Genomic DNA, 72,089 nt, shown 5'->3' with positions numbered 1-72,089 from the left:
CTTAAAAGCAGAAAGCACATCTCCACTGTTGCCCAGATCCTCAACCAGCAATTGGTAGTACAAGCTCTTCCCCAACACACAGCTCCTCAGAGGGCTGTGAAGACTCCAGGGAGAAAAAGCTAAACAAGTTGTGCTTTATCAAGGAGCTCATGGGCAATGTTACCTCTCATGGCACTTGAATGCCCACATGGACTGCTCCCTACAAGTTGCCACAGAGGGTTAGGAAGGCCTTGCTTTCAGTCCAGTGTGCCCACCGGTATGTGACATCTCACTGCCTGAGCCCCCACGACCTGCAGCTGCTCTGGATGTCCCACACTTCTGAGCTGGAGATTTTCTGATGTAGCCAGGCTGATCAACACAAGGTAAAGTGCTGCAATGCTACCAACACTTCCTTCGCCTTGCACTTTTCCTTAACACACTTTCTGTCCCTCTTTCCACACACCTTGTGCATTTGGCTTCTGTTCAGGAGAACAAGAAGGAAGTAACCAAAAAACACAAATAAAAATTTCACTCAAGCAGAGGGGCAGGCAAGTAACTGGTCTAGTTTCTTATAGTGTCCAACACAGAGAGGCGCAGTCCTGGAGTGTGCCAGCAGTTAAACCTTTCTCAGTACTCTCTGCAGCTGTGCCTTGGGCTTGAATTGCTCTGGAAGTGTGCTACATGTGGACATGCTTAAAAAAGATGCTGAGATTAGGAAAACATTATTTCACTACAGGAATAACACATTTCAGCTGCCTTCGCTGCTGCTCAATGTGAAAAATCTTTTCCAGCAGAGAAAGGACTTTGCGAGGAAATAAAGTGACACACACTAGAAGAAACTCCGGGATTCGGGGTCTGGGCGGTTTGAGACATGGAGGTGCAGGATAACATTTTTCAAACCAAACGTTAGCCAGGCTGTGCTGTTCCTCCTAGGGTTCAGTGACTGCAAGAGGAGCAAGCTGAAGCCACAACTCCTTCACAGGAGGCACTGGCTTCCGCACATAACCATCTCATGCATGATGAGAAATGGTTGAAAGCTGCACCCGGTATTGCTATGAGACAAGGGTGTGTTGTGCTCAGTATCAGGTAGGGCTGGTGCCACCTCCATAGCCTGACGTACCCTGACTCCTTCCCCAGAAGCATCCCGGTCCTAGAGACAAGGGTGAAGGCCAGAAGTCTACATGAACAGCTCTAGTGGTAGCAATTCTCTGGTAGCTACCAGCCTCTCCAGACAGTCCTCAGACCAAAGCTAAGATGAGCTGAGAGGTGGATATATGTGGTCAATAACTTACCCAGCATATGTGCTTCCCTAATGGGACAGGAACTGTGCAAGACTTCAGTTTGCCTCTGCCAGAAACTGCTGCCCACCCTTTGTACAGGGTGGCCAGGTTAAATCACCCAACAGAAGCAGGTTTGTCATGTCACACATCTACTGGCAGAGCTGCAAGAGCACAGGAGGCTCTGCTTACACTAACAGCCATCCAACTGGACAAGACCAGAAACAGATTCAAGTTAAGGAGTGTTTTTGAAGGCAGTATTTTTGATAGTTTGTTTTTCTGGTTTGTTGGCCTTTTCTCAAAAGGGATAGTGTTTCTCGAAGGGAAGTTTCTTTTTGCAAAGTGACTGACCCACTGGCATCAGTACAAAGTTTTAGGAGATGAACTCATACTTCTGAGTATGATTCCTTTGCACTGCTGAGAGCTGCTAATGAAGAGGAGCAGGGAGCAGCTAGAAAGGAAGTAAGAGCCAACAGATTGGGAAATAGAAAGCAGGGGGTAACACGGGCCACGGGGTCCTGATCTGCTACAAGCATCTTTAAAGCAGAGGGGTCAGTTCCTCCCTCCTCCTCAGAGAGAGGGCTTAAGGGTCCTCAGCAGCATCTGAGCCTCAAAATCCCTCCTCCCTCTTGCTCATCTGCTGCCTGACTCCAAAAGAGGCTAATCTTCCCTGACTTGCTTTGAAGTTACCCAGGGATTTAGATTTCTGCCTCTTTTAAGGCAAGGCAGAGTGCTGCGGGTGAGCTGGGCAGCAACGTAACCGTTCCTCCACTCCCTTAACACAGAGCAGGCACTACAGTGTGACAGCATTAGCAAGGGTCAGCTCTTCCCCTCCTCCTCTCTCCATGAAACATCTCCTCCTCCTGGCTGGTTTTGCAAGTAAAGGGATCTAACACCCACTGCCCAGCGCTCCCAACCAGCTGCCATAGCATCACTGCCTTCTGCTGGCTCCTTCCTCCAGTCCCGTGACTCTCCATGTGCTACAAACAGGGCATGAGACATTTCGGCAAACCCATCTGCTTCCACTATCTGCAAATGAGGTTCCCCAAAATCTGGCCTATAGATGTTTCCCACCTGCCCAAGAAGCCTTAGTTCATAAGGATATTGAAGGGTAACTACAGTAAGCCCTGCGGCATGCCAAGGCATTGCAGAGAGAGTCATAGATCCAGGTGATTGATTACCGAGGGATTCTTAGAAACCTCATCCCATTGCAGTGATTTCCACCCTCTGAATCTGCTTGGCTTCATACACAGCACCTTCCACCCCAAGAAGCTACTGCACTTTGCAAAAGGGAATCTGGTATGTTAAAATATATTTAAGATAGATTGGCTAGCCTTATTTACTTCCTTTTCAAGGAAGGAGAACGGAGCCAATGTCATGCTGTGAGTCACCGGAAGAATACAATTGAATCCTTGGGGCCAACATTTAAAAACACCATGGCAAGGGATTTCTCTCTCCTGTTTTTCAAGTATCCTTGAAGTTTCTTGTCCCCAATCAGTGGTCCACAGCATCACAGAAAAAGTGCCTTCAAAACATCATAAAGGCATTGGGGTCTTCACTTTCCAAACCACTGAAAATCCACCCTCTCACCCCAAATTTCTTATCACTGCCGAAAATCTTGCTGTGCCTGGGGGCTCTTGGTTCCTGTTCCCCTCTAACCTTCAGGCCTTGCCCAGCACAATGAAGGCTGTCAGCAAAGGGCATCTGGCCAAGAGCAGATGCCGGGAAGGTTACCCGGGCTTTGTTCACATGTCATTGGCAGGGGTGCACCCAGGGAGGCAGAAACATGGGACTCCCATCCCCAAGTTGATCCGCAAGTCTCCGTCCAGGGGAGAAGGTGGCTGGGATCATTTGTGTCTCGGTGGAAATCAGGAGGCTTTACACTGAATGCATGGGAATTTCCAGGCAAGGATTTGATTTAGGGGAGTGTGAAATGTGCAGCACCCCTGATTTTTATTCCTTGTAACAGCTTATCTTCTCTCGCATCATGAAGTGTCTGGGAAGCAGCCAAGGGCATACAGCAGGGGAGATAGCAAATGGGGAGGGAGAGGAAAAAAGTCAAGGGGAACACAAGCATATTTATAAAAATCAGAACAATAGTTTCCCAGAGTTGTGATAAGAACTAATTTCTACTCACAAATAAAAACCGCAATGCTGATTTTTTCATGCATTTCTCCTCCCTTTTCTTAAAAAAAAGCAAAACCCCACAATTTCCCCCAAAACCAAAGCTGTCATGAAAGTAGCAATCAAGGTGGAAGGAGTTAATCCTTTTGCCTCCCAGCAGGGAAGCCATCTGCCTGCAGACTTTGGAAAGGACCATGAAGCTGGTGGTCCTTACTCAGTCCCTGGTGGGCATTTTTTCAGATCATAAAGCTCAGCGCGCCACACTCCCTCCGGTCTGAAGCAATTGGCAAGAGCATCTCAAGGGGCGGCCTGGATTCGTAAACAAGCAGAGCTTTGCATCCCCAGCCAGCAGCGCTGTACTTCATTGGCAAAGCTGCCTTACGCAGAATCCCTCTGGCTCTCTGCCTGGGCCTTGCAAGTGTTATCAATCGCTTGCTTCCATGAACATTAAAGAAATCAAGCTTTCCTTCTTTCTCTTGCACACACACCGCCCGCCCCCCCCCCCCCCCCTTTAAATAGCAACTTAAAAGGAAACAAACTTAGATCAAGGTCAGAGGCATAAAAAGTCTGTTTCTCATGCTCTGAGGAAATCCTAGCAGTTGGATGGTGGATGCAATTATCTCCCAGCCCTATCTGGACATGAATTCAGAGAAAGGCTGGGAGGGATTTCCCAGGATCTTACAATCCTGCCCCCATCCCCTCCTCCCTGTTGCAAGGTAGGATCCCCTCCGCGCACCATTCCCGACGGATCTCAGAGCAGATCCCACACGTGCCTATACACAACAACTGCTCTGTCTAGGATGCACCCATGGGTGTCATTTATCCTTGCTGTCCGGCAGCAGCAGCTCCAGCCTGAAACCCCCTACGCTGACCCCCCTGAAGGCAGCGCCTGAGGGGCTCCTATGCCTCACCAGCAGACAGGAGCACCAAGCTCTGAGGAGCTTTATCCATGCAGCTGGTGTAACAGCAGCTGCGCGCCCATCAGTTGCCTGAATGACCATCATGGCGAAATGCATGTGAGTATTTACGAGACACATGGAGCCACCCTACTGAGTTGAAGGCAATTGCTCACCTGAGCAAAGACAACCATGGGGCTGCAGGTGAGGGTGAGGCAAAGTCACTGTTGATCAAAACTAGATCAAGAGAGGTAGCTGTGCGTGTAGCTCCCACTGGAATCAAAGCATTACTCCAACATCTCTGAAGATGGAAATAGCACTTTCAATACGCATTTAACCATGTAGAAGTAGATATAAGTAAACTTCACTAATGAAACACATCCTTGCATGAAGCTAAGGAAGGACCAAGCTCAACAGAATCCTTCCTCCCCATTTAATCCTCCCATTTAATCACCTCAAGCTACAGCAGAGTATTTCAGTAGCAAGCTGAACAAGAGCTAGAGCAACTATCTCTATCACCCTTGCAGCTTCTCGTGGGCAGATATGAGTTTTGACTAAATCTCACAGAAAAAGCAGGAGACCTGGAGTAAATGAGAAGTCACCCACTCAGTAGCACTCAGGAAAACAACAGAGTTGGGAGAAGAAACCAGCTTCCACCAGGCTTCTCGTTCCTCATCTAGGTACGAGGCATGTTCCCCACCACCCCTCCTTTAAATCACTAAGCAACATCTCCCCTTTTCATTCATGCACTTAGCCCAAGTAAGTCCAAATGGGGAGAAAATAAAGAAGAAGGATTTTAAGTTCATGTTTAAAATAGCTTATAGATTCTGGAGCTCCTTCCAGCTTCGTCTCAGCAACATTGTGCTGCAAGCCAAGGTTTTATACACTGTGTCATCAGGGGATCGCATTTACAAATAAGATCAAGAAGTGAAATAAAAATCACTTGAGATGGAGATAACTCACTTGCTGGCAGAGAGCAAGGGGCTGAATTGATCTCCTGGCCCATGCGCACACTTTTCCATCTGCCAATAACACCCAGCAATTAGTCAGTGCCGCAGCACGCAGTGTTTATAGCTGAGGGTTGTAATGAAATCAGCATCTCGCACAGGGAACTTAACCCCTCGATAGATAATTGGGATGACAGAAGTGGCCCCTATGGAGCAGAAAGGAAATATCTAGACCAATGCTGGCTCTGACATACAAAAGTCTCTGAAAGCGTTCAGAGTCCTTAGAGGGCTATTGACAAACTAAGGGAAGTCCCTCTGCCACGTGAAAGCCTGGAGAAGGCCTTTAGATCTGGGTATGAATCCCAGGGCTGCTCTGGGTACATCTACAAGGCACAACCCCCCCCCTTCCCACCTCCAGGCTGGATAAACTCAGGTGAGCATCCGCTTGGACGTTGCATCTCCACTTTAACAGCCCTTCAAGGAAGGGCCTAGCAGTTGGATTTTCTGCCCAACACCAGGGAGCCATCTGCAAGCGCAAGCCTGGAAAACAGTTTAAGAGGTGGTTTAGGACTGTTGAGAGCTGAGACTTCTTCATTTGGGATACAAAGCACCTGTCCAGTGCTGCTATATAGACCCCAGGGTGCAGGGATCATGCAGCGCGCGTAGCAAATGCAGACCATGCAAACAGCCTTCACACTCAGACAGCAGCCTGGGTCTGGACACGTTAGACTCATTGCAAAGCCTTCCAGAACTTCCAGTCGTCAGGCCTACTGGTGCAACCCACCTTCCAGATGTTGGAGACCTTCTCCAGCTGCACTGACAGGGGAAGGAAAGCTGCTAGCCCTGTGCACCCCACTAAGTCAGCACCGACTCTGGACCTATCCACAAGTGCCCTGAAACGCTGGTGTGGTATAAATCATACAGTGTAGGTCCACCACACCGTAGCCTTCGATTTAGTTTTCCTTCCCCCTAACAAACTGCTTTATGCTCGAGACATTTTTTCCAGCCCAGGCTTTCCTAATGAACGCTGTGAGGCTTATATAAACAAAGAAATGAAGCACGGCAGTTCAAGACTAAGGAGAAAATATCACAGCCATACCAACAACATCAACAATTTAGAGAAAACGCTTGGAGCTGTCAATACCCTGAGATGAGTGATGAAAGGTTTGGGACATAATGCAGTTTGAAGTAATAGACAGCTTGCCGGTTTGCTTGCAAATCTTGGGGGAAGACTGCACTTCTCAGCTGCAATTCAGAAATGGTACCAACTACAGGGAAATAAGAACATGGAAAAGCCCAAACCAGGATAAATGCCAGCAACCATGAAAAATCTGAAATTAAAGAGCTCTCTGCCAAGAGAGGAGCTCAATAGTTTGGCTCCCCAAAGCTCAGGTCTTAAAATATATCTCAGCATTTCATAGCTGTACATTCCTAACCCCAGGCTGCTGTCTGCACACATGGCCAGGGCATGCAAAGAAGTCGAATTGATTCTGGTAGAGGCATCTCAAGCAATACTTTCTTCCTTCCAAAACAAATACACAGCAGTGCAATGAACCCAAAGAACTCCTGAATGAAGCCCTACAAGCCATACTGATATCTTAACTGTGTGCTGAGACTGGGCATGAACCCACACTCAAGTCCAGGCTCACCTTTTGGGCACAGATTTAAATGCCCTTACGTGCCTGGCACAGCTTTCAAAGCATACTGGGAACAGAGCCCATAAGAGGATCTTGACCAAGACAAGAATAGCCAAGCTCAGCAGATAGAGCCATGTTTAAATCCAGGTGCCAACACTGGAGATAACAAAAGTGAAGAATTGAAGAAATCAAAGGTGTTACTCATGCGTGACTTGGACTGGAAGCACAGCCAGGAGCCCAACCAAGATGAGGAACTAGAAATGCCCGTGCAGCAAAACACTGTCCAAGGGTCCATCCCCAGAAGAACCAGCTGTGGCCAGAGCAAAGTCAGGAAGGGCACTTAGGGCTGAGCTAGTAGAAATAGACCTCAGGAATGCAAACCCCACCTACAGTGGTGATGGAATTGGCTCACCTCTCTGATGGGTAGAGGGAGCCACCAGACAGGTTCAGGCCAGTCCCAGCTAACGAGAGTCCTGTGCTCCTCAGGAGAATGATTGGGGTCAGGTGCTGGGCAAGGACCCTGAGTGCTTCTGCAGGGCTTGGGGCATGAAGAGCTGCTGGGTTAATGGGGTTTCAGTATGGCTGATGGTCCTTCTGCAACTCCCACCCCAGCATGCATCCTCAATTCTCTGCAGATGCTCTAGGCCTGAGGTATCTGTGGGGCCACGCAAGGCTCAGGGTCTCAGCACAGCTGCTCTGCAGCTGCATTTTGCTTCTACACCGGCAGCAGGCGGCTGAGCTGTGCAGATGGGCCCGGAGAGACTTGCAGCTTCCTTGAGCTCCCGAGCTCAGGCTCAGCTCCCATAAAGCTGAGTTTTTATGGGCCTCCCTGTGTGTGCGCATGGATGTGTGTCTGCAATCACTTGGGATTTACAATACATTTAGGCATCACTTGGGGCCAACATTTTCAAATGCTATATCCAGAAGCCGGGATCCACTGGGTCTTTGGTTTGTTTTAAAGCTGGTTTATTTTGGATTTGAAAACACAGCCCTTCTCTTCAGCACAGACTTCCTGAGCTTGCTTGCTTCCCCCAAACTCTTCTCCTGGCAACTCCCATTGCCTTAGGATTTCTACATAACCCTCCAACATCTCCTGGGGACCTACCTCCCCCTCCCAACCTTTTCCTCTTTTGATCACCGCATGCATAAGGTTGTTAATTCAGTTGGAAACAAAACACTCGCTATCTCAAGCAAAACTAAGAGAATGAACCAGGTAGAGTTGTGTCAAATCTGAAAGGCTTTAATGAATTTAAATTTGCAATATTTGCCTTTTTTCCTTCTCATTTGGCTTCCCCTTTATGACTTTCTTTCATGGTTACATTTCTACGCTGTCCATCTTTCTGGACCTCTGGTTTCTCAGTTCATATTTTTATGTTTGATACTGCTTAGTTTTCCCTAGTGAAGGGGAGTCCAGACTCTCAACTTAAAACCTTCATCGGCATGGGTTTACATTAAGACACGGGGTTTCTCATGAGATTTGTCCCACACGACTCTGCTGGAAGGGAAAGAGATGTGGAGAGCCATGGGGAAACTGCATCTTAAGCAGGCTCAGCAAGACTCAGAGCATAACTGTCAGCAGCAGAAGTGGCTGGCCGAGGGGAACGGTTCAGTAATGAAACCAAGGTGGCCGAGCTGCTGACAGCTGCAGAGCAAGCCAGAGGAGAGGTGGGTTTGGGAGCGGAGGGGAATATTTCATCTTTTCTGACTTGATGAGTTTGCATTGGCACAAGACAATGAGGAGCAGATGTCAGACGGAGATGCCAAACTACCCTGTACATTTTTACAGCAAAAATAATGACACTCTTTCAGACCACTAATGTTTTCAGTTTCTCAACAGCATTGGCTCATTTTCCTAGAAAAACCCTCCTCGAAGTTATCCAAGAACGGTTTTTAACCAGGGCTCGTCGCGGCGCTTCAGCAGCAAACCTTTCATGCGGTGCTCCGCATCTGCAAATTAGCAGTCAGAATAAAACCCACTTTCTGAGCCGTCTGCATCCATCAAAGCAAACTTACCTGGGGACCACTAAACATGAATTTCTTCCATAGCACTTTCTCATAGTCCAGATAACCTGTTTGTCTTTTCTTTTGCCTGAGAGCTGTGTTAATTCGTAGAATCATAGAATCGTTTAGGTTGGAAAAGACCCTTAAGATCATCAAGTCCTGTGTAATAATTCCTATGTAACAGCAAATTTGGAAACACTTGGAAAACTGAAGAGCTCAGCTGGGCTTATTTTCATCATGGATGTACTCTGGGTAAACCAAATTTAGGAAGTTTCATCCCTAGACAATATGCCCCATGAGCATCCAAAATAATAAAGGTTAAATTGCAATGGATTTGTGTCTGGTAGCTGGTTGGCTTAACAGTTGCACTATGACTGCAGCATAACCATAGCGTAACTGTGGCTTATTAGACACCAGAGCACCCACCGAGAGCAAGAGAGGCGATGCCGGCTGAGGAACGGATGCTGCGGTGTCCAACCAGCCCCGAAACCCACTCAAACGAGAACCTGCCCTCCCTGTGCGGGCGCACAATCCTCTTTCCCTCGAGCGCCCGTTCCTCGGGGCATTAATGCGAACCAGGCAGGGGGATGTGTTCACTCCAGAGCTGTAAGTGCAGATGCTGTGGTAGGAGAAGTTACAGGCGCGCACACGCGTCTGGCGCCTGCCCCACTCCCCACTTGCGCACGGTGAAAAGGCACCGCCTCGGTCCACGGCGAACTTTCAAATTTGTGACGTTTCAAAGACATTTTGTTGCGGAAAACCTCCTAGTTTTCCTTCTGCTTTGTAACAGGGTAGCGGGAGGTCAAACCGCTTTGAAAGCTCAAGCTTTCAAGGGTGTTTTCTCACACATACATGCAGAACAATAGTTTTCTGGTTTGGGGGGTTTCTTTTTTTTCTCGGTTCTGCTCTGCCAGCTGATCAGGTAAAGCAAAGCAAAGGCAGGTCAACAGGGGAGGAAAAAACATGGCCTTTGGTGAGGGAAAGAGGGAGAAAGGGAGGAAGAAGGGAGGGAGAGAGCCGAGAAAAGGAGGAGAGGTGAATCCTGCAGCCAATCTCCTTGTTGGCTGGGGTTGGGACCTGGAGGGCGGCACCTCAAATGAAGATGGGGTGCAATTGCTGCCCATTGCTGGTGAGGTCTTGACGCTTCAGGTCTTCAGGGGAAGAAGGAGGAAGGAGGAACCCAACCTGCTACGGGAGCCACCGGGACGTTTCATGCCCGATTGGCATTAACCAGCACTCACGCAACCATGGGATTTGTGAGCAAGGAGCATGCTGGAAGAGGCAGTGCATGGAGGAAAGGGACTGATGCCTGAGCTAGGACTGCCGCAAGGCTCTGCAGCAGCTGGGATCATGCAGGACCATTGAGCTGAGCCGCAAACCCTCTGTTTTGGTGATATTTCCCATTCCCAGAAGAGCGTTCTGGTTTTGTGACTGTTCCCCTGAAAAACACAAGAGCCATCCCAAGAAAACATCCTGACCACCTCAGGGTTTTTTTGGAAAACACAAAAGAAAGAGGGAATTTCGCCGTGATGTAAGCAGCTGAACTGGCATTCAGAAAGCTGTTTAATTTGAGGGTTTAAAAGATCTGCGTTTTTCCTGGAAAGATCCTACAAATCAAGTGTCTGAACTACAGTTACCTCTTTACAACCTGCCAGATTTTTCTCCATTAATGAAACACAGCTAAAATATTCCAGTTCACCTTCTACAAATCTATTGTGGCATGTCCTGGAATCCAGCACATGTCTATAAACGCATATACTATTATCTTTACTTCCTCCTGCTTATTGGCAATGGCTAGTAATCTTTCAGTTGTGGTATGCAAAGCCAAACATGAACCAGTATTTTCCATTATGGTTGTAATTTTGGCCTGTAATTTTATCACTCAAATCTAAATCCACTTCAGAAACACCATAAACTAATTGTCACAGAATAAACTTAAACTTCTGAGTGGTTTATAAAAGTGATTTAATAAAAGGAAAATAAAAAACAAATGTAAGCCATAATATTTTTGGCAAAAAAGTCAAATATTTCTTTCTCTTTACCTCTTTTGAATGCAAGAACCTGCTTCTTTAAATGCGCTCGCAGCAGGTTTGTTTGTCTTGGATTACGCAGTAGCAGATACAACATTTGTCCAGTGAGAGTTGTTTAAAAAGACACACACACAAAAAAAAAAAGCAAGGTAAACAGATCAAATTTGTATGCAGCAAAGATATCCGTGTCCTAATTTTTAAAAAAATATCAAATGCTAAGTGCTAACAATATGGCCATGTTCTTATTACACAGTTTAAGCTGTTTTCACAGTTTGCAAAACCAAACACTTCGCAACCCGCTGTAAGTTTATGTTAGGCCATAATCTGAATGACTGCTGCTTAGCCTGCTTCACTTCATTCATATTAAGGAACAATATACAGAGGCTGTAAAGTGATCAACTGTGTTTACACTGATGGGAAAAAAAAAAAAAGCCTTTGCATAAGTAGTAAACAGGGAATCTGGGTACGAACGTTAAAACTGCCGCTAATCATTTATGAAAGGAACACTGCGGAGCCTCCCAGTACAGACGAGTCTGGGAAAGGCAAATGATAACAAGTCTCCGAGCGGGATTTCCAGGAGTAACCCCGAAATAACCCCTGCGCCCCACGCACGACTCCAGAAGTCAAACATACCGCTGTGCTTCCAAGGTTTGCAGGGGCGCTTGGTTTTTTGACACTGACACGCGAAGGTTTGCAAGCAATGGCTTTGCAGGGGGAAAAAAAAAGCCCCACGTTTATTCATAAAAAATATCTGCTTCAAAACTGCAGTGGGAGCCTGTGTGTAATAAACCAACAAATGATATAGAGGCTGCTGTTTGGCACAGGAATGGCCTGGGAGAGGCTTGTATTACATTTCTCTCTCTCAGCGTTCATGGTATAAGGCAGAGCAGGCTGAAATTTATGTTCTCCTGGTACTGTCGTCCTGGCTGTGCTACTCCGGAGACAGTTCTGGCACAGTCCCTCGCTTGTGCTATACATTGCATCTCCCTAGATTTATTACCAGAGGTTGGGGTGAGGGCAGAGGGGCATTTCTGACTTCTTTATGGTGATGGAGGCACTTGAAGAGGCCAGGACAGACGCAGATAAGTAGCCCCAGAGCCAGCTACTGACCACCACCCTCCCACTTGTGCTCTCTTGTTTTCTGGGCTAGCTTGGTTTTTAACAGAAGACCATCACTGCTGTGTCTGGGTTATGTGCAGGGTTGGAGAAAAATGAGAAAATGAGAATTACTTTCTCTTTGTAGTGTATTTGCTGTTTAGGTTTTGCTCTCTCCTTCTAGCTTAGCAAGCAGAGCTGTATGAGTGAGTCCCATCCATCCATCCATCCATCCATCCATCCATCCATCCATCCATCCATCCTATCTTCATCTTTTGGTCAGCAAGACATTTTCTGCCATAGGCAGCCCAGGAGGGCTGTGTCCAACTTGCAAAGAACCAAGTTGGGAAACCCAGACCTCACCAGGATCTTCTCCCCCAGTGCCTGAGAGGGAGGAAGGAGCCTCACAGGTCATGCTCTGCTAGGTCATGTTGCTTCTTTTGGATGCAGCAATTTCTCCATCACTGTGAGAGAATCAATGCAAAGAAGATATGTTGTGTCCTCCAAGTCTGATGGTAGAAAAACCAGGCCCCAAAAAAGTAAAAAAATGCTAGCCTCAGCCTCTCCATCTCTGAATCATGTTATGGAGAGGTATCTCTCGCCCTTTGAGGGATGTTTCTAATCACAGCAAAAAAGCTACCCCCTGGGGGAAGCTGAGCATCCACCTCCATGAGCTATTTTGATACCAAAGCCTATGAGCCCAGGCAGTTTCTGTGCTGGAGCCGATGTGAATCTCCATGTCCCTTTGCAGAGCAACAGCAGCTCTTCGGACTAACCTTCCTGTAGCATTTCTGGCCATAGCGTTACGGTGCTGAGTTTGACTGCCACAAAAGCCAAGCGACCATGGGTCATGGTTGCCAAACCAGTCTCCATCAGGACTAGGAGAAACCCCTGGCTGAAGCTACTGAGAAGTTTCCTCCACTAGAGTAACACTAATGCCTTTTCCCTTCGCAAAATACTTTGAGAAGCTCTGATTAAAGAGTTTCTCAAGAACTGGGTATTGCTATTTATTGTTGTTGTTATATAGAATTCACTCTCCACTGTTAGTGAAACAGTAGCGGCATAAGATACAGTGCTGGAGTTACGGTGTATGTCTTGACCCTTTACTCCTCAATGCAACAGCCAGAAAAAGCCAGAAATCAGGCAGAGAAAAACAAGAGAGAGAAGGGGTTTTTGGTACAATCCTCACTGTCTGCCTGTGTACAATTCAGTCTTTAACATAATGCTGTTTTACCAGGGTACCACTCCCCAGATGCCCACAAATTCTATTATGTGATTAAAAATACATATAAATAGGCATGTATACACACACGCATATATATGCATACATACATGGCAGGCCATGGGAACCCAGGGTTCACTTCCCACCAAGATGGACAATTTATTTACATTTCTTCTCAGTATTATGAATTGATCTTTCCACCACCACAACTCAGAGATACTTGAGTCATTTCTTTGCTTCTTCTCTTTCCCTACTTTCTTGATGAGATCATAGTCAATTAGGACTCAAAACCAACCAGAACTCTTCCACTTATTAGGGCTTGATCCACTCCTGACATTACTTGATAAATTCTTCCTCTGATTTACTAAGAGACTCGGTGTCTGAAGGGTACTGAGTCTTTTTAACCACTTTTCATGCTTTATTCTGCAAGTTTACCCTTTGCACATCACTTGGGAGAGGGACACAGCTTGGGCTGTTGACCTTTGGGCAATAGCTCCCTGCTAGTCCCTTTTTCTCTCGGATTCCCATGACGTTGGGGTGTCCCTGTGTTTGGACTGCAAAAGAAAAAGCTGTTGGGGGGGTCACTTGTTTAAAAATAGTTTCCAGTGGGGATATTTTTTTTAGGTTGTTGGTGGTGGTGGTTTTAAATTACCATGTTTCCACTGGTCTCAAATTGGGTTTGGAAGTCGCAGAGGAGAGACTGTGGAAGAGGAAGAAGTGGGAATTTAGGATGAAATATCTCTGGTGGAAACGTGAGGAGGGGGGCAGCAAAGACCAAAAAGCAAGAAATGGAGGTGGAGAGCATCAGAGCATCAGGGAGAAGGAGAGAGGAGTAATAACACAGGTGCCCTCTAGCCAGTGCCAGTGTTTCTCGTCTCCAGGATTCTTCTCTCCCGCAGGATTGAAGGTCCCCATGTTTAGAGATGGGCAGGGACTTCAAGTCTGGCAGCCGTCCGCAATCCCCTGGGGAAGAGATGCCGTGCCGCAGAGCCGCGGTGACCCGGGAGCCCGGTGCATCAGGACAGCCCTCGCGGGGCCCCTCATCCTCGCTCCACCCAGCGCGTCGGCTGGGTCCCCCTCTCATGCCACGTTTGGACCAATAACTCTGCAACCGCAGCGCTACCAAACATGCCCTGTGATCTGATTTCCTTTCATGGCCAGGTGCTTTTAATAACCCGCTGCCAACTGCAAGTGGTATTGCCACAAATGATGCCTGGAATGAAAAGAGGAAAGAAAGAACGAAAAAAACAGAAGTCAATGAAACAGAACAGATAATTCTGCAATTTAATTTTCCATCTTCTTTAATAATGGTACCAGTGTCATGCTTGATGGATGAAACTGCTACATACGACCTCTCAAGATTAATTCCCCTCCTATAACTTCAGCCGTGATTTTCCAGAGCAGCCTCTTGGCTCCCTTATTCAATCTTCCCCCCGGTCCCTTCCCCTCTCCCTTCCCCAGCCTTCTCCTGCTTGGAAGAATGTTTTGGATCAAAGCCGACAAGGAGAATTAGACTGGGTATAAGGGCTGGCTTTCATGTTTGCTGAAGAGACTCGAATCCTTTTCCTGAAGGAGAGTGCAGCTTTTATGTGGAAAACATCAGCAAAGCAGCAATCAGACCTGAATATCCTCTGTTCCTTATCTGAAACTGCTGACTACTGCACAAATACGGCGTATCTGCTCCTTCCAGGATCTTGAAGGATCTACATTTTTTACCATCCTGCTCGGGCAGAAATCTCTGAAGCCCATTAAAAGTTACACCGTAATCTGATCTCCATATTTTCTCAAGCCAGGAGATCTGGAATTTGAAGACAAGGTTTGATCTTATCTATTTTTTATCTGATGATGCTGGCTCCACCAAATAAGATTTATCTGTAAAGAAAATAATGCAATTAATGTCCCGGCTGCCGAAGTCTTTATGGAGACCTCTCAGTTTTTGCTACTCAGAGCACTCCAATTAAATGTAACTCTGTAAACCTGAGCAAACCAAACCCTTATCTGAGAACATGCAATGCTCCTAAATTAAATTTGTGGATTTGGTAAACCCTGTGGAAAGGGCTCGGGCTTTCTTTGCTTTTTTTGTGTGAAGGGGACACAGAGACACTGTTCTGAATAAAACCCGAGTTCCTCTCCTCTAGCCTGGCAGGGAGCGCGCATACCACTAACAAGTGCTATTACTGCATTTACGTCATTGAAGAATTTTCTCCTTCTCCTTTTCTGGCATGCTCTCTGGCATCCCACAGCTGAAGGGGCTCCAGGAAAAAGCAAACTTGCTGTCCTGACAGGGGGGCAAGGGAGACACGTGAAAGGCTGGTCCCCAAGCTGTGCAAGGCATGCAGCAATGAGCATGTGCTGAGGACCACAGCGTCCATGGCTCACCCCGAGTGCCAGATCTAGCTGGATCTCACTCAGTCCAGAGGGATCAACCTAGTAGGGTATCCAGATACTTGAACATCCCCAGTAGATCTCCTCTGGGAAAAAACGAGGGAGATCTTCCTCAAGCTGGGGGCTTTCTTAGTTCTCCAGCATTTTGGAGACCCCATGGAGAGCCCCATGGCACTCTTCAAGCAAGACCGATACCTTGGTCCTGTTATACAAAGGGGGAAAGGGGCACAGAAAATGGATCCTTTTAAATATCAAGGCACTTCAGACCAGCAGCTTCCAACTGGGCAGTGCCCAGACCTCTCCAGGCTCCTCTCCAGCTTCCCCTCCTTTGAGGTCCAGAAGCGCAGAGAGTTTGAGAGGCACACAGTAGCAGGGGCAAGGCTGGGCCAGAAAAGAGTGGAGAGACAATCTGGGACTGCCGTTCCTCTTTGAGCTGAGCCATTTGTGATGCCACCCTGGGCATCGCCCCCAGGGTTTCTCAGGAAAAGAAATCCAGGCGCAGCACGTGGTGCGAAGGGTCAGCAGGACTTGGTTAGAGGAGGAGGTTTCATAGTGAGCAGGTTCACCGTGAATGGGTTCATTCACTGCAATTCTAATTTTTGGCTTTGCTTTTCCATGCAAAAGCAAAACATCATTTCTGGCTGATCTCACCTGAATTATTTCCAAACTGCTTTTCCTCTGAGTTATTTGGGTTTGGAACCAGTCTGAAAAAATTAATTGTGCACCCAGTCCTAGGGTTTTACTCTATCACCTGGCTTCAGAGTTCCCCTAGCTGCACTTTGGCTGTAGCAACCTCCAAGATGGAAAAACGTGTTCCTGTCCTGAAACTCAGCCTCTTGTTCATCCAAGGTACTAATGGGAAGAACTCCCCCCATGAAATAAAAAAAATAAATTGCTTTGAAATTTCTACAGTCAGGAAAAACAGTGATCAGAAGAAAGTACACACACCTGTTGGTTGCTATTTTCAACTACAGTATAATTTTTTTTCTTTTTTAAATTTCAGAAACCTCTGGGAAATTATCATCTTCCTCCTTTCTGGATCGCCTTTATCTAAACCTACTTTCTCCACTTAAAACTTCATTCCACAGGATTAATGTTACTGGCCTTTGCTTTGCATCTTTATGGTTGTTCCCCCACCACCACCCCCATTTCCTTTGTTCATGGAAGACCATCAACAAAATTCCCTTGTTGTTAGTGAAAGTCTTTTTATGATAAACATTGCTTGGTATATACGTCTTTTTGTTTAAAAATGGCAATGCTACTTAATAACAAACTGAGGCCTTAACATATGAGCGCTGCAATCATGGCTGGAAATAATTTAAAACAACTTTACCAGATGTATAGGGCAGGGGCAAATCACAAATCCACTTTATTCACAGCCACTTGGAGTAATTAACTGAAGCCACTGGCAATGGCCATATCTGACCCTAGACAGAGTCTCTCTCTCGGCAATGGCAGATCTCAGATCTTCAGCTGATCTTCACATCACCTTCAGCTGATCCCTGTTGATGTTCAGATTAGCTGAAGGCTTCATGGTAGTTTTGGCATGCTAAAGTTTGGCAACAGCTAACCCTGCCTAGACCTGTATCTGACTTTGCTCTCCTCTGATATGAACCTATTCATCTTCCCCTGATTGTCGCAAAAGCTCTCACGTAGATGAGCAGGGCAGGAGCCCAAACCTTGTAAGCCCTTGCCCCATCCCACCTGGGAACAGGCTCGTAACACACCTCCAGGATGTGATGGGCCTCATCGCTTCGCTAATCAAAGAGCTTGCCCACCACGAGCCGAGGAAATCAGTTACGTGCAGTAAAACTGAAATTTCCATTCCTTGTGTAAACACCATGTATCTCTCCAACGGTGTCCATAAAAATGCGGGAAAGTGCAAACTCAGCAGCTGGAATAGACTGGGTACCTCCGTGCAGTGAGCGTATACCAGGTGGTCTCTGTCACGGGGGGTGATTTATGCTAACTCTCTCCCTCTTGGGCTGCTTTTATTTAGTTAGTGGGAGTTTGACAGCCCAGAGGTCACAGACACTCCAGTCACTAGTGGTTTCTCTACTGAAATGGAGAAATGCCTTTAGGGAGGGGAGGGGGGGAACAGGATGGGACGGGGAAAAAAGAACTGAGCTGAATGCACGCTAGTGTCAACCACTGGAAAAACAGCAGGTCCATAAATAGTAAAGGGTTTGGAAGACGAGGGGCGATGAATAGTGCCTTAATCACAAATGAAATGTCAAGGGAAGAGGGGGAAGGAGCTCTCTATTTATCCTCTCTTGCATGAGATTTAAAACCAGGGAGATAGTGTCCTTGGGGACCTCACAATGAATTTTTTCTATGCATCCAAGGAAGGAGCCTGTCCAGGCTTCTCACAGCTTTTTTTTTTTTTTTTTTTCTTCTTTAACCATGTTCAGCTAAATTTTTGGAAAATGAGTTCATGACACGGCTCCTTTCTTACTTCTGCCTTTCTCTTTGGGCTTGTGCAAGACACTCAGGATAAATCCTTGCCTCAGTTTAATCAGGCTGTGGGAGGGCATAGGGAGAGCAGCCCTCTTTGAGACATCCTCGGAGAGCTCCAGGGGAAAGATTCAGCAAGAAGGAGAAGCACGTCCCCAAGGGCTCAGACACAGCTGAGGTCCTGTACATCCCTGCGATGCGGCACCTCAGTTGTGCTGTGGTAAATGGGACTTACCTCATGGTCTTATGGGGGGTGAGAGCCCTTTGCTTAAGTCCAGATGGAGGAGGATTGGGTGCCTGAGGTCTGCCTTGCTGAGTGCGACGTAGTAAATGCATGTGTGCTCTCAGCACCCTCCTAAATGAAATCGTGATGATGCTCTCCAGCTGCTCCAGGATACTCCTGCAACAACACTTCTGCACCCTCACGGAAGGACCATGCCACAGACAACGTGCGTCTGCAACAGCTCCTATCTGGGTGCCTGATTTTAAAGATAGGAACAGTATTAATTAGCATCAGTACTCCTGATTTACTCAGCAAATCAATGGAAGAACAACTCTGAAATCCTTAATACTTTAAGCCAGTTTCATTTCCTCTGAGATTCAAAGCCTGGGACCTGAGACATTGCTACGCCCTCGCTTTCCATGCGCGGCACATGTTCCTTTAACTTTTTCTTCATTAGAAATGCGTAATTTGTGATCTCAGTGGTACCTCCGCACAGAGCCAGGAGTAGTGCTATTGGCTTTCGTGGAGCTACTCTGGATTTACATCAAGGTGAATGAGATCAGTCCATTAGCCTCCCTGGCAAGCTCCCTGGAACATGGTTACAATTTAATCTGGTCCCTGAAATGCTCTAGTTTTGGCCAATGGCTTCACCTCCCTAGTAGACTATATACATCAAGGTCACCAAATCCCAGATGTTCTCCAAGGTCCCGAGGGTCATGGTTTGATTTCACACTGGACATTTTGCTGCTAGAGGAAAAATAGTCTGGATCTTATTTTCTAAGGTCCACAGCCCAGGAAATGCAGGAAGCTGTTCGGTTCAGGTTTTTCTTGTGTGACAGATCAGCTTTTTCATACATCTGCTGATACAATGCTCAAGGATAATTTGACTTTCCTTGGGGAAAATCAACAGCTGGAAAACTTACAGAAAAAAGAGCTTTTCCCAAGAAAATCTCCCCTCAAGTTCACAGGAAATTGCAGTGACCTACAAAGCACAGAATAAGAGTTGATTGGATGGACTGGAAGGGTTTGAGATGGCCGTTATGGCTAATTCTTCCCCAAGGAAGAAATAGCTTTGCCTGCTTTGTGGAAGAGACCTACTCTATGGGAAGGGATTTGGACTTTACCCTGCGGGTAGTCCCCGTGCAGCCGATAGAAAGACTTCTGAAGGAAGAGTAGCAGAGCAGCAGAGGAATGTTATCAGGCTGAACTGGGCACTTCTCTCCCAGGAGTGTCACGAAGGACCAACGAAAGGTCATAAACGCTCAAAGATCTCATGATAAAGTGGACTTCATCCATGTAATCCCATTACAGAGGACCTGCTGGATGGTTTGTATCAAATGAAGATAGGGAACAGATGAAGGGAGATCTCCTGAAAGAACATCAGCATTTTTGGGGGTGGGAGGTCACTGCTGTCTATGAAGGCTAACGAGAAGAGCAATGCAAAAGCAACGTGTTACCATTACGCTGCAGGAATGACTCAATCCATGTGAACAAGGGCTACTCCTTGCTCTTGGCTTATGGACATCCCTCCTGCTGATGCCAGCACAGGAGCCATGGGACTCCAACAAGATCCTATGGAGAATAAACCAGTATTGCAAATCTTATTTCCAGCTTGGGATTCTTTACTCACACCCTGAATATGCATCCAGAATGTCATGATTTGTCTGTTTTTGGACAGAAAAACAGTGGAAAAATATGGATCATATTGTTATAAAACATATAAGTTTCACGACTCACTCAGAATCTAACTCCTGCGTGATCAGTATTTCTGAAAATTGAGCAAATTATTAAGGTACTCAGTATGCACTTTAAGCTCATTATAAGCAGCTGGTTAAAAAAATCTTGTCCGTACGTGTTTTTTGCTCAATGAGGTGTTAAATAGGAGATGCTCTTTAAACAAACTAATCCATCCACGAGAAAATATACAAAAGAAAGGCTCTGGAATGACATTTACCGCTCCCCAAGCACGTCAGAAACGCTGCCTGTCTTCTCACTCACCATCGCTGGGGGAGAAAAGGATGAAGTGGGATGGTCTCCGTCTTAGCAAAACAGCTGCCACAGACTTAAAAGGCAAGTGGCAAGGTAGAGAGGTCTGACTGAGATCACAGGCACTTCTGGGCAGATAGGATCTCCGGGAAGCGAAGACAAGGTGTGAGAAGTCTGTTCTTTCTTGTATCATCGCAAGGGCTCTTTTTTGAAGATAAGCCCATTTTGGTGGGGGGGGATGTCTTTGCACTTCAAGGGCAGGCGCGTTTCCACCTCCCCTCTGTTTGTTTTCTAATTTTCTTTTCACTCTCACGTCGGCTCTTCATGACCCTTTCTCTCATCAGCATCACCACCACCTCTTCACGGGGCCCCGCAGACAGGGGTTAAGAGGCCTCACAAGGGAAGGGAGTTTTACGGCGGGGTCTGGAGGAGACGGGCGGGGGCTCAGGTGGAAGGGATGTGGGGGAGGCAAGGCGCGGAGGGAAATGCCAGGGCACCCAAGTGTGCTTCGGAGCAGCAACCACCACAGTGATGGACCACAGGAGGGGTCCTGGCTCACCTTCAGGATTCCTAAGCACCACCCCCACACAGCCCAGGTACAGAAGCAGATCATGGTAGGGGAACCCAAAAGAAACTCAGAAAAACATCCAGAAATGGAACACTTTAGCAGGCAACTAGCTCAGTGCTCCTGGCGAGGAGCACTCCCGGCTGGTTTCATTCAAAACCAAAAGTGTTGGTCTTCTACCACCTTTCTATGCAAAATGGAGCTCTTCTTTTATAGTCTCTGCTACTTGAAAATCCTACAGCGTTCCCAAACTTTACGAAGCAGCAGAGGGAAATCTTGTAAATGCTCCGTGTGTAAAAGGGTGCTGGGTTTGCTGTGAGCCCCAAGGATGCACAGCCAGCAGGAGTGAGCATAACTGCACTGTTCTGCCAAAAATAGCCACTTCTGCTAAACATCGTAGTTCAAGGGTCTTCTGGAGACTTGGGATGTACTGAAAGCAATGCTTTCATGTACGCGTGATGTTCAAACTCCATGCTGTGGCATCCAAACCAAAATAGGAGGGAGAAATCCAGGTGTGGCTTGCCTGTACTGTGCTGGATGCACCATGGGGTTGTTCACACAAAGCACAACCAAGTTCACAAAACAAATAAGCAAAGAGAACAGAAGGGAGCATTGCCAGGGAGGAAGAGGGAAACGAAGTGGGAAAGGTCGGTAATTTCCCACTTAACTCAGCCCGTGTCTCCTAACCCCTCTCTACCGATCCCTCTCCTGATTACCCTACCTACAAACCTGGTAATATAATCGCCTATCTTTTCATCAGCTCTTCCTTCCTCTGGGTCTAATCTCTTATGACACAAACGAGTGAGTTCAGGGGTTTATTAGTAGAAACGGGGGATTTGAGGCTCTGAACACGATCAGGAGCTCCCGCCGCCGAGCAGGGACCTGCTGGCGGGCTGTTGCCCGTGTCAGGTTGTTGTACAAACATTACCTCCTGCAAATCCCCAGCTTGGTCACCAAGTCAAGCAGTGGAGACAGTTTGCCCAGTAGTTTGACCTTTCACCTCCCCTTTACTAAATAGACCTAATTACTGCGTTTGTCTGTCATTTAAGCAACAAATGACTCCATTGAGGTCATCTGAGGGAAGCTGGAGTTCTTAGCTGTCATCTCGAGAGAGCTCGGCTAATTTTATCCTGCTGGGGAAGAAAGCCCTGTGAAATTTTGCTGGAAGGCTCGGTTACAATTGCTGTTTCCTGGGAAGGGTTTGGTGACACGCTCACTGCTCAAGAAAGCAAGGTATGCCCCCACCAGCTCCTCTCAGTTCACAGTCCTCTGCAGTTTCCAGCGATTGTAGGAGAAACCCTAAAGGTTTTTGGGATCATCTAAAGCAATAATAATTAATAATTAATAATAATAATAATAATAATAATAATAATAATAATAGTAATAATAATATCTGTAATTTTCTTTTCTAAATCCAGATTTTGCCATTGGAAATGCCAAAACTCCCAGGGTGCTGACCACCTTTTGTTCAGCCAAAAGGAGAACCAGAAACTACGGATGCATTTGTTTCATCGGCGTTCCTCTGCAGTTTTCAGTACCTGCAGTTCTAATGAATCCCAATTGTGTGCTTTGTGGGTAACATGCAAAATATTGATGAAAGCGGATAAGCCTGGAGAAAAACTCAAAGAAACCGAAATGAGTGCAGGGAAGGACTAGGCAAACTTAGCAAATGGTAGTGTTTCCCCTCTGCCTATATACATAGTAATCTCTAAATTAATTGTGGGGAGATAAATGTACCTATCTACACACAGAGTCACAGAAAATACTCTATGTGTCTGTTTGCACATAGACAGATTTCTATAGAAGTAGGTCTGGAAGGGGCATAAAGGAGGTCACCTTGTCTACCTCCAGGATCAACCAGCTCCCCCAGACCCATTCCTGAGACACGTGAGCCTGACTTATCTTCAGCCCCTTTCCTCTCCCAGCAGTGGAGACCCTCAGTCTCTCCAGGCCATCCCTTGCACACCCCTCCTTGACAAAACTGGTATATCTAAGCTCGAGCGCAAGAAATGCACAGGGTCCCTGCTAAGACATGTTTAGACAAGCTATGCCAAGGCTAGTCCTTCGTCTCATTCATATCACCCCTCTCATCCCTGGCCTGGGCACATCCCTGCATTACCAGCTCCTTCCCCTCTAGAATATCTTTGCAAAGGATGTTTTTCTAGCTTGCCCTTCCCGCTGTGTCTCCTTCTCTGTGCATCTTATGCTCTGGCTCTTCTCTGCTGCATCAGATGTCAGCTGCCTGTCCTCACCTCGCAGCCCATCCCCACCCGTGCCCTCCTCCGTCCTTCAGATTTAAGACCTGGCCTCTGGATCCGCCGGGAGCCCACCTCCATCCCTGCCTTGCTTAATTCTAACAGGCACCTCCCTGTTTTCTGCCGGGCTCCTCCTCCGTATGCGAGGGGTCCCCCTTAAACATCTGCAAAACATCTCCAGCCTCCTCAGCCCCCTCTGTAAAGCTCTCCACCACCATGGTGCCTTAAAGACAAAACAAAACATGACAGCAGCCTAGATTGTTGTTGTTCCCATCGTGCTAATATCAACTGAGCACTTCCTCCCACTGTCCCCGTCTGTCTCCATCCATCTACAGTCTCTCCTCGCAGGCTCTGCTCCACCACCCCGGCAGGCTAAGTCGAGGGAGCTGCAAGGGCTGCTCAGTCTCTGCCACTGGCAAAAATCACCCCTTGGGCCACCCCAGGGGGAAAACTCCTCGCCTGGAGCTGGTCCGAGGGATCGGAGCCCTCCTGCTCCAAATAGGAGGAAGGACTGGCTTTTTATCCCGAGTTTCTACAGCCCCAAGCGCAAGAGGGTCTTGGTGCCTGCCTGGGGCAAGCCGGCAGCGCACTAAAGCCCAGCGAGGGCTGGCAGATCGGCAGAGCCCGTCCCGCAATCAAAGAGGCGAACACCCACGGCCGAGGTTTGAAAGGTGAGAAGATGGTGACTGACGCAGGCACGCTCAGCGCTCTGATTCAGTCCCGTCTTTCAGCAGGGCTTAGATTAAGTCCATCAAACCCAGATCTTTTTCTCCCTCTTTTCACTCCCTCTTTCTCTGCTGACACAAGCGTGCATCGCTCAAGGCGTGTATTATCAGCAAAACGCAGTGTTCTTTAGGATGCAAAGCAACCCTGCAACAAGGCAAAGAAACAGTCAGGCTAATCAAGGGACTAAAAGTCTGATTGTATTTTTGCTTCCCTGGTAGGTGAGTCCTGGGGAGTCTCCCAGGGATTGATTTTCTTTCTATAAGCAAAGGTTGCTCCACCAGAGCCACTACAGAAACAGTTGAAATAATCTTGCGATGTTATCCTAGACTGGAGGTGGGAGCTATGCTATAGTGCCTGTAAAGGGTTAAACTGGAACAAAAGAAAAACAAAAAAACCCTTATCTTGTGGTATTTAGCAGCATCCCGTAAGCAGTGTGCATTGGAGCCTGTCGAAGCGTTGCTGCCCTACCCCATCCCCACGTGCATGTGGCTCTGCGGGTAGGGCTGTGTCCCCCATTACCTGCGGGACAAAAGCTTTTGGGAGGGAGAGGGGAGCCTAAACAAACTACACCCGTCAACCACGATTTGCCGGCTAGAGTTTTTCATGTGCAAATAACAGAAGCAGGAAAATAGAAAAGGAACTTTATCATTACCCTGTTGCAAAATTTAAATAAACATAATTTCTTATGCTCAAAGGACATTTTGATGAAAAGGTTAATGTTATTACAGGTGCTTAAAGGGCTCTAAAAGCCTTATATCACTACATGGGATGAAAATGTATAGAGAGAGACAGCGAACATTTTAATAACGTCCTCCTTAGTTCCTTCACTGACAGATGCCCTGTTTTGTTAGAGCACAAGCAGTATTTTAATCAGGTTGAAACACAGTCTTCAAGTTAATAGCTGTTCATGTGAAACAGAAGGGTTTTCTCCCTTTTTCAACCCAAATTTTTTTCGTGTCCCCCAAATTTTGTCTCCTCCCCACCTCCTCTCCGTTAGCCACCAAGCGAATTATCATGGAGCGTACACCAAGGGAACGCGGCAACATCTCCGAGGGCCAAGTTCTCCTTTTCCTTCTTAATCAGATGATGGATTTTGTTTAGATTTTGGCATCTCTGTGCTGACAAAAGGGTTGGTCCTAACTGATGTGTTTTGGTACCGTGTTTGGAGAGACGCAAGAGGAGGTATTAACACCTCCCAGGACTGGAATGGGGAAAAGAAGCAGCATAAAAAAATATTGCCATGTACTTAAAAAAAAAAATAAAAAGGAGAGCGATAGTTGCAACATCTTACCTAGTTCTCAGCACATTTTAGTTCAAGGAAAGCGTGCATGTACAACGGCAGCCACCATAAGCTCCTGAGGCTCAGACCGAAGGCATGAGGTCTGTGTTTGCTGAGGAAAGGGATGGGGAGGTTATTTGTTTGTGGAGATAAGTCAGTGTGGGACCACCGAGTACAAACCTAAACTGTGAGCCAAAATGCCCAACCCAACCAGGGACCGTTGTGTTTTATTGATTTGTATTGAGGATGGGTGAAATCAACTCAAGACATACTTTTCAGGAAAAATAAATGTCTATGGGAAAGAATTGTCAAAAAAAAAAAAGAAATAAAATAAAATAAAGAGTGTGGGGGAGCCTTTGAGCCAAGCAGTGGGAGCGCTGACCTCCTGCTGTCTGCGTACCCTTCCTGAATAAATATTTCTGTCATGCACAGATAAAAGATTATTTTTATAACAAAATTAGCTTCTCTCCAATGCTCCGCTGGTTTTGGTCTCTAGGCAAAATGCAGAATTTCAGTTGCTCTACATTGAATGGGTTAGTGGAAACAGCCCGATGCTCAAAAATCAAATGAACAGCCTGATAAGAAAGTGGAAAAGAGATTATCTATGTATTTATTTTTTTTCTCCCTTCCATAAATCTATCTGATTGCTGCAGTTGCCTGGTCTTGCGTTTGCCTCTTGCCTTGGCATTGGTCTAACACCGTTGATGGATGCACAGGTCAATCCCGAAGTGTGCTGACCTTGGACTGCATTGCCTCTTGCACGCCCTTCCCAGCCCCACCTGCCCTGCATGCTTTGGGGTGGATCTCGTAGCTGGGCGTGATCTTTTTTCCCTCCACCTGATGGTGAAAAGGGGACCGACAACAGACCCAAACATCATCTTAGGGACATGACTGAGGAAAAGGCATTGCAACAGGCTACCAAGCTCTGGAGATCCCCCCGGCCAGGATGCTCTTTGCACTAGGCGTTTCTTCAGTGGATGGTCTTCTAATGATAGGAGATGAAGCAGCTCTGGGAATAAAGTGAGTTAAAGCTACCTTCCTCTGGCAGCCCTGGGCATCTCCAGGGCATTTGAGGGCAAAGGTTTACATCCCTGTGCGTTGTACATGTACACTGAGACAAAGACAATGCATAAAGTACTTTGTGCCACTCTGTTTCCTTTCCATCAACAGTAAAATATTGGAAATATGGTCTTTTTTTTTTTTCTCCTTTGTGAAGAAAAATGCATTAAAAGCTGAAGCAAAGGACACTGGCTACCCAACAGCCTAGCTGAAAAATGCAGCCCATCTCCAGAGGAAGCTGGTGAATGTTACTGCTAACATTGCTGGCTCTGATTTATAGATTGTTCCAGCTGAAGACTATTTACCCCATTTCCTCATGGTTGTCTCCTCCTAGCCATGTATTAATTAGATCCAGCTACTAGCAACGCACCTCTAGTTTCCTTGAGATTGTGCTTGGGATACTTTTGAGTTCATTTTTAATAGACTCGCGTCCTTTTAAACTCCCTTCACCTTTAAAAATCTTTTGCAAGCCAGAGAGGCAACAAACCCCGTTGCTGTTCTCACACGCACGTACCCACATGCACAGTGGTCACCCATCGTGGCTTCTGCGGGTTTGCCTTAGTTAAATAAATGTCCTTCCCTCAACATTTGAAGTGTTCCCAGTGGAAGAGTGAGGTAACGTTATTTTGTTATCTAAAACAACCGACGAGTTTTTTAAAGGATGACCTCCGTGTGTCTGTGTATATACAGACACACACGCTCACGCACATGCAAGCAGAAACGCACATAAAAGACCCCGTTATGAGTTTCAAACTTAGGTAAACCTCCTGTAGACCTCATTAAGATTTGGGCTGGACTTGGCTCCAAGGTTCAAACTCCATCTGCTCCCCTCAAAAGATCTTTGTTAACCGTGTTTTCATGTCATGGGGCCGAGGAAAGCTGATACAGAGAAATTTTTTGGCCCTGGACTGCTCCCATTCTCCTTTTTAAATTTGGGGTAAATCAAGAGCAAAGCAGGTCTGGTTTTACTGGGGTGCATTTGCAGTCATTGGGAGCCGCTTTGGCTGACATAGCAACTCGCCCTTGCAAAGCATTTTCTCTCTTCCCCGGCCCCAGTGCCATGCAGTAAGGATTTCAGACGGATTTTGCTCTGCTTGAAGCCTTTCATCCCCTCAGATTCAGCACAGAGGACAAATCCCTCGGGGGGGGGGGGGGGCAGGGGGGAAACCCCAAACCAAAAAAAGAAAGTAAAACTCAGAAAAGTTGCTGGATTGCAAAATCACAACTGGTTCGGACCTGTTGTTGGCCTCTTCTACTTCTCATCCCCCTTCCTTAACTTTCCCTCTTGCCCTTTCCCTTCCCCTTTAAACTGCAGGGAGCAACAATACAGTCATTTATCAGTGTCTTGCGGGCATCTGTGTCTCCCCAGTCCTTCTCTGCCGGCTTTCCACCCCTAACCACCCGCAGCCCTCGCTTCCCCCCACACCAGCATCCCCCGGCAGGCAGGGAAGCCCCGGGGGGCTCCGCCGAGCCCCCGCGGCCGGTGCCCGGGGGGAGCAGGCGGCCGGGCTGCGCAGCGGGGCGCGCACCACTGCTCTCTTCTGGAGAATTATATATTATATTCTGCCTATTTATAGGAGCAGCGAGGTTTTTTTCTCTAGGTTAAAAGCTGGAGATAAACTGATAAGAGCACAGAGCTCTGCGGTAACTGAAACCGGGTAATACACCCCCCCCCAAAACTCATATTCCGCTTTAAATGACTCATGCATCGCATTTTGTAATAAACTAACTTCTCCTCTTCCACCCTTTGGTAGAGGAGGAGCGAAGTCCCTCTGTGGTATCTTGGTTGCGGCACTTAATTAGGTTGGTTTCACTGGGTTTGAAAAATAAAACTTGATTTAATAATGAAGAGTGAAACCACAGACAAGATGGTGTTGTAATTGGAATTGAGGAGATAAGGGAGAAAGCAATCCCAGATGCGCTGGGGGGGTGGCGGTGGGGGGAGAAAGCAGGACTTAAATCAGGTTTAAACAGATGTTCCAATGTCTGGACCTTGCCAAACTTTTCATATTCAAAATATCCAGGGTTTTTATTTGAACCTTGTCTCCCCAGATGGGAAAAACCTGTTGAGATCAAATAAAAGCATCAACCTGCCTCTTTACCAGCACATGACCCCAAGAATATTTTTTTTTTTTAAGTCTGAAGGACTTCAATTAGCGCCTTTTATTTTGTGGTGCGGTTGCAGTTGTATTTCAGAAAGGTGGATCAAAATTTTGGGGCGCTGCTGCTCTCAGCTGATGGCAGCAGAAGTAGCAGGAAATGGAGGAGGAAAAAGAAGAGGCTCTTCTTGCTAGGCTGTAAACCCACGAGCGATAAGATTTTGTTATCATGCAAGTCCAGGGAGGTTTAGATAAGGTTGGGGTTGATTTAATAAAAGCCAAGCTGAACTTCCAAGCTCTCAGAGAAGTCTCTATCTCTTTAATTGCTCTGGAGAGAGGAAAAATTAACAATTTCATCAATTTTATTTAAAGTATTACAAAGCTTAATATATGTATTGTTACTTATATAACCCCGGGATTAAATCATCCGATAACTAGTGGCTATGACTTCTAAATGAATATTGCCGCAAGAACAACCAGATGGACACGTTCAACCGCAGTACGTAAAACGCCGGCAAATACCAGACCTGCAGCAGAGGCAGATAACAGGGTGAAATACTGACCCTGCTGAAGTGAGCAGCAAAGCCCCGCGATCTGGAGGGGACCAGAAATTCACCCGGCTCCGTCCCTTATCACTGTGCACAGCTGTGGAGACAGGGACACATTTGGGGGGTAAAACCTTCAGTTGAGGGATGATTCTGGAGTCGTGGGTCTGGAGCACAGGGCTTGCAGCCCATGGCCAGACACGGCTTTTCAGCCTCCTCTTCCCGCATCCCTTCCCTGTTTTGAAAGGAAAGAGGTTTATTGCTCGGGCGAGGGCTGTCAGGAAAGGTGGAGGATGGAGGAAGGGTTTTAACCTTCAAAATGGGATTTAGAAGAGGGAGATGGCAGATTCCTCCCCAGAACGGTGATAAGAGACCCATATAAGGTGAAACACAGGGGACCTAGATCCTCTTTACATGCTCCAAACTCCTATCGATGGTACTAACCTAGCTAATATTATGGTATCTAATTCACTACTATCTTCTGTGCATAGTGTCTAACATAAAAAACCATATATAAATACAAACATACATATGTACGCATACAAATACAGGTACAGGTCAATTTATTAATTTATTAGAGCGTTGTGGTGAAGCAAATCAGGATTCATATACACAAACTTGGGCTAATAACGAAAATTTGACTGCACACTGGCACTATTGTTCAAGCAAGGTCCAGGTCTTGTTCCCTGCTTTGTCTCTGCCCGAGTATCTGGGTATTACCTTCTCTATGCCCTTAACGCTGCTGTCTATAAAACAGTAAAAACGACCTTTGCCTACCCAATCCTTAGTTTACAGAGTTACATGCTACAGCTCACCCTTTTTCCACTCAAAAAGCAGCATTTCTACTTCAGATCATGTCTCCTTGCAAATCAAAAATGAAATAACCCAGCAGCCCTAAATGTATTTCTAATTTCCTTCATATAAACCATTTCGCTATGTCTGGAACGTATATTCTAACGAGGAAAGTAGGGAGGAAGAGCTATCAAGATATTTCTTGATCTCTTAATTTTATATTCATCATAAGAATCTCTCTTTGCTTTTTTTTAATAACTTCTTCTTTTCCCTTCTCAGATACCTTTTATCCATATGATCCTCCTTCACCCACACCCAGCAGCAATTTTAAAAGTTCATGGTTTTTCCAAGGAATATCTGTAGCATCAACACGGTACAAAGACACACACAAAGCTCTGTACACAGCAGGTATCCAGAGAAGCTGCCTACACTTAAAGCGTGTTTTTTTCCTAAGTAGAAAACTCCATAAATAAAAGTCAAAGCTGTACTCTGTAAATGGTAGGAATACAACCTGGGTGTGAATACTCGCTCTTAAATTCTTCGTAATCCCGGCAGGAAGCAAATGTCGTGTCGGAGGGGATCTAAAAGACAAATTGCTCCTACGTTTGCAATCAAGGCTGCGTTAGACTGATGAATCCAAAAGCAAGGGGTGTAAATTAGTAAAAACATGACCAGGACTTTCAAGCAGATGCATGACACTGACATTTCATTTAGCTTTTCCAATTAATTAAAAAGAAAGCTTAATCAGGATGCTGTTCCAAACACATGGAAATCAATGATTCTCTTTCATTTCCATAGAGTTTGGTCAAGGTCCAGTTACTTAAAGAACAAATATTCACATTCCTGGGGTAGCGGGATCTGCTGGCGTGACATCATTTCTCAAACTGCAGAAAAGGTGCAGTTTGCTTTGTGGTTTTTCAAAGACATTGGGAGAAGCTCATTACTTCTGTCTCTTGAATTTTAGCACTCAGCTCGTAATTATTATTAGGAGCATTCAGGTGTATTATTTTTTAAAGAGGAAGAGGAGCAAACCCCCCTGCTGCAAGCAAACATGCGGGCAGCAGAAGAAACAAATCTCTTAATGACGGTGATGGGAGAAAACGAATTCGCAGAAACACCGAAGGCAAAGCTTACCTGGGCAAAGGAAGAGCGTTATGAGCACGTTAAAACACGGACCCCTTGGGGGACTTTGGGCCAGGAGGCTGGCCGTGCTCAGCCTTGCAGTAATTATAGACACTAAGGGTGTGGAGGGGAAGGAAACAAAGCTATATCCAAGTTGCATGTTAATAAATATGCAGGAGGTTATTCTCCTGTTTGAATGCATAAATCTTCCGTGAGCGGTCTGTGTGCGTCTGGAATGTGAGGAGCTGGGCTGAGCCAAGGCAAGTCCTGTCCAAATTTCACTACTTTCCAAACGATGCCTCATTTATTAGTGTAGGCAGCTCCGAGTCTCCGGGGATTAACATCTTGGCCGCCCAGAGTGATTAGATTCGAGATCAGGAGGAGCCCCGGAGTCTGAAGCTAGAAGCGCTTCATTCAGCAGCAGCAGGGACTTCGGATGCAGAGTAACTTTATTTTTGGCGAGCAGCAGCACAGAGCACCTCTGAAACACTCCCAGCATGGAGGAGCCACCCAAAATAAATACAAGTCATTCTTTTCACACCGGCTCTGAGGTGACCGAGCCAGCACGGGTATTTACATATAGATCATGCAAGTTAGTGACATAATAGATTATCGTTATCACTTTTCAATAATCATCACATAGTAAGTGCTAATTATTGTTAGCAATTTTCATCACGGTCGCTTGATATATTTTGCAAAGAAAGCTTTAACTTTGCAAATACTTAAGTAAAAGAACAACTCCACCGACTTCAGCTAGGTAACATCATTAAAATTAAGCAGGAGGAGGGTTTAAATAAGCCGGGGTGAATATCCACTCTGCATGGTTTATTCAATGGGTTTCGCCCTCTCCTGCCCTTGGAATGACCGCAAGCAAACTGCAAGTTGCTCCAGATGTATTGATAAACCAGGTGAGTGAATAACTCCTGGAGTTATTCCCCCTGCTGTCTTAGCACAAATACTGAGCCCCTGAGCAGGGTTGCTTGTGATCTGGAGGCTCAGCTGCAGGTTTGCTCCCTGCTTCACCAAAAACAAGTGTCTTCCAGCAGCATGTCATCCTCCCCATGAATGTCACATTTGGTATTGGCGGATCTTCTGGAGCTGAAGCTTGTTTCTCACATATGTTGGGGTTTTTTTCCTGTTGACTTAATCCAAAATCAACTGTGTAAACCACCAGACCCGGCCTGGTGCCTCCCTAATGAGAAGCTTCTTGATATGTAGCAGAGTGGTGAAGGAGTGAAGAGCTCTGTTTGCAACCAAAAGGAGAGAATCTCCACTTAAATCTTCCTGAAAATAACTCTGGGCCCCGGTGCCACTAGCTAGGTATATTATAAGTGCATAAATCTGAGATACCTTAGTTTGGAGAGTGGTCATATACTGTATTCTGCCCAGATCTCTTGATTTTCAGCAGATAGCACCACAACAGAAAATTAATAAAACTGAGGATATCCATTACCAAATCAACTGCAAACTAAATCTCATCCTATAATTGCAAGAAAACCTATCTGACTTCTTGTTTAGTGTTCAAACTTAGCTGGAAGACACTAAGACGCTATTCTATGTTATAGACACACCAGCTTATTAGCAAAGACTTGGGGCTAAAATCTTTTCTTCTTGTTTTTGTTTGCATAGGAGGGGTGAGGAGGGGAGGGGAGGGGAGGGAGGAGATGGCTTCTCGCTCCCCTGGCAGTGCCACCCGCCACCCGCCACGTAGTTTCCAGGTTTTTGTGGGACCCTCCTTGAAAATGGAAGAGAAATTACCATGAAATCTTTACGAAGACTTGCACAAAACCTCACTATAATTTGACAGCATCCTGTTAGTCAAGGCAGCAATTTTCAGAGGTCCAGCTCGGAGGTCCGGCGGGAGCCGGGTGTCTCACCCTCCCCTGCGGGGCTCTCACAAATGCCCAGGAGCAACTCTCTCTGCAGGCTGCTCACCCTTCTGCAATTATTATTCTCTGTCCACCAGCAAAGGCAGCAAAAAGAAATATATTCCTTCTTGTTGGCCATCCTAGTCCACAGTGCGGGTGAAACCAGCCCTCCCTAGAGAAGCTAATATCCTTATGCCAGAGACAGTTTGTATTTTCGGCAGAGGGGAAGGATGCTCAGCAGGTACCATCCCAGTATTTATCAGCCACGGAGGCTTCACCAGGCAACATCTCCCAGTAGCCTTAGTATATCCTAAAGCCTACACTTGTGTTGGAGCACGGAGGTGGCAGTGGCTGGACAAGGCATGGGATGGGCCACTGAAGGTCACTCTCCATCTTGTCTTGGGGTGGCAGCAAGTGAGGTCCCTTCCGAATCCCAGATGGGCTCGTCACATCCCGTCCCGGGGTCTTGGGAAGCCACAAGGATTTGGCTCGGGGAAAGAGGGACGGGCACGTCGTCTTTTGGCTCTCCTTTTTGGGTGAGCGTCAAACAAGCGTCGGCGGGTATAGGTGCGTACGTGTGCTGCTGCACGCAGTCGGACCGCTCCATGCCCCAGAATAGGACTCGGGAGCTAAGAAGAAGGACAAAAAAAAAAAAGATTTTTGGATATTTTTCCTGCTAATTTCAGGAAACCGTCCCAAATTTCCATTGCAAGGTAACCCGCTCCAATTCACCGGGGAGAGGAAGTTTAAGCAGACAGTTTGTCCCCAGTCTCAACCACACACACGGACACACAGACACACGGACACACAGACACACACCAGAGGAAGGCATTGGATACCATAAAACAAGGCAATTGGGAAAGGGAAAAGAAGTAGCAACAGTGTTGGCCATTAATAGCTCTTTTCAGCCTGAAACGTAGGTCTGTAATTGTTAACAAGCTGTAATAGAAACAATTGGTGCCTCCAGCAATGACAGAAAAGCAGTATCAGAAGGGCCAGATCTAAATTTACATCTCCCGCTTACTAGAAAGTGTTTTTTGCAATGGGAACCCTTTCAGCATTGTTTCAGGAGAAGCTCTATTTAGTCGCTCGCAGGAAAAGCAGGTCCTAGGATTTCCTCATGAATTACAAATAGATCCCACCAGTCCAAACTCCTGGTTAATATACTGCTCCAGCCCTCAGCGAAGTTGCAGGAGGAGTCGTTTGGCACTGGACTTCAGCCCGTGTATAATTAAGGATGACATTCTTCACACACGCCTTTCAGGCAGATTTTATTTTAATTCTTTTTTTTTTTGTGTGTGTGTGTGCTCCTGAGAATTAGGACATTTTTGGATGGAAGAAAGAAAAGGAGAGGGAGGAGGCAAGGGGACCTGGGTGTTAAGTGATAAGCAATTGAACTGTAGCTGTTTTCAAGCCTGTAAGAGCAAAAGCTCTTAGAAATACAGAGGAGGTGTGAGATTTTTGGTGCCAGGCTCCAGGACGGACTATAGTGCTGCACCGAGCGCTCTCCTACGGCAAGACGACTTAGCGCGTGCTTGCGATGCGCCCTGCTCAGAGCCCATGAGATGCTTTCCCAGATCTGTAGTGTAACCAGCGCGACTCAATGTGATTCAAGAGGCTGCTAAATCCACAGTGGCTTCAACCTGGAGCAGGGAGGACTACCGTCATCACCGCTGCTTTAGTCCTCTGAGCAAAAAATCCTGGCTCTGTGACTTTTGGGAGCTTCTCTCTTAAAAGCAAAACGTGGCATTGACTCCTTCACGCCGCCTAAAAACCAGCTCTGCGAGCGCTTTGCCTTGCACCTTGCGGAGTCGTCTGATGCTGGGCAGAGGATGTACAGCCATGTGCAATTCTCATCTGCTCAGATCCTATGGGAAAGGATCAGCGTGATTTATCTTAGCCAGTATTTGCAAGGTATCCTTTCTATTGTTTGCTAACTGCTGTTAAGTTTGGACAGCAGGCGGAGGGGTCAGAGCCAAGGCAGAGAACAGAGATTTGCCGAGATCACGCAATGCTCCAACCCTGTGGCTGCAGTAAACAGAATCTCCTTAAAGGTCACATCTTCAGGCTCCCACTGCAATTGCCAAAGGAAACTGCAATCATTTTTCAGTCCTTTAAACGCCAGACTAAAATGTACTCAGCCACAATTTTCCTACATGTTCCTGGTTTGTGAGGAGACTACTTAGGAGTCATTTCCTTGCCAAGAAAAGCTTCTCTTTCCTCCTGAATCCGGAATAGACCCAGGCAGCCCTCTGCAAAGTTAGGGGTCAGGGCACAAGGGATGAGACCTTGCAACTGGACTCCGCAGGGCACCCCGAAGTAGGCGCCTTTTGCAGCATCAGCAAAGAAATCTGGACAACCAAAATACTTTCTTTACCGCTCAGAAAAAATCCATCGCGTCCATCGGCAGTGTAAGAAGGACCAGCTCCGGGCTGAGAAATCATAATACCTTTCTGGGTAGAAAAGTCATTAATTGCATCTCTTTTTCCTCTCCTAAATCGTCCGTGAAAAATCTTACATTTTTCATGACCGCTTTTTTCACACACCCCCCAGCAACGACCGCATTTATAAAACCACTTTTCACCCCTTATTTACAGCAGGGAATTGGGTCTATCCTTGTCACTCATCCTCCCCAAACAACCAGCAAAAAACTCAGCTCTCCTGGCACGGGCTGCAACCCACCCGACGGAGGCACATCACCAGCTCGCAAGCTTAAGTGCGACCCCAGCGTGAATTAAGTGCTGTCAAACCTGGCACGAAAAGTCCACCCGTAGGACTGACCCTAAATGAATAGCCACTGTGTTTACGTGAACCACCCGACAGATTGCTTCTCTCTTACCCAGAGCCCCAACGTATGTCAATAAAAATCTCTGGGTTTCATTAGGCAGCCCCTGCCTGGATACATAAATAATAAGGCTGTTGTCAGATCTCCCTATGGTGTGTAAGGGCAGATCTGGAAACCTGAAGGCCACGACCTTCATGTTTCTCAGCAGGGACCGAAACGCCCTCCGAGCCAAAGTAGTGGGAAAATGAGAGTCTGTGTTATGCTTTAACATGATACTGACAGGCAAATGTAATTTCTCAGAGTTCACTCCAGCGAACACTGATCTGTTTTATAATCTCACGCGCTCGAGCGCTGGCCCGGCTGCAGCTCCGAGGCTGCTGCGGGAGGGGATGGGAGCTTCCCCTCGGAGCTCCGCTTGGATGGCGGGGGGACCTGGAGGTGCTTCTCGAGGAGAGGGAGGAAAGGCACGGTCGTGTTTGGGATGAGGAATGAGGAAGGTTAAAAAGAGGATGAGCTCAGTGCTCTGGGAGGGGTTTTGCGGCAATAGGGAGATGTCAGAGGAGGCGAGCTGGGAGTCCTCACCCCACCGGGGTAAAAATCTCGGCAGGGTTGTGGAGAGGCGATGTGTATGGCCGGCCGAAAGGTTGCTGTGCCATTGGGAGCTAGAAATAGTGAAGTGGGAATGATGGCAGGCTCTTCCTCTGACCTCCAGCCCCTTTCTCCCTCAGCCATTTCCAGGAAATCCTTGATTTCTCCTACGGCGAGGACTCTGCTCGGCCGGTCGGGAGCAGGCGATGCTGGAGCAGCAGCCTGGCCCCGTGGCGTGGCCAGGAGGGACCCCGGACATGCAGGTCAGGGTGGGTATGAAGAGCCATTAGGGCTTTCTGATGCTGACACCTCCATGGCTCCAGATCAGTCCATCCCTCTAGGACCAGCACCAAAACAAGCAATCCCTTCGCCAACAGTCTCCAAGCCACGAAACCCAGTTACACCATGGCAGGGCAAGAGCTGGGGTGATGCTCATCATCTGAAAACAGGCTGGGATGGAGGGAACGTGTATTGGGGATGCTTGCAAACACTGCAAGGACTGGAGGAGTATGTGAGCAAACGGCTCAGTGGGGTTCAAGGATGCTTCTACCTTCATCCTGGCATCCGCTCAAGGAAGAAGGATGCTGTGCCCGAGCATGCTGGTTACCTATATATTGTCAGACGAATTAACTACGCATGCAGTCCGGCTCAGGGGAGGGTTTCCCCAGCCAGGGTGAAGCTTCAGGAATGGTCAAGAGGCCTTTCAGCCTCGGCACAGAGCGTTGCTCCCGAAAGGGGCTTTTTGGTCAAAAGGACAGCGCGGGAGGCGGGCTGCTAACACCGGTTTGGTACCTCCTTAGTGAGCGATGGAGACGAAAGTGCGAGGTACAAGACCGAATGGGCCGAATTTGAAGGGAGAAAAGGAGAAGGTCAGCAGATGACTTTATGAGCTGTGGAAGTAGCGGTGGCATTTTTCCAGGAGTACACTATGTCTTCTGCCGAGGAATGTATACCATGCTCCCCGGGCCGGGTGACAGAGTTAATCACCCGGCGAGCAGGAGGGACTGGGACGGCTGGGGCAGGAAACACTTCCCGGAGCGGCCGGGGGGCTGGAGACCTGGAGAAGCCCCAGCCCCGCGCGATGGGAGGAGTACCGTACTCTGCATGCGTTGCGTGCAAAGCCAACGCAGCCCGGTCCCTGTGTGGTCTAGAGGGGTTTGCGTGTGTGGTCCTGCAAAGCCCTGCTCATCTGTCCAAAGGCTGCTAACTGCCTGCTGAATGACCACGTCTGTTTACTTTAGCTCTGTCTGCACCAACTGAACTCTGATCGCTGCCTTCCTCCAGCTGGGCCGGCTCAGGACCCCAACGTGAAGGAGAGCGGGAGAGAGATCTGTGTGTGTGAGGCTCCAAAAAAAGAATAGGCTGCAAATGGACTACAGTGTAAATCATGGCGAACAATTTATGGGCCATTTTCTCTCCCATCATTTCTTCTCTGATCCCCACCCCCCTCCTCACTCAAACAGACCAGGCTCATAAATTGCCCGTGCTGAGTGCTGGCAGAAAGGTTTTTCATGTTCCTGACAGCTGCAATAAAAATATGCCTGTGTGTCTGGTAATTGTGTGTGCAAGAGGGGGAGGGAGAGAGGTGGGTGCCTGTGCAGGGTGCTCACGTGTGGGTACGGGTGTGCATGAGAGAGTACGGCGTAGGGGGGGGCTGTGTGCCTGGGACCGTAGGGGGGGCAGCAAGGTGATGCAGGCGTGTGTGCTGCGATTGCACGTGTGTGCATGTGCTGCGATTGCACGTGTGTGCTGCGATTGCACGTGTGTGCTGTGAGTGTGTGCATGTGCTGTGATTGCATGTGTGTGCTGTGATTGCACGTGTGTGCTGTGAGTGTGTGTGTGCTGTGAGTGTGTGTGTGTGCTGTGAGTGCTGTGATTGCACGTGTGCTGCGATTGCACGTGACTGCTGTGATTGCGTGTGCTGTGATTGCATGTGTGTGCTGTGTGTGCATGTGCTGTGATTGCACGTGTGCTGCGATTGCACGTGTGTGCTGTGAGTGTGTGCATGTGCTGTGATTGCACGTGTGCTGCGATTGCACGTGTGTGCTGTGATTGCATGTGTGCTGCGATTGCATGTGTGTGCTGTGTGTGCATGTGCTGTGATTGCACGTGTGTGCTGTGAGTGTGTGTATGTGCTGTGATTGCACGTGCATGTGCTGCGATTGCACGTGTGCTGTGAGTGTGTGCATGTGCTGTGATTGCACATGCATGTGCTGCGATTGCACGTGTGTGCTGTGTGTGCATGTGCTGTGATTGCACGTGTGTGCTGTGAGTGTGTGCATGTGCTGCGATTGCACGTGTGCTGTGAGTATGTGCATGTGCTGTGATTGCACATGCATGTGCTGTGATTGCACGTGTGCTGTGAGTGTGTGCATGTGCTGTGATTGCACATGCATGTGCTGCGATTGCACGTGTGTGCTGCGATTGCACGCGTGTGCTGTGCTTGCATGTTCGTGCTGTAATTGCATGTTTGTGCTGTAATTGCATGTTCATGCTGTAATTGCATGTTTGTGCTGTAATTGCATGTTCGTGCTGTAATTGCGCGCTTGTGCTGTGATTGCACGTGTGCCCAGCGAATGCACGTGTGCCGTGACTGCATATACATGCGTGTGCCGCGATTGCACGTGCATGGGCTGTGATTGCGTGTACGTGTGCTAATTGCATCCTTCTGCTGCAACTGCATGTGTGTGCTGTGACTGCAGGTACCCGTGCGTGCCGTGATCTGGGCACGCTGTGACTGCACGGGCCCATGCGTGCATTTGCCAGGCAAATGATGTGCGTGTGCACGTAGGGCCAAAGCGATCCTGTGTGTGGCAACGGGCCACGGGCAGTTGTGTGTGCACACAAGCACGAGAGCCTGTACAAGCAGGACATGCTTTTCATGTGTAGGTGGGAAATGGTTTTTCCAGCACAGGGGAATGTTTGAGATGTTGAATTTTTTTTTTTTAAATCAGGATTAAAAATGCAAATCATGACCTTCTTTAGTAAACACACTCCCGAAATGAAAATACACTGATTTTTGGACTGAGTCAATCACAGTATTTATTCTGATCACTCCCAAATGTTCCATGATGGGAATTTCTTACTCAAACCCAAAACCTCTAGGCTATTGTTAGGTTAAATTTTGAGACTCAAAATCAACTGAACTGATAAGCCCAGGCTATGCGATTTTTCAACACAACGAAGTTTCGAATCAAGCAGTAAGTTTTGCAGCTGTAATGGAAATAATCTCATTCCTGCCAGCCAGTTTGGAAGGAAATAATGCTCAGCCACAGGATTCCTAGAAAACAGCTTTCTCCTTTTCATCACTTCTCCATATTCACTTCTTTGAATGAAGTTATTCTCACAAGAAGCTTGATGGGAAGCAACAGCCCAGCAAATGCCAGGGTGTGCAAAGAGTTACCCATGAAAACCCGGGCGCTTCTGTCCGGGGAAAGATATTTTTCCCCTCTGTGTCTGCATTTTGCCCTGACCCACTTTGGTTCCTCCTGTGTCTTTGCATCACTGCCAGTTTGAAAAGCTTTTCATTAGTAAAAAGAGTAGAAAGATGATGAACAAGGTGCAGAGTGACATATGGGGAAAGAAATCAGAATTTAGTTAAAATCAGAGCACCCAAAATTCTGCCCTCTGTTAATTTGTAGTTATAGTTTTGTTAGGAAGGGGAAACAAGAACATGTGCCTTCCCAACCACGCAACTGTTAATAACAGCTCATTCAGACTCATCCATCCCCTAAAAAGGTGGGATCAATAAAAACAATGGGAAAAAAAGGCAGAGTGACCATAACCTGTTCAGGGAGTATTCCCAATGATGAGAAAAACTAAGCTGGAAGAAAACCCAGACAAAACCCGAGCAGCGACGTAGGTGTGGATGTGTGTGGCAAAGAGGGGGAAGCCCCCCAAAAAGGGCAGTCCATATTTATCAGTGCTGTTGGCACACGCTGCGAGTGTGCCTGGGCAGGAGCCGGCAGGACTACAGCGCTGGGGGGGTTCCGAGTCCGAGGATCAATAGCCCCGTGTGTGCCTGGGCTTTGTAGCTCTAAGTGCCTCTGTAGGGAACAAAGAAAGTGAGTAAAAATTGAATTATCCACTTAAGGTTGTGTCAGCTTTCCATCATAAATCTTTTTTTTTTTTCCAGAGGTTTATTACTCATCTGTAAAAATTCCTCCCAGCCTTAGCCTTTGCATACGCGGTATGGTTTCAGCGCTGGAAAAAGCTTCATAGATATGTAATTTAATAAGGTACAAAGTTATCATTTTATGCAGAAAGAAATATTTCTCACAGCTACACCAGAGGAATGAAATCAGGGACTGGCGGGAGTGATGGCTGGAGGGGAGCTCTGGAAACCTTGTGCTGTGAAGGGGCAGCTTCCCGCGGGTCCCAGTTAGGGCAGCTCCCACCCGGGCTCGGCTGCCGAAGGGTGAGGCCAGGCACCCAGCACGCCTCCGTGACCTCCCGGGGCTCGGCCAGGCCGGCGGCAGGTGGGCGATTTCCCCTTCCTGGCCCAAGAGCCGAGGGGAGACCCCACGGGCACCGGGGATGCTCTGCTGTGCTCATCCCATGGGCTAAAAACAAACCCCTGCCTTGTAAAGAGCATCCTTAGACATCGACCACCTGTGTTGTAATCAACCTTTATTTAAAAAGTGATTCTTTCCCCCTTTTTTTCCCCTTCCATTTTCCTTTTCTATTTTCCTTTTCCTTTTGTCCTTTTATCCTTTTTCTTTTATCCTTTTATCCTTTTCCATTTTCCTTTTATCCTTTTATCCCTTTCCATTTCCCCTTTCCCCTTTCCTTTCCTTTCCTTTCCTTTCCTTTCCTTTCCTTTCCTTTCCTTTCCTTTCCTTTCCTTTCCTTTCCTTTCCTTTCCTTTCCTTTCCTTTCCTTTCCTTTCCTTTCCTTTCCTTTCCTTTCCTTTCCTTTCCTTTCCTTTCCTTTCCTTTCCTTTCCTTTCCTTTCCTTTCCTTTCCTTTCCCTCCATTTTCACCCATTTTTCTTTATTCTTATTCTTATTCTTATTTTATTTCTTATTCTCGTTCTCGTTCTCATTCTCGTTCCCACTCTTTTCCTTCCCCTTCCCCCTTCCCACGCCGGAGGGCAGCGACCCGGGGGCTCCACGCCGGCCGCGGGGGGACCCCGTGGGGACCCGGGGCTGGGGAGTTGGGGGGGGGGGGGGGGGAACCGCAGCGCGGAGCCCCCCGGTGCTCAGAGCGGGGCCGGGGAGGGGGGGGGGGGTGTGTCTGGGGGGAGGCCGGGCCCGGGGAGGGTCCCGCCCGGGCGCCAGGCGCTGCCCCCGACCCTCCGCATTAACCCCGCTGACACGGGCGGGCGCCGCCGAGCCAGGCCGGCCCCCCCCCCGCCCCGGGCAGCCCCCGCCAGCCCCGCTACCTCCGCCCTGCCTCCCCCGGGGGCTGCCCCGCCGCCCCTCGTACCCCGGGAGCGGGGCCGTGGACCCCAGGCAGGGGGTGCCCCCCTGCAGCACTTGGGGTTCTTAGGGGCTCGCAGCCCGCCAAGGCGAAAGCAAGGCTAAAAGGCGACTTTCTCCCCTGCGTTCCCCCTCTCACTGCTTGTGCTCCTCCTTCTGGTTTGGCCACAGTTTACGGGGGATAAGGGGTTCATTTAAATGGGGGGAGAAGAGGTAGTCTGGGGACAGAAAACTTACAGTCTGGGGGAAAAAAAAATTCTATCACAGCCGGTTGTTTTTGTGAGTCTGGGATGTTTCTCACTGCATCCCGCTCTGCAGAAATCGTGCGTGGGGTGGCACAGAGGGTCTCGCTGCTCAGGGCAGGCGGGGGTTCCCGCCCTGAGAGATGCCACTCCGAAATAAAGAACTTTTTACAAAAAAGAGCCCGTAAGGATATCTCCTTGCTGGGGGGTTGCAGCTCCTTTTTACCTCCCTGCTGCATGCACCAGGGTGCTTGGCAGCCCCCAAAGCCCTGGCGAGGGGGAGGTTAGGGGGGTTTCCCCTCCATCCTCCGCTCCCCAGACCACGTTTCTGTTAGATCTTGCATATCCTTTTTTTTTTTTTTTTTGGCGTTTGGCCTGTGCCCACATTGCTCCCCCCCTGCCCCGGGGGTGCTGTGGGGCTGGGAAGTGGGGCTGCATCCTGGGCTGCGGGGGGAGTCCCGCTGCAAGGAGGGTACCCCAGCCCCCCCCCCCCCCCCCCCCCCCCCAGGAGGATGCGGGGTGAGGAGGACGGTGCTGGGGATGCCCAGCATTACCCCGCTGCAGCAGGGATGGGGCACACGTGGGGAAGGAGGGAGGGAGGGCGGGAGGAAAGCTGATCCTGAAGTTTCCATCATGTGAAATTGAAGCGCATGTGCCTATAATGAAATATTTCCTCCCATTTCATGGCAGCTCAGTAATTCCTGATGGCAGGGAGCCTGGGAAAACAGATCCCCCCATTCCCACCCACAGCGCCTGACCGCACGGGCAGGGACAAACAAGGGCTTCGTTTTGCCGGGCCGCGGCGGCTCCCCACCTCCCGCCTGGACACCTTATAGCATCCTCCAAACGCGGCCCCGTGGGGAACCCTTCGCCCCCTTCCCGCTCCTCCAGCAAAGGGAAATCCGCATTTCTAAGGGTATTTCGGTGCATGGCCTGGCCCCCCTCCCCCGGCAGCACCCGGGTCCCCCCGGGTCCCCGGGGCCAGGCAGGCTGCCTGCGGTGCTGTGACCGGGGATGATGCCGAGGGCTGCCACCCCCGGCAATAGCCACTGCTTTCATTTACTTTTGAATTATGTGGTTTTTCCAGCTCCTCTAAATTTAATTAAACTTTGACCAAAATTCTAAGCAGGGAAAGAGAATAGAAAAGGGGGTTTGTGCCAGAACAAGCACAGTAATAATATTAATAATAACAAAAAGCAACAACAAGCCCTTAAACACTTACGGGCTGGATTGTAGGAATTCAGGCCACTGGGCTGAGTCAGGCAGAGCACTGGGAGTCCGCAGGCCCCTTTGAAATGCTCCTGACACAGGATCGATGGACACCAGAAAGCTGCTGCAGCACCAGATTTCCTTTTGAAACTGCATTTTCCTAGCAAAGATAAGTAAAGCACTGGTAAACTGGTGGCACAGAAACAGGCAGAGACGAGGGTCAGATGGAAATGCAGCTCGTGCCCGGGAGGAGGAGGCTTTGACGGGGAGCTGGACCAGCTCTTGCGCTATGCTGAGAGCGAGCATGCCATGAAGGAGGAATTCAATGGAAGGATGCAAGACTTCAGCAGCGGCCACCCTCGAGTCCTAATTATTTGTTGTCCCTATTTGTGTTATAGCAACACCCCAGACCTGGACAAAACCCCTGTCGTGGTGGGCGTTGCACCCCTTGTGTGTGGACCCCGCGCCCACCCCAGCGAGTTTCTGACCTGGTGTCCCGACAGAGGGTTTTACGCTCATTTTAAGGCAATGCAAACCTGCTCTGCCCCCATCGTAGGTGCCTCGCTCAGCTGGAGCCGGTGAATGGGTCTTGCTATGGAAGTTTATACCTCCTAACAATCCACTTCCCGCCATTTAATGTCAAACCAGTGGTTTTTGTAAAAGCACAGATGCTTGAGCCCTTGAAGAAAAATAATACTTTTCTCCCTCCTGCTCTCATTCTGTTCCCTACTAGTTTGATAAAGGGATGGTCAAAGTGTTTATTCAGGCTTAGCTCCTAAGATGCTGCTAACAGGATGAAGTTAGGATCATATAAATTCCTCAGCCAGATAAATGTCCTGTGTAATCCCGTATCTGTCCCTGACAGTAGCCAGTACCAGATGCTTCCCAGGATGTGACAAGAAAGCTTCGCCGCCTCTGCAGATGGAATTACCTGCCCACAAAGAAACCATACTCCTGGTGCCTATCACTTAGTGGCTGGTTTGATGGACTTAAAAAGAAAAAAAAAAGTCCAGAAGGTGAGGGCTTTATTAATTTTATTAATTACTTTATTAATTCTATGTTTTGGGGGTCAGTCGGAGAGCTGAGAGCAGCCTCAAGGCTGTAAGTCACCTGTGGCTGCAGATGAGGAGGCGCGCGGGTGTCGCAGCGGTGACTCCCGAATCCAGAGGCTCTGTGGTCCTTCCGCACGTGGGCTTTGCTTTGTTTCCTGCGTGCTTAATGCGTCGCAGGAGTGGGAGGCAGGACCTTGGAAGTGCCCCGCTAACATGAGTTCGTAATGAACATTACTCATTTCTTGGTACAAAACTTAATTGGGGGATTTCAGGACCTGATGCAGAAAGACCAACAGCGAAAATTCCTGTATCCAGCATTTTACATGGCTGCTTAGCACTGCGGAGGCTCACACTTATTAATGCTCTGGCACTGATTAGATCTAAGTTTGATTAAACAATGTCGGGAAAACAAGGCATCCTAGATTAGAAGCAGAAGTGAGCCAACACGCTGCAGAGGAGTGCAGAACACAAGCTACGAGCCCCGTCCACAAATGGAGTCCAACACATTTGTGCTTGCGATGCTCAGAGTCACTGCTTAAGGGACGACCCGCTTAGTTGTTCCTGAATTCAAAGAACTGCAATAAAACGTGTTCAGTGCGAGTGCACCGGGGCGAGCTGCTTTTAGTAACTTCGGATGGAGAAAATCCTGGTGCATTCCCTGTAGGAAACAGCTCTTCTCCTTTTGCTGCAGGACTCCCTCTGTAAAGCACCCTGGCAATATCCCCAGCCAACACCAGTCATGGAGCCCCTTCTTCTAAGGAAGAGGAGCTTATTTAATAGCTATTTGCACGCATGCAGACACACACATTTACTCCTGTGTTCAGCTGGATCCCCACCAAGCTACATTCACGTCAAACCTATCAGCACCACCATCGGCCCTCCAGTCGTGTTCCTTGGCACCATATAACTCTCCTCCATCTCCCACTCTCTTCCTTTTTGGCAGCACAAAGCTCCCCGTCATCTCCAGCTCTCTTCCTTCTGTCAGCAAGGAGCGCGCACCACCGTGCAGCGAGACCAAAGGGGACGGCGATCCCACCGTGCAGAGCCGTCTAGCTCCGCTTTCTGGGGGCTGGGAAAAGCCCCCACTAGAAATATTAACTGCACACACGCACGCATGCACGCATGCTCCTGCCTGTTCGCTGGAGCCTTGGTCTCTCCTGTGCTTATCAAGTGCACTGAGGAAGGATAGTATTAGATCAGGTTTGCTTCCCACCCCAGAAATTCAGTCTGTTCATCCTCCTGTTTCTGGGCACAAACTCTGCTTTGTTTTTTGAGGATGAATCAGTACCTAAAAGCTTATCTGGGAAGCAGCAGGAAAACATCCTCCCCATCAGCTCTTCATGGGAAGCCTTGGCAGGGCAGCAAAGTTCCCCAGTGGCATCCCGCAGGCTGGGAGCTGGTGGCCGTGGAGGGCTGAGGAAGGGCTGGAAGTCAGCCCCCGCCTTGAACATGACTGGGGCACCCTCCCAGATCTTCTCCTGGGTCCCATCCCATTCCCAGGTCCATCCCTCACAGTAAAATGTTGCTTTTCCTGGAGCACCTTCCCTTTTCCCACACCACAGGAAAGTTGGACGACCATCAGCTGGCTCCGAACGCCAAGGAGAGGCAAAGCCACCCCTGGCACCAGGGACAGACACAGGTGCCTTCGGGCATCACCATAACTCTAATAACGAGGAAAAAAAAAACTGGGCTGGCCCTCTTTATGTCAAAAATTGAGCTTGTTGAAAAGCTGTGCCCTCCTCTCCTTCCATTCACTGAGAAGACCTGGAGGTGAGACACCAGAGGAAGGGTAACCAGAGAGCTCATGTAAATGCCAGGCAAGCGAAAACCCTGAAAGCCATTGGGTATTATACTTTGTACACAACTCACGGTCTGTCTTTGTAAATGAAATAGGAATTACTTGAATGATCGGGTAATCAGTGCTAATTTTCTTCGTGTGAGCAGAGGTGTTCATGGTGCTTAGTTTGCCGTAACTCATACCTTCCTTTATCCTTTTTTTTAAAAAACATCTGTTCAAATACATTTTGCCTTTACAGCAGCCACCGCTGTTGCTTTTTTTTTTCCCTACAGTGTTTGCTCATCTTCTTACATAAATGCGTTTGCAAGCTGAAAAGGAGGCAAAGAGCAGCTTTCTGAAAGCACAATTTTTGCCTCCGTGGAGCATCACCCCTTTTCCCCTCCGGCTTCAGGAGCGGGTGATGCCACGTCTGCGATGCACACATTTTGACTCGCTCCTATCACTCATTCAGTAACTACTCGCAAGAGAAAAAGTCACGTTCTTTATTTCTTTTTTTTTTTTTTTCACAATCCGAAGCTTCTCTGAGCCCAGTTGCTTTCCCAACCACCCTATTTTCAGACTTTCCGAGTTGGAAGAACCTCTTTATTCGGTGGTTTACTGGAAAAGTTGTTCACATCTATAAATAAAGCTTACTCTTCCTGATTTTATCTTTCTCCATTTTATTGTTTCCGGTTGTTATTCATTTTGGCCGATACTTCTACGGGGACTTTCCAAAGAAGAGAATCCAAAGTGATATAAAAATGCATCTGAATAACATCCAGGAATAAAAGTGGGGACGGATTACAAATATGAAGCATGACTACCTTTTACTGGAAGAAGTGAGACACGCAGGAAGAAACTCAGGCTGGATGTAATCAGCCTGGGAGAGCTCACCCTGAGGATGATCAGCTACTGTGCTTGGGTGTTTTGACGTCAGCGCAAGACGTAGGGAGAAAAGCCTCAATCCCAATAACGCTTAAAAGTCCCCTACAAAGAACTCGCAAGCCTGGAAGTTTACCTGCTTCTCCCCTCCGGCCGTAGCAGTTGGCCTAATGAGAGAGATTCCTCCGTCCTACAAACACTGCTTCATTCAACCCTTGGTATGACACTTTCTTTTCTTCCATGCTCCGTTATTATCATCATTTTAAAGCACAGTTTGGCTGCACGCTGAGAGCCCAATCAACCCCAATGCAGTCCTGTATGGGGGAAAGGAAATGCATTCAGTCAGTTTGGAAACTTATAAGCATCCCTCTCGTTATGGATCCCTTGGCCAAGCCCTGTAGATTCCATTACACTTCCCCGGTAGTTTTTGCTTCCCCATCCCCTCTTCCTGATTCCCCATTTAAGGAAAATTCATCTGATTTCTGTAGTCAGTGACCCCCATTTTCTCTGTCTTTTAAAAGCCCTTTCAAATGAAAGAGCTCCTGTCATTTACCTGTCAGATGGGACGACACAGCCTAATTTCCAGCAGGAACTAGCCCCGCGCCAACGAGAAGCGATGTAATTCGATGAACGAGCAAACGGGATGGATTGGGAGGCTCCGCAAGATGCAGACCAGGCGGGATGAGCCCAAAGCACCTGACACGATTCCTTGCTTTCTCTCTCTGCAATAGCTCCTAGGAGCATCCCTGTTCAGCCCGTAATGCCGCGAACAGGCAGCCCTTGTCCCGGAGCCCTTCCAGTCCCATCAGACACAACCAGGCAAACATCTGAAGAGGCAGCAGCCATTGCACAGTGGCATATGAGCAACCCTCGTTGCAGCCCTCTGCTTTTCTGATAGAGCTGGGTTGCAGGCTTGTTTTCCTTTTCTTTGATTTCTCCGCAGGAAAAGAGCTCACATCCACCAGGAGCGAAGTGCAATAAATCTGCCTAAAGCAAGAGGAACCAAGCCCAGTAAATAATTGCATGTCTATAAACTTGCAGGGGAGGAAAGAAGTATCCAGGGTTATAACATACACTCCAGCAAGGTTTCAGTGCTGTTAAGGGCAGCCCGCATCGCGCTCCCCAGGACAGCAGCGGATCAGCCCTTCACGTCTGAACCATGTTCTGGCATTTCTGCTCTTCATCTGGCCAATTTGGGATCTTGCGCTTCATCCCCAGCACCACTGGCTACGTACATCTACAAAGGGCTTAAAAGTCATGGCTTGAATGAAAATCTGGTTGGGTTTCATTGTGTTTAAAAGTTGCTTGTATTTATAGCAGCAGTTTATGGGCAAACAGGATGGTTTAGCTGTCCGTGTAAATTCTTACACACCTGATATATTAGCCTTTACGGAGACACGGTTAAACTCTAGGATTATCAATAATCCAATTATACTAAACAATACAAGTTATAAAGGTGAGAAGGGGGAAATAGATCTGGAAGAGGGGTATTGGGTTACGCAAGGGCACTCCAGAACCTGTCTGGATGTCAGCGACGACAAAATAGATCTCAATTTATGGCTTGTCAGTGGTTTATTAGGTCCCTGCTTGAAAGCTGTAGGTACCTTCACCCCGGCAGTCCCAGTTCCCGAGCAACATATAAGAAGTAAAATATGGATGGCACATAGGGAAACTGGGACATTTCCCGGCTGCAGTCCATGGTGGCAGTCCCTGGGAAGGGCTTGTGCTTGAGCGCAGAGGTCTGCACCGCACGGGATGGATGCAAAACCCCACGTTCACCTGGGCGAGCCAGCTCTTCTGCAACTCATTACACGGCTGAGATCATGCATGGTGCAGAGCTATTTTCCAAGCCTTCAGGTAAATAAAGCCTTCAAAAGCACCGAAACCCAGCCGCTCTTCCTTCCTCACGTCCCAGGGCTTTCTTTAATAAATCCCATACCGGGGAAGTGGAAAGCAGTGTTGTTTTCTGCTTTTGGAGCATTCCAGCTACACTCTTTTCATTATTTTTTCCCGAAGACTACTAGGGCCAGAAGCCAGGTCTTTTCCTGCCTCTTCCACAAAGAGGAAGGGATCCCCCGCGGGAGGGACATTAAAGATGTGACCCCCCCGAAGGGATGGCCACGTCAGGAGGACAGGACTGAGACAAGAAAGGGCAGTGGTCCTTTTGCTTGCAGGAAGCCAGCGGCTGCTTTGGGAGGCTGTGTTTTGGAGGGGGATTTCTGCAAAACCCCCCGACCCCTAACGTCACCCCTTTCGATGGCAGCAGTGCCAGCTCAAGTCAATCTCTGCCCTTGGTCTTGGCTCTCCCTCTGAGCGCGCCAGGTCTGTGGCAGAAAGACCCATTCGCTCGAGGGAAGGCATTAGGATTTCTATAAACAGGGATTAAATACACTTCTCGGTGACAAATGGGTTTTACTGCCCGTGTCAGGCATCGGCTGCCAAGTGCCAAACTGGCAACCTCCCTCCGGCAATGCACATGTATAAGGCATCCGCGCTCATGGAATTGCTGTACTTTTATGGTCATGGATACGGGAGGCTTTAAACACTCTGGATTTCTGTGCATTAAGACGTGTTGGCTCAGACATCCCTCGGCAGCTCGTAGGTGCTCCGGAGAGGGACGCGCGGAGCTGGCACAAAGCAGAGGCTTTGCAGCGTGCCTGCCCTCGGCTGCGCCGTCCATCATCGAGGAGCTGTGCTCTGCCCGCTAATGGCTCTTCTCACATGTCTGTGCTCATTTATCCAAACGAATCAATAAATACTGCCTCTGGTTTCAGGCCTGCATCCTTAGGTGGTCATGGCAATGACGGTGATGCCCTGGGCTTGTACAGAAAACGGTAGGAAATGGGCTCTTACAAGACAAAGGAAGAAAAACCCAGGAGGAAACTGCAAAACCATGGAAAAACTCGAATGGCTTTGAACGTAACCGCCTTCCACCGCTGTGGTAAAACCAGGCATTGAATCAAAAAAGCAAAAACCAAACTACCGCCAAAAAAGTGGCTGAGAACTACTGGAAAATAGGACGGCGTTTGCTTTCGGTTCTCCAGAAATATATATTTTAATGCAAGGAAAAGCTCTACTTTTTGAGCAAAATTTCAGCAAGCAGAGCGCCGTTTTGCACCGCAAAGGATTTGGATAGGATTGTGACAACCCTTAAAATAAACAGACTACCAGAAAACTACCTTTGCACGTCTCACACTCGCTTCCCTAAGGAATACCGTGATTCCGTAGGTGTCCGTGCCTGCTTTCCTTGAAGGGAACAGCAAAACTTGCACTGACATAACTAAAAGCAAAATTGAGCCCATTAACTGTAAACGCTCACAGGAAAACCCATAAGCACTTCTCTGCGCTTTCCCGGCCAAAATTCTTTCAGCGCGCACCTGCTTTCTGTTTGTTTTGGTGAAAACATGGAAAAGTTCTAACTTTATTGAAAAACAGTTCTGATTTCTCTAAAAAAAAAATAAAAAATTCAAGTAAAGCATCAGTTGCTGATTTATTTCTCTCCTTTGGGTTTTAGCGGGGTCCCTATAAAATCCTCTGGTTGAGCCAGCTCCATTTATTGCCAGTATTGTGCTCGACTGAATGAAGGTCCTGCATGTTTTGTTTGTTATTCTGAGTCATATCGCAAACATTTTAGCAAAAGGTCCAAAGACTTACAGGGAACATAGAGAAGCCAAAATCGCCAGATGGAGAAAAGCACATCTTAAGGGGATGACATTTGGCATGAGAAGCAGAAGAGAATTAGAGTTTGGTTTGATCTGCCCCGTATTATATCACCACTTATACTTTGCAGGAAATTGTTGAGGTTGAACCAAAATAAAGGTCGAGTTTTAGAGCATTTTCTCTTTACACGTTCTTTTGGGACCCCACATCTTTCAGTATGCAACCTATTAATTATAAATACATACACACACTCACATCCAATTTTATTATTTGGGCTTCATCTGACCCTTCAGAGGGAACCAGATGAAAGTAAGAATCAGTTAATTCAGCTACAAAGCAAAAAAACAACAAAAAAAATCAAAGCTAGATAAACATATCGTGTTCTCGTGGAAAACAACAACAAAAAGGGCTGAACTAGCAGGCGAATTAACAGAGCTCTTCCGCACCTCTGTCAAAACGGGGTCCCGTCATCCACCGATGACGAATGACGTTGAGTGGGGACCACGCCGTCCCTGCTGTCCCTCGGGGGGTGCAGGGGGCAGAGCATCCCAGCTTGGCGCTGGCATGGGAACAAAGCGGGGATGCCTGGGGCAGTTTGGGTTGTTTTCAGCCTAACGGCAGCTGCCAGCCCTCAAAATCGGGTTATTGATGCCGGGGCGTTGCACAAGGCTCCTGTGTCTTTTCCCAGGGGCAGGGGAGCAGGAGGAGACCTAAGGGCAGAGATCCATTTGCCGATAGTGGCTGGTGGTTTCCAGGATGCCTCTTTGGAGATGAAGACATCGTATCCCAAGCGTCACAGGGCTCGCTTCTCACCCCTGTGCTGATCCAAAAGGGAAGGAGAAATAGGCAAAGGGAAGAGGATGGGACCTGCTGGAAGACTCCCAATTTAATGGGTTTTTCTGTTCCCACAGCAAGCAGAGACAGAGATGCTTTCCTAGGGGCAATTGACAGCACTTGCACCAGACTAAGGAGAGTTTCTGGCTGTTTTAGACAGCAAAATCAAGTTATTCAGTTGGTTGGTGTAAAAATCTTCTCCTAGCCCTAAAAATTTCAGCCTTTTCCTTGCTACAGAGGGCTATGAATCACATTTGTGGTTATTTCATCGTATCAAGTATGATTATTAAAACAACCAGGGATGTTATACTGGTAAAGCTTTAGTGCTTGGGAGAGAGACCATGCTTCCCACCCGGTTGTGGGGCCACGAAGGTATTGTGTCCCCTAAAAAAATAAATGCTTGTACTGGACTTGACTGTCTATCATCTAAAAAAAAGTAATAACTACAAGGGGACCACCTGAGAGCTGGGTAAATCCAGAGTTTTGCTAAGGATGAGGAGCTGGGCCAACACACTTTGAAATTATGTGCATAAATGACTGTGGAGAATTGTTGTTAAGCTGAAAACTGTTCTCACCGTAAACTCCAGTGAATGCAGGAGAGCCTGCAAGGGAAGAGCTGAGGACAGCACATATCCCATTACATCTTTAACTGCCCGGATTCAATTTTAAACTCAACATGAAACCCACAAAGAGAAGCCAGGAAAAATTAGCCTTTCCGAATCAAGAGAAATGTGCAAATGAAAAAAAGGTATCCACCTCCAGTAAAATCCCAAGTTAAGCAACAGCCTAATGCTCTGTGAAGTTATTTTGCCTTCAGTCATGTACGTTTGGCCCTCGCTGAGCAGTTTTGCTGTAGTCTCAGATCAGGTTCACTGTGTGCTAATCTCCAAGGTTTGCAGCCAGTTAAAGTGCACTTGAGTCGCACAGAACAGGGCATGGAAGCAGGGCTGGATTGCAGCTCATGTCATAAACTTTTGCTTTCGGTGGCTTTATTATTCTGCAGCAATAACCTTTTCAAGGACGAGACATGACGTTGTGCAGAAGCACATCTGCGAATGGATGTGGCTGATGCTTTCCATTACATGGGAGTCTGGTAGTAAAAATGAGACTTTGTGCATCGATACCAGACCCAACAGGTCTTCAGCCGGGGCTGTGTCACTTGGGGAAGGGTGGTGCTTTTATGCATGCAAAAATCCCAGCACAAATCAGGACTCAAGCATGCTACGTATTGTATGAATGTCTGGCAAGAGTCTTCCCTGCCAAAGTTTATGGTGCAAGATCCCAGCTGCAGAAATGTATGCATGTACTAAATCAATGGATCTGTGCATACTTGGAGGTACAAATACACATTTTTGGGGGTATTTAGATCCTCCTCCTTGGGTAGAAGCACCTTCCTGGCCGAGACATCTTCAGCCAAGAACCTGAAGTTTAAAAAAACGCAATGACTTTGCACTTCGCCCGCTCTAGGCAAGTCCATCAGGTGAGAAACCCATGTTTGCTTTGGAAACCCCAGCTCTGCAGAAATCCCACACGAGGCAACCAACGGTGTTTGCAAATCTGACCCTTGGCTTACAGAGGAGGAACATAACCGTTCCCATGGACCAGAATAGCCCTGGGCCTCAAACGTTGCAATGGGTCATGAAGGGGTTTGGGGGAGAAGCAGAAGGCATTTTTTTTGGTCAAGAAACCATCAAGCCGATCATTTCTGCCCCTCTTTGAGACTGACTGAAGATGAGATACACAAACAACAACAAAAAAATGTTTTCAATCTGGACTGTCGAGTATGGAAGGATATTTGTGGTAATGGAGACATTTGCCACCCACTGCTGTTGCTTTGGTGTACTATTTCTGCGGTTGCTCTTTATTCGGAATCGGTCACTGAAAGAAACTAACACAAAAACAAATTCCAAACTATAAAGAGGGATTTCCAGATAATGCATCATTTCTTAAGGGAAGGAAAAAAAAAAAACTTTTTGGATCACTCTTTTTCCCTGCTTCGTTGGCCCTTTCATATTTTCCAGCATTTTTGCAGGATCCTCTATCATTTGCAGCTATTACTGAGAAGTCTCCGACCCTCTTAGCTGTCCCCACATACATCCACATAGCAGGATCAGGTCATCATTTGCAGGCCTAAAGCAAAACAAAAACAAAAGCAAAGGTTGTTGCTAGCGATACAGAAACCTCAATGGCTTGTCTTAAGGCTCGGTTCAGCAACCAAAAATTTGGACTCTGGCTTATGCGAACTAGCCAAAAGCCTCCTGAATTTGTGAAATTCAGCTGGAGTTTCTGGAACTCTTGGAAGGAAGCAGGGATGGGGAGACTTTGCTTTTTTTCTGGAATTTTCCACGGTCCCAGGGGTAGACAAGGCCCTGATAGCAGTGCAGGAGGAAGAGGTGGAGGAGCTGCATGGCCACAGTTTTGGGAGATGATGCAAGACCATGCATCGCGGTGGCAGGAGCTACAGAAGAGTTAATGTTCTCTTTGCCCTGACCTGTCCCCCCTAATTTTACCCCTTCATTTAGTCCTAAACAGAGGAGTAAATGCCAAGGTTTCCTGCAGAGTTTGGGGGCTCAGATGTTATTTGATTTATGCTTCTGGTGCAGGAACCCTGAATATTCCAAAGTCATGGTGCTGCTCTCCAAAGCCAGCACTATGTCATGTGCCTCCAAACCCCGTCCAGAAGCTCACACTGGACTTTCCTCTCGGTCCTGTCTCAGCTTAAAATACCCCAAAAATCCGTGCAAGGAGCATGAAACAAACCCTGACCTCACCTGCATGCCTTCGAGGAGAGGGCTGTGAATTACAAGGTCTAATTCTTTCCACCCATGCCACCGCAGATTCCTCATGCCCCGCTGTGCGTGAACATTCTGAAGAGCCTTTCGTTGCCCCTTTTGTCCCCCAAAAAGGAGGACACTAAACCCACGGCCTCATCCTCAGGGCACTCGAAGCGGGCAGTGCGCTGGCTCAGAGGTCGAATTATTTCTCGGTGAGAATTAGGAGGCTTGTAAGAGACCATTCACATATGCTGCGAGCAAAATTTCCTTCCAGAGGGTTGCATGAGGTTTCTGACCACTGTATCTGTGTGTTCTTGAAGATGACGTATCGTGTTACTAATTCCCCTAATTGCATGTCTGGGCTAAAAACAGACTGAGTTTTCCTAAGAAGTTACATTCTTAATAACGTTACTTAAAACACTGTGGTAAATTCAAGTAAATTTTTAACTGATGCACGTATATTATAAATCAGGATATACATGCAGATAATGTTTACCTTAAGCTTGTTTATCTGACTCTGCCGCTCATTTGTTCTGTGTTCTGCCAAAATGCAGCGATACAAGATAGAGTGACTGGAAGAGATTCAAGCCTTCCTTCTTCAGGCTCCTACTGCATGGAGCATTTCCAGGAGTGCAATGCCCCAAAAATAACCACATACCATGCTCTTTTCCCTGAAAACCTCTAGTAGCAAAATGGACAACTAGATGCAGCTACTCCTCTCCAAGACCCCAAATATTGTGCCATGGTGAGGCAGATTTGCTCCCGGCTGAGTGCACATTTGAAGAAGGTCCAGAAGCAAAGGGCCTCAGGGCAATCTGGGATGCAGGAGGGCTCAAACTGATGCGCCTATCTGCATGGTGTGTCAGGGATATATGGCCCTGCCTAGATGTATTTTGATAATTTAGGGATTTTTTTAGGTTAAAACTTTGTTGTTGCACTAGAAACAATTCCCTGAAGAACTCTAGTGAGATGCTGAGCACAGGAGGTGGGCACCAGCCCCAGGCTAGGGGTGGCCGCCGTTGTCCCAGGGGGCCTGTGAGACATCCCTGACCCACTGCCACGCCAGCTTCTGTCCCCTCCCACGGGGCCCAGCGGGACGATGTGGGGCTGAGTCATTTGAGGGGAGGACACAGCCTTGGCAGAGGAGAGCAAGATGCGCAGAGGCACTTGACATAGAAGTGAAGCAGTCTGGAACGCGGAGTCTTTGCAGGGGGTGGGTGTTGATTTTCCAAATAATTTTTTTTCAGCCGTGAATATCAATCCTGCAATTTCCACAGAAATCAGGAAATGACACACATGTGCATTGTTGTCACCTCCACAAGGAGTGGGGAGGCTGCTTTTGGCCGTGGCCCAGCAGCAGTGAACACGCACTTTTGGGAAGAGCATTATCTCACCGCTGAAAGGCCGCGTGCAGAGAGAAGCAACTTGCTTTTCTCCTTTTAATGCCAGCATCTTCACTAGAGCACCAGGAAAACAGTGGTAAACACTCGTCATGGAGAAACTCTCCTCTGGAAACACAGAAAGGCAAAAGAAAATACTGCTCAGGAGGCAGCCAGCCCAGGGGTGGTATTTTGGGGGAGATGCCCCCTGCATTTCAGAGAATTGCCCCATTTTTTCTTTCCCCATCAGCACTACTTTGGGATGTCCTGCAGCGTGGGTAGCAACATCCAAGGTAAGTTCTCTGATGGATGCCATCCTCTTCTTCCAATGATGGGTGAGTCAAAGGATCACCAGTCGCCAGTGAACATGACAAATCACCAAATGTTTGCACATCCTCCCAAGCACAAGGATTAACTCTGGCTCCGGTGCTGGATATTCATTATTCATAGAGGATCAGTTGCAGTTTCCACCGGCAAAGTTTATTTTGCTGGTCTGAGTCTGTAGCAGAAATGCCCAGCTCCGTGCGACATCTAACGCCAACCCTCCCACTGGGTCCTATCCAGAGACCCCCAGTACCAGGGCGGTGTCGGCTGGGGTGGCATGGACAAGGTCAGGGCTTTGCAAGCTGCGTGCTGGCAGCTCCAACCATTGACTCATCCTCCCCTGCCCTCATTGCTGAAACCGGGGACAGTCCACAGGCTACACAAGTGGCCAGCTTGCAGAGCTCAAGTGCAGTGCAGATTGAAATGGATGGCTCCTGACAACATTTTCCATTGCAGTGGGTTCACTGCCTTTCTCAGATCTCCATCCACCCTCTGCTGGACTCCGCCAATGGAGCCAACCTTCATTTCAAGCACTAGTGAAATACATATTTATCCAGGATTTTTTTTTTTTCCCCTCTTGGACAGCTTAGGAGGCAGCAGAGGAGGGAAGGAAAATACTCAGGTTTTACATATTTGAAGTGCATCAGGTGTGATGCCCCTGGAGCGGCCCCTGCAATGCCGGAGTAATGAGCTTATTGCAATACATGGGAAGAAAGATGCTTGCATCACTTCCCAGCAGCACATGGGTTTTCCTCTCCTGGGTGTTGAACACTTCAAATGTGAAAACAGTGGATTTTTACAATTTTTCAAGCGGTGAAGCTAAGATATCTTGCATTTCCAGAGACCAGTCCTAAAACCAATAGTGACACTTTCTACCATTTTCCTTCTCCTCTCATTTATCTCATCCTATTAAGATTAGCTAGACCCGCATTAGCTAAAATGCTTTCAAGAGCGCTGTTTTGCTATCAAGATCATGATAGGGCAAGGGAGTTATTACGAACATGTCTCGGACCAAAGGCAGTGATGCTCAGCAGGGAGAGGAGGCCTTTTCCACCCCGCAACACGCAGCCGGAGCAGCCGTAGAGACGTGTTTGCACCTCGCTGTTACTTTGCCATGAATAATGGGTTTCCTGTTTGTTGGGACTGATGAGCTGGAGCAAATGATGACAATTAAAAAATAAATATTGGATGGCTGGCCAGAAATCAAGTGTAATGTGCTTTTTAAGGATAGCATGCTTGAGTGGTAAATAAAATTGGAGCCCAGACTGGGTTTTTTTTGTCAGAGCCAAGTGAGTTCAGCTCTGGACAGTGTCCAGGGAACCTTTCTTGTTTGAGAGAGAAACAAGAGGGAGACTTTGATGAGACTCTCCATCCCACAGGTAAGAAGGGAGAGGCTGGATGTAGGCAACACCCTCCTGCTCCCGTCTGCGGCACTTCAGCTTTGTGCTGAGTCTGCTGGTGGTGGCCAGGTCCAGAAAATCCCCTTGAAACCTTTAGGATTATTTTTTTTCCCCATATCCAAGACAAAAGAAGACAAACAAGCTCTTGAATTGTTCTCTGTGGAGAAATCCAAGCCCTCTTCATGAACCAAACTTGAACCTCTCTGACCATGCAGATTAAAATTGAAGACCCCAGCATCTCCACCTAGCAGCCCCTGATTTACACATTCCTCCCTAAAACCACCTCATCATACGGGCTGCTCTGGATGCTGGTGGAGAGACACCATCCCCTGCAGGCACTACTTTTCAGACCCAGTCGGCTTGGCACGCCGAAAAGCAGCCTTGAAGGTGTTTGCCTGATCTTCCTCGACTGCTGAGTGCAAGGGAGCTTTATTGCGGGCTAAATTAATGCATATCTGGAAGTTGACAGTTCATTTACAGGCCTCAGATGGTCGAAACCAAGGAATTTCTCCCGGTCTTGGTTTGCATTTTGTGGGCAGTGTCGCCATCGGGGAGAGTTTCCCTCCACCGCAAGCCTGGTCCCGCTTCGCCGAGCTCCAGCAGGCAACCTTGTAAAGTTGTGAAACACTCTCGTCCCATGTGCCCTTAATTAATCACATACATCTTTAATGAGTTATGCACCCCTTTTTTCCCAGCTTTGCCTCTCCTCTCCCGCTCCGGGCTGCAGCGAGCCCTTGGCTCATTTTCCAGCAACGACCCAGGGTGAAGTGGCAGCCGTGGCACGTGGTCCCAGCAAGGGGGTGGCAGAGTAGGTGTTAAAATTTACCTATACATCCCCCTGCCTTCCCCCGCCACCGCTGGAAGCAGTTGGGTTGCGGCATCTCCCAAAGCAGCTCCTAAAACACTGAGGGGATATTGATACCAGATGGGTAACTGTGGGAGGTATTCTGCGGACTGGAGACGCTTCCTTGAGATGCACAGTGTCTTCCCCATTTGCCTGCCTCTAGTTCTAAAGTAAGAGATGCTAAACCCTAGTAGAAAGCCTCCTGGTCACACTTTTTGGTTTGTTTCTCTTCCCCTTCTCCTGGCTCCTTCTCTGCTCCATTTTCCCCTAAATTCGTCCCATACTTCCAGCTCCCCTCGCATGGAGCTCCCCCAAACCTCCGGCCAGGGCTGAATTCCTCCCTCTGCCATTTGAAGGTGTCTTTCCCTTCTTCCCTGCCCCGCTGTACCAGATATTTTTCTTCCTGCTGAACCACCGTTTGTGATATTTGAGATCTTCCTGAAAAGCCCACCACATTATCTTGCCAGCCCTGCCCACCTTGAGACCCCCAGCCGCCCTAGAAATACAGCAGAGAGTTCATGTCTAACTCTAGTTTTAATCAGTGTTGCACAATATTTAATAAAAGGGCTCTTTTTCCTGTAAGTGATAGCACTGGGGTAGCAACAGCACTCTCCAGGAGACAAGTTTTGTAGTGTGAGGTCAGATATTTTATTAAACCGAATCTGGTAGACGCTGAACAAAACTCAAATGGCTTTAAGGTTCAGGGTCCTTTCAAACTCCTTTTTTTCCCAGTCAAGGCAGAGAAAAAGAGCCATTTGTTAGAAAAACAGTGTCAGGGAAGTTACATATGACATTTGCCAACGTTACATCATCAAAGCTAAATCTCTGACAGATCTGTAAACAATAACTTTTCATATAAATGTCTACAGAGCCTAGAGTATGTGCCTTTCAGCACGGTGTTTCTACATTTGCGGCTTCGGAGAAAATGCATGTAACAGGATGAGGTCTGCTCACACCGATGCTGGTTTTAAACCAGCATGAATTTTCATAGAAAACCCTAAACTGAGGGGTTCAGATTGTTCTTTACAGGTTTTGAATTTGCATCATAAAGTTGAGGTTTTCCTTTAAAATCAGAATAAAATACTCCAGGCTGGGGCAGGTTTCCATAGCATGTTGAGAGCATGCATACTCCTCAGTTCCAGATCTTGGGTAGCAAGGCAGGATTTGGCTGTGAAAGGCAATCTCCCTTCCAAAATAGGGTAAGGAGGTGTCCTGGGAATAACACTTTTGAGATGTCGGGGAGCACCCGTGAGATGTGGGGTGAAATAGTCACGTCTTTCCTCAATGCTCCGAGGGGTCTCAGGGGCAGAGGCTGCAACACAGGGCTGCAAAGCAGGGCTGGGGCGTGCAAAAGTGGGTTAAAGCCACCCGTTAGCTCTCCCAGGACTCCCCCACGGCTCTGCCAACCCTTCATCGATACGGGACCCAAACCAGGTCCCTGCTCCGCACATGCCAGTCCTGCTGGCAAGGGCAGGACTTGGCTTGTTCTGCCTATCCACGGATCAGGTACATTTAAATTCAAATAAACAAGAGCTTAAGTTATTACAAAAGTCTTCCAGCAAGCTGAGCGCAAGCGGCTTACCTTTATTTTCCATTTTTTGCTTTCCTAAAGGTCTGCTTTTCCTACTTATCTTCTGTGTTCTTGGCTCATCTAAATACTAGTTAAGAAAAATACTTCCAGTCCAAGCTCTTACACCAGAGCGAATACCTAAATGCATTGCGTGTGAACCTGCACTGTAATTAAATGGACGTTGCTGAAAACACCACTCTGTGTCATCTTTCTGATTTTTTTCACTGCTGTTGTTTCCCTCTCTGCAGGATGCACAGTCTCAGCCTGCTCTGAAGAAGAGGTGAGATTTTATTCTTTTTTTTTTTTTGTCCAAGGCAGGGTAACTTTAAGCTCCCACCGATTTGCAGAGGCATCAAAAGGATGCGATGCCTTGCAGGGTTGGGCCCAGCATCCCCAGAATGATTTTCCGTGGGCTGGAGAGACCGTATGAGAAATTCTGCTAAACTGCTGTTGAAGTGACAGGCCCTACACAACAGCAGATTTTCACTTCATCTATATTTATAGCAAAATGGAAACAAAATGTGCTTTAAAGTAAACAATAGTATTTCCAGACTCTGGCTGATTTTCTTACTTTGGTAAGCTCCCAACCAAAGCTTTTCACACTGCAGGCAATGATGAAAAGGTAAAGCAGGGAGAATGAAATCTCAGCCTGACTGAAGTCAGTGGGAAAGTTGCCACTGATTTTAACAGGGCCAAGTTTTACCCAAAAACCTCTATAAATTGAGGCAAGGATCATCTGGGAACTGGAAAAGCAAGCAAAGCAGGTTGCTGAGATCTCTGCTCTTCCCTTTCCCATCTAAGCCGGTGGCATGATCGCTGAGGAGCCTGGGAATAAAAACCGCTCCAGCATCTATTAAACACTGCAAAAACTTAAAACACTGAAAACACTGGATTATAGAAGGAAACCTGATGTCAAGAGGAACCACATACTTGCACAGTTTGTAGTCTGGTGTTTGCATCCTTATGCTATTTGCACAGGCTTAAGAAGGGACAATTTGCCCTGGTGAGCATGAGCTGAAGAACATATTTACTGAGAACCAGTTAAATCAACAACCTCTGACGTCATTGTAGAGGGTTGTTGGGTTTTTTCCCCTCGTCAGATGAGGAAGGTGATAAAGCATTTGTGACCACAAACTGTGTCATCAGGATTACTTGGTTAGCATGCATTTTGGTTGCGGCAATACGGTGAGCGTCCCCGGGGCAAGAGAGAGGACAACGCCTGCACCGTGGGACCGGCTCACAGAAGGGGCAGAGCCTGGAGAAGAGATGAACCAAGACGAGAGGACAAAACAGAGGTGTTGGCCTGCTGCTCTATGGAAGTGTCCCCTCTGGCCACCAGCAGAAACGCAGCAGGCTGAACGGGATGGGTGGTTATAACGGAAGCGCTTTCCCCAGCTAACAGAAAACAGCGTCTGCTTTTACCGGGTTTGATTGATAGTATTGATAATACCTTCGACTCCCATTGCAGCTTCCATCAGAGGCTCTCAACAGGCTTCGCAAACTTTTATCCGCCAGTGCTACTCAATCACATGGAGGGGTCCCCGGCAGACATCCGTCCCGTGTCTTAGGGAGGTAGGAACTGCTGTAAGCGGTTCGAGGCTATGAACAATGATCTAAGCAAGGTTTAGTTCCTGCAGACCTGTATTTAAATTCTATGAACCATCAGGATTTACCAAAATCACTTCAAAATTCGGTTGTTACCCTAGGATGAGCATGCAGTTAGTATGACTGTGCCAGTAAGTCAGGTCACGGAGCATCCCCGTGGCCAACGGGACTCATCGGCCCATGCTGAGCACTTGGTGGTGTGTGACTTGGACACCTTGGCATATCATTTTGGAAGAGATTTTGGTGGCTTCTTGGCATCAGAAAAATTTGAAGGAACAGATCCTTGCTAGAAAATCCTCGCTAGGATTGGTTTCGAATCTCGTTTGACCCTAGCGAGCCTCATTCCTCGTCCTGATCAGGAGGCAGAAATTTCCATGGGAAAAACCCTGTCTATCTAGATGCCAAGGAAGCCAAGAGAAAAAAAAATAATAATAGTAATGGTAGCAATAAAGGAAGTGAGCAAATAAGCAAAGCTAAATCCACCCACTGCAAGGGTGCTGGGGGCTGGCCACCCACAGCACCTGCAGAAGGAAGGGTGCTGGGGATGACACCCCAAACGAGGGGTGGGCTCAGCAGGAACCCATCTGCCCTATTGCTTCATGATAACCCCTACTTACTCATGCCTCTGATGCTTCAACGCATCCTGCGCCCTGGACTTCCCAGCGTGGCTTCAGACGGGGTGTAGGTCAGGGTACAGGACACAGCATCACCTACATGACCCCAAACATCATCTCCCCCGTCCTACCCCGCTGGAGGCTTTCAGGGAAACATGACTAAGGCTGTGTGCCCGCTGACATGCATGTTGGACAAGCGCAAGGATGAGCAGATGGGCCGTATCCTGCAGTGTTGTTGCTTGAGGTCATAACGTGAGAGATCAGCACAGCCGCTGGCCGGTGCCTGGTTTCGCATGCCGGGGAAGAGCCGCCCCGAGCAATTCGGGCTTTCTAGCCCAAAGGAGATGCGTCTTCATCCCCTCCACGTCCCAAACCCTGCAGCCCTCCCTCCCCGGCAGCACCCTTACTCGAGTGAGTAATCAGCCTGGGCTCACTTTTTTGCCTTCAACTTTGGCCAGCCAAGCTTCAGGGCATGCTAAATTCAGATATGCATTTATTACCTTAAAAAATGTGGGAAATAGGAAGGGTTGTAATTTCCCAAATTACTTTTCTTCTCGCTAACAGAAGCTGGCAGCAAATATATTTAAAATGTAAATATTTAAATACTTACTTGCAAGCACAATTACCTTTTTTTTTGTTCGTGACTTGATTCATTCAGAAGCTATAAATACCTACTCAGGAAGCAAACGTCTACGCTGGGTTTTGGGGAGCAATTTTCAAACCCTCGTCGGCCGACTGGCTTAATAGTTACAACAAGTAGGTGTACGAAGTGTGCATACGTGCAGGTTTTTCCCTGCGTATTTTCAATCAGCCAACACACGTGGATATGAAATAAAGTCCGTTGTTTTGTGACGCACAAAAATATTGAGGTGTCCAAAACGGACAATACTTGTTTATAAGATACAGATTAGCGCTGCAAGGTTCATTTAGGCTTTAGCTTTCCCCTTGGCTTATTCTGAGTGTGAAATAATTCCCCCGAATGCCTGAGAAATGAAAATTTTTATTTATTTTGATGAGCAGGAAGCAAGGAAAAAAGTTCCTGCCTGCTATCAAGGCAGAAAAATCGCTGTTGCTTCTTTTCCCCGCGCTGGCCGTAAAATGTACAGAAATGTAAAGCAATAAAAATTTTATTAGGGGTTGTTTTTATAATGTTTACCAACCTCATGCCTCTATGACGCTTTCCAGAAGATAGCATTTTAATAGGGCTTCTTTCAGTCGACCGAGATAACCATAAGGGAAAAACCCAGTTTTAGTTTTTTCAGCGCAGCAAAACAAGCAGCCTGGTGCTGCCGCCTTTTCGCTGTGCAATGCTGCTTTTTTCAGCAATCTGCTCCGCAAATTTCTTCCTCTGTCCCTTTCGCGCTTCACCGCAACCCTTTGGTAATGTAAATGCAAAATATAACATAGATGTAAAATATAAACTTTGCATCTTATCGACAATGAAAAAGCTTAAGGGGGGAAATAAACGCCTGAAAAATGTTTCTAAGGAAAAAGTTAAATTATTGATAGTGTTATTAGTGTTGCTGCTAATTTAAGCAAAGCGCAAAGCAAGATGAGCTTGATTTTGAGAGTTCCTTTGAGCAGCAGTTTTTTTAAAGACTCACATTATTGGAAACGACCGCCTGTATTTTTCTAAACGTAACAAATCCATCTTTTGCTGGTTCGCCGTTAGGCTGCAGGGGCAGAGAATATCTCCTTTTCATAAAAGAACTGTTTATTAGTCTAAGGTTCATCCCCTGATTTATCGATTCGGATTTCCAAAGCCCGATGGGCTGGGTGCACAGCAACCCAGTGTGCCTGTCGTATGTTCCCAGCTGACGTGTTTACAATATTTTTGATTTACACCTTCCAGGTGTTCTTTTGGAAAATATCACTGCCTTTGGTTTACACATTTTTACAATATATTTGTGGTCATCAGCAAGCTTCCACGTTTGTTACAGGGGATGTGCCAAGAAGAAGGGGGTTTTTTTTTTTCTTTAACTTGCTGGCGAGATACAGATTTTTGGCTTTTAGAAAAAAACAGGTAATTGATCGACTGAATTAGTAAAATTCCCGAGGTACATATTTTAGATTAAACGAGGTCATTTTCTCGGAGAAGTGGGTGTCAGGCTCGTGCTTCTGGTGCACCTCTCTCAATTGCGATGTAAAGCCGCCAATCTTTACCCTAAAATGGGGGGAGAAACATCTTCGGTAGTTCTGCATCTTCACCTTTTTTTGAAGAACACAAACTACCATCATGCAGAAAATTTATGCTACGTATTCCATCTGGAAGTAATTTATATATGCGACCGTATTTTGCAGTGCGAGGTTTTTCATGTAACCAAGTCAAAATTAACCAGATATGACGTATACTGTGGTTGCCAAGATGGTGCAAATAAAGCCATTTTCTTTGAATTTATTTTTTTTAATACCGTGTACGTTTAGCACAGATTTTTAACGGTGGATTATCGCTGCCTTTTAATTTCGGGTCAGAAGCCAGGCTTTGTTGCTAGAAGGCTTAGAAAGAAAAACTATCATTAATTAGATGGGACAAAGTAACTTGGAAAGTTGGGGGTTTTTTTATTCAGAAGGAATACATTTTTATCCTTTAGTGCTCAGACCACTTCTCTTTCAGCACAGCCAGTAAATTTTACACGTTTTCTCACTGCTTGCCTCTTACCTACATCAAGTAAATCATTATTAAAATTGCATACACACAGTTCAGCAATATTCTCAAAAATAATACGTGTTAACAGAAAATTAGTCCGATCCCTCAGTGTTTTTCCAGAAAAATCTGCATGAAAGCCCACAGGATCTTTACCTGCAACAGATGGTAACTCAGATATTTTACCTGTTATTTTTCTCATTTTTGTTAATGAAGCACTTCACTAATTTAATTTTATTCTCATGCACTTAGAACATCATTAACTGGTTTTGGGCTCCGTGTGATGCGCAAAAATCCAGTGCGCATTTGAGATGAGAAACGGGAATAAAATGCACATCAGAAATGTGAATAACGTGTGACAAGCTGTCGGGGAAAAAAGACGTCGTGGCTGCTGCCGTGGCAAATCCATGCCAGAAATCGTGGGCAATGCCGAGTCCACAGTGCTCAGTGTCTCGGGTACCTTCTGCAGTGCCCGTTGGGGTATTTCTGCTCTAGAGAATATTAGTGGAATATATCTTCCCTGCATGGGTTAAATGAAGGAAATAAAAACAGGGATTATTTGAATCTCTTTCTAAGCGTGCAGTGCTAACAGCTGGAAGGAAATCTAGAAATGCAGATTAAATTGTCTTTATCTATTTATCACCAGTCACTCGCAAGTTAAAAGTTGCCGCTTTTCGTGCACACGCTGCATCTCACGGACACAAACACCATCTGCAAACGCCACCGAAGCTGCCGTTCTTCAAACTTTTCTTCAAACTCCCCTCCTTGAAGAGTTCATCTCAGTAAGCGTAACAGCTTGGGGTTCACTGTATGGTAAACCCTGGATTACTCTTTCCGAGGCAGCTTTTCTTGGTGTTAGCAAGCAAATCCAGAAAGCGAGCGATTGCATGATAAGGGTTATTTTGCTGATTTTAAAAAAATATTAAGCAAATACTTAACTCAACTCAAAAGCCAGTAAGGTAAAGAGAAATGATTTGACAGTTGTCAATGCCTATTAAATGGGTAGGCAGATTAGCAGCCTTACTTTTTAACATATAAACATCTGAAACCCGTTTCCTGTTTAAAAAAAAAAAAAATCTAGGTGGATGACCTCAGGCAGAGCTTTTTTTTTTTTATTAACAAATGTGAATTGTACATCATCGTGAAAAAAAAAAATGGGCCACTCTTGGTGGTCTTGATACATTCTGTATATGGGAGAGTGAGCGAGAGAAAGGGGAGGAAAAAAAAAATAGAAAAAATAAACTTTACCTTCTCACTTTCAGGGTGGGCAATGCCATTCCAGCGTCGGGGTCCTCGGCTCTGGGAAGTGTTAACGCTGTCACCGCAGCCCCGGTCCCACCGTCAGCGCTTCGACAGCGCTCCGAGGAAAAACATTCCCTGAATTCCTCCTCCTTCCTCCTATCTTTGCTTCAGATCCACGCGCTGCAGGTTCATGTCGCTACTGTCAAATTGCACGGGACACGGCTAATCTAAACCAGCGCCGACCCATAGTCCGACTCAGCAGCAAGGAAAAACATTGACAAATTTGCTGTTCAAAATGCTTTCTACTCTTTCCAGTGTGTGTTGGCTGTTGTGTTGTGTTTTTTTTTTCTTCTTTTTTTTTTTTTTCTCTAAAGCTATAAATACACAGCACCAGCTGCAACATGTTGCTGAAACCCGCTTTATAGATCTAGCCGTATTCTGACATAACATGTTTTACTGGCTTCGGGTTAAAATTTTATATTGGCAGTTAACATTCTGATTTTTACGTCTTTAATGGTAACAATGGCAGCTGGCTGCCGTGAGCTGTGCATTGCTCTCCCCCCCCCCCCGTGAGGATGCTCTAAAAGCTCATAAAAGGCACCGTATAAAGGTAACACATGCTCAAGCATCCATTTAGTTATTATATCGTGAGAAAAAAAAAAAGACAGCTATCTTTTTAAAGCAGTGCATATTTCATATTTATACGCCGATTTAATGCAAGGTCTTTGGCAAACCACATAATCATTAAATTTGCCTCTTTTTCCCATCTCTGGAAGCGGGGTTATAAGATTTCACTGAGCTGGGACACGTTCAGGTTTCCTACTGTAATTCTGTTGTGAGGTTTGAAGGCTTTGCATTGAAGAAAAATGCAGACCTTGACCTCAAAAAGAGGGAACGCAGGCTAGAGATGATCTAGATAGTTAACGCTGGCAAAATTTAAGGTTTTTTTGGCTAGCTGAGCCTGTATCCACCAATATTTGTGGGAGATTGCGGGTCTGAGAAGCGCACCGGTGTTAGTTTATAATTTAATATATCATTAAAACATATAGATAAAAGGTCCACTCTATAGACCGTGCAGGCCAACTCGTACCTGCCCACTGGTGTCACTGGGCTGTGGATCAGACCCAGAATTTATAGCAACGCATTTATAATTTCATGTTATTATCAATAATTTGCCCTTTATTATAAATAAATTGCCCTTCTTCACCCAAAAGGCAGTTTCGAGGACACCGCTTGGAGAGGGGCATTGCGGTGTGCCCTGACACCCATTCCCCACAAATGCCAGCAGTTATTTTTCTAATGAGAGATTACTCTAACGTTAAGTAAATCAATTAATCTTCTGTGCGCTCTTGCAAATGAATCCTCATATTATCTGTATATGCCGTCAGCCGGGATAGTTTAGAAAATACCAGCTCCTATCTTATCTTGTCAGTTCCTACGCTGATGGGGGGGAAAAATAATGGCTGAAAGAGCCACAGGCTAGGATAATTAGTAAAATCAAGTGACTTGCTGTTTGTTTGCTTTGCAAAATGAACTTTTACCCCTCCACCGCCACTCCTCCCCCCAATTTTCACCATCTTATCATACAGCATTTGACATGACAGGTTAATGAGAAAACCCCCAAATTGGGCTTCTGCAACTAATTGTAGCGATGGTGGCTCTTTGCTGGGACGGCTCAATGATCCGGCTTCTTCCCCCGTGAAATCTGAGCTCTCGGGGGGATGCAAAGGCTGTGATTGCAAATGTATAGAAACACTCACGTACAGACAATAAGTTTCCCTTATCCCCCTCGTTTCGAATTCGGGGGGAACAAAGTCTGCAGATTTTGCAAGATCTTGCCTTGCACAGCATACAGCAGTTTTAACTTCTTTATTTTTCATGCATTTGATAATTATTTTTTAATATAACCTGCTTATTAAAGTGACTTAAGCATCCCCCCAGTCTCCTCCGCGGTGCGCTCCTTTGGAAATTGCAATTTTTAGACCGCCATGAATTGAACAATTTGGACAACAGAAGACAAACAGTTGCCGTCGGCGTGAGTGGAAAAAGAACCACATGGCGTGCTCTCGCTATTAATAATCCAACGTCGGCATGACAATCTGTCTACGCCGGCCTGCCATCACACACTGCTACCTCCCAGCTTCTCCCATCGCTCGGGCTCTCTGCTATTAATTGACTTTTCCAGGGAGGGTGTTTTGGGGGAGTTTAATTTTTTTAGGGATGAGTAATTTAATTTTTTTAGGGATAATGCAGAATTTGGGGCTTTTCGAGCAGAAAAGCCCTTTCGCTGGTCGTGTTCGAAAGTGAAACGCCGGTGATGGGTGAGCCACAGCCGCGCTGGACCCGCCGTGCATCCTGCGCCGACCCCCCCTGCTCTCTGCGGGGCATCCCCCCCCTCGCAGCCCCGCGGCGGCGGCTGTTTTCTCCCCATCTGATTTATTTCTTCTCTTCTCCCTCTCTGTTTCCCTTGACAGCACCTCTGTGTGCTGAGATCACCACAAAACAGGCTCTTCCCACTGAAATCTCATGCCAGGAGGAAAATCAGCTCCTGTCCGTGTCCCACGGGGAAACTCTGGAGCCCTCAACGACTGGGGGACATGGAGGTGAGTGGAGAAAAATCCCTTTCTGCAGCTGCCTTTTCTCCATGAAAGCCTCGATACCATTAAATGGCCGCTCTTTGGTGATATCCCATTTAAAAAGCTACTGCCTAGACTTTTTCTCCAGAAATAATCGCTTTTACACTGTACGAGGCTACCCAACGGTGTCCACCAAAATCCCACGACCAATGCACATGGCCAAACTCTCGGGAACAAACCACTCAGCCCCGTTCTGCATCAAATTTCATTTCCAGTCACTGGATTTATTGACATTATAATGGCCAGCCCACACAAACTGCAGCCATACAGCCAATTAACAGGACAGACAACAACAGACATTTGAGAAGTTGCTAAACTTGGTCTTGAAAACGATCTAGCTTTCCCCCTGTAAAAGGATCTTGTTCTGTCATCGTGTATTAAACTGGAAAGCTTCACAGTGGAGAGCAGTACCAAATCATATCCTGATAAGGCCTCACAAAATATTTCAGCAGATCATATCTTTTGCAGCTTAATTTCATAACTGCAATGTGAATGCGCGTGTGATTTGCCAAGACGAAAGTTTCTGCACACGCTGTTATAAATTTCTCGGTGGGTTGTATTTAAGAGACCTTTCTGCCAATAATCACAGGTCTCCGATCCAGCGCTGCAGAGAAGACCCTTCTCAATGAGGGTATTAAATGGGACCTCAGTGCTCATTTCAGCCACCAGCTCTGAGACGATGTGCATTTAAAAGCAATATTACGGTCGCGTTCCCAAACAAGATATGAGTGTGTACGTGTATCTGGAGATCGATCAGTCTATCATTAGCATGAAGTCCACCCCGGCAAGCCCATGATCTGTTTTTTCATAAACATAACAGCAAAACTACTTCAGCCATGGGTTGTTTCCCCCAAATTGAAATGCAGAGATCCAAATTGACCGAAGCATTTTGAAAAAATTGTGTTGATTTTGCTGAATTGTTCTCGCCATCAAAAGACTTCTGAAGGTCACCAACTTTCTTTTTGACGTTAAATGAAGCATTGCAGATAATGCAATGTATTTCTTTATTTTAAAAAGTTCAAAGGTCCATTAAGGCCTTCCATGCTGTACAAAAGGCTTAATTCACCGGAAACCATTTTTCTCTCCCGATTGTTTGGAGCGGCAAGTGAACCAAACAATCTGTTATTCACACAGATCTACCCAGAAACGTGTTTCCCGTGCCCAAGAGGTCTATGCTTTGACTTAGCAAAAATAACTTCTCACTGGGCTGCTTTAAAACATTAAATTTGTCCATAAACAAGAGTTTTGTGAGATGATCTGGGTAGCATTTGTAGGTACTTACGGTAGTTGGGAACTAAATCGAGATGACGGGGTACAGAAGAAAATACGTTGGATCTTTAGTGTCCAAAATTCAAGTCCATATTTTGTACCTTAAGCTCATCGCTCCAAGGTGATGCTATCAAAAGATACAGTAAGAGAACAGAATCGGTGTGGGCTGGCCATTTTCTGGTGCAATTGTCCATTTTTAAGCGAAATCTCTACTTTCCCACCATCACTTTGGAAAACAACCGCTTTCGGCGCTTTTGAAGAGACCTGCCTGAGCACAGCTCGCTATTCCTACATCTAGGCTGTCCAAGTTGCCCTGTGTAATACCAATGTTATTTCCTTTTTATTATAAATAGGATTTGGGCTGAATATGAATAAACTCATACCCATTGGTATGCTTTGTAACTCTAATCAGCGTTTTCCTGCAAAAAAAGAAAAAAAAAAAAAAGAGGAATGTTTATCTGAAAAATAAAGAGGTGCTAATTTTATCTTGTGAAAGTGGATATCTCCTTACGTCCCTCCAACTTCTAGGAAGATAACCAGAATGTATTATATCATCTAAATCCAGCATCCTATGAGATCAAACAGAATAATGTATACATATGCCAAAGCTGATTGAAGTATTGCTGGTGCTCACTTCCGCTTCACTAAGTATGTGTTTCATTGATATACGTAATTTGCCACCGCCATGAAAGAAACTCAAAGTCCTCTGTTTGTGCCAGTTGATTTCTATGATATCTGGAGGCTTTTAAAATAGGGATCCAAAATAGATGTGCCCTTGTCACCCCTGTGTTTAAGCTCTCTCCAACAGGAAATGGCATGGGTTCAAATTTTTTTATACTGGAAGCCACATGTAGATAGATAAGAATCATGTCTTGTCTATGACTAAGCATTGACATTTAAATGTTTAAAATATAGTCAAAATGATCCATGGCGAACCCACCTGAGACTATTTTTCTTTGTCTAAAGTCCCACTTTCTAGCCTCTTGAAAGGGAAGGTGGAGCTCTCGGGGTTGTGACATGACAATGTTATGGTAAGGAAATGGAAGTTTGCTTTATTGTCGGTCTTCAAAGACGAGAGGAGGTTTTGCTACTGGGCACTGCATCGTCTCCACCAGGAGAGGGTTTTATCCCTGTCTTCTCCATCCCCACCAACAGGTTTAAAAGGCAGGATGGAGGAAAGACTTTCGCTTTTGCCAAATCACGGATGTCGGATTCAACACGCCTGGGGGGAAAAAAAAAAAAAGAGAAAAAAAAAATGAGTGGTATTTCCTTCGAACTGCTGTTTCTCCTAGAGGAAGGGGGCAGCTGGAGGGGTGAGGAGGGCTGGGATGTTTATGAAGTGTGCGGGGACTTTTGAAGGAAGCTCACTGAAGGAGGACAGATGGTCGGGGGAACTGGCAACATGATACTGAGCCTTTCACTTCTAGGTCGCCCGGTTCAAACGCAGCCTAGGTCAAGGATGGCACAGAGCCATCTCCAGCAAATGGCTATTTTGATGCTGCATGAGAAAAATGGCTGGTGAGGCTCAGCTCCTCGCCGGCCGGGGGACAGACCTGGCTTTTTTCCTCCCTGGCCTATTAGCGGAGACGTACGGGAAAACCTGCAGGGGTGTGGAGGCACGGACTCAGTGGCGTTGTACGGGCGCACGGCATCACTCCTCCGTGCCAAGCCGAGGGGTCACCATTGGGTGCGGGTGTGGCTGTGGCCAAGGGGCAGCGTCCCCCAGAAAGGAGGCGGTGTGTCCACCTGCCAGCGCCGTCCCCCAGCCACTGACTGCCAGACCCTGTAAAGCGAAAATCTCCTTTTATACAGGGCTAATTTCTCATAATGTTCCCATGGACCAGCATCTTCTTCCTTTTCCTAGAAAACAAGGAGAAAATCATGTTTGGTCACTCAGATATAATCCCACCGGAACTGCGGCCTCCGTGGAAATATTCATTGCATGTTGGGAGATTACTCCGTGGTTTAGCCTCACTTTATTCTTACTCTTTACTTTCACTCTAAAATATCCAGGGCTTTGAGGAGTTTATTTGTTTGGGCTTTTTAAAGTTGCAAAATAATTTTTCTTATCGCCCTTTTTATTTGGATTTTATTGAGTCAAGATAAGAAACTATTTTATTAGCAATACTGTTATAGGGAAGGGCAAATCAGAGGGAAGGGAAGGGAAGGGAAGGGAAGGGAAGGGAAGGGAAGGGAAGGGAAGGGAAGGGAAGGGAAGGGAAGGGAAGGGAAGGGAAGGGAAGGGAAGGGAAGGGAAGGGAAGGGAAGGGAAGGGAAGGGAAGGGAAGGGAAGGGAAGGGAAGGGAAGGGGAGGGGAGGGAAGGGGAGGGAAGGGGAGGGGAGGGGAGGAGAGGAAAGGGGAGGAAAGGGGAGGAAAGGGGAGGAAAGGGGAGGAAAGGGGAGGAAAGGGGAGGAAAGGGGAGGAAAGGGGAGGAAAGGAAAGGAAAGGAAAGGAAAGGAAAGGAAAGGAAAGGAAAGGAAAGGAAAGGAAAGGAAAGGAAAGGAAAGGAAAGGAAGGGAAGGGAAGGGAAGGGAAGGGAAGGGAAGGGAAGGGAAGGGAAGGGAAGGGAAGGGAAGGGAAGGGAAGGGAAGGGAAGGGAAGGGAAGGGAAGGGAAGGGAAGGGAAGGGAAGGGAAGGGAAGGGAAGGGAAGGGAAGGGAAGGGAAGGGAAGGGAAGGGAAGGGAAGGGAAGGGAAGGGAAGGGAAGGGAAGGAAAGGAAAGGAAAGGAAAGGAAAGGAAAGGAAAGGAAAGGAAAGGAAAGGAAAGGAAAGGA

This window comes from Aptenodytes patagonicus, chromosome 11, assembly GCF_965638725.1.
Source record: "Aptenodytes patagonicus chromosome 11, bAptPat1.pri.cur, whole genome shotgun sequence".
NCBI lineage: Eukaryota > Metazoa > Chordata > Aves > Sphenisciformes > Spheniscidae > Aptenodytes > Aptenodytes patagonicus.
Note: the sequence above shows the minus strand (reverse complement) of the source record.